The 72,089-nt window shown below is 35.1% G+C and overlaps 2 protein-coding genes and 1 long non-coding RNA gene across 3 annotated transcripts; 1 reads left to right on the top strand and 2 right to left on the bottom strand.

Annotated features, from left to right (window-relative positions):
• The first annotated feature begins 25,794 nt into the window (after positions 1-25,794).
• LOC127127469 (alcohol dehydrogenase-like 4) lies at positions 25,795-36,021 on the top strand. The gene is made up of 10 exons (XM_051056659.1): positions 25,795-26,040; positions 26,116-26,252; positions 26,374-26,423; positions 26,505-26,839; positions 34,579-34,661; positions 34,807-34,882; positions 34,955-35,016; positions 35,105-35,200; positions 35,405-35,566; positions 35,721-36,021. Exons 1-10 carry the CDS (start codon positions 25,968-25,970, stop codon positions 35,829-35,831), a joined length of 1,185 nt encoding a protein of 394 aa, XP_050912616.1. The 5' UTR covers positions 25,795-25,967; the 3' UTR covers positions 35,832-36,021.
• LOC127127472 (uncharacterized) lies at positions 35,257-35,819 on the bottom strand. The gene is made up of 2 exons (XR_007805354.1): positions 35,690-35,819; positions 35,257-35,537 (listed from the first exon to the last, which is right to left on the bottom strand). It is a non-coding gene; the product is annotated as an uncharacterized LOC127127472 (long non-coding RNA).
• Positions 36,022-36,105: 84 nt separating the features above from the next.
• LOC127127470 (probable envelope ADP,ATP carrier protein, chloroplastic) lies at positions 36,106-40,890 on the bottom strand. The gene is made up of 10 exons (XM_051056660.1): positions 40,456-40,890; positions 40,314-40,370; positions 38,419-38,481; positions 38,258-38,314; positions 38,093-38,176; positions 37,859-37,927; positions 37,654-37,766; positions 37,390-37,559; positions 36,680-36,758; positions 36,106-36,554 (listed from the first exon to the last, which is right to left on the bottom strand). The coding sequence occupies exons 1-10, from the start codon at positions 40,804-40,806 to the stop codon at positions 36,437-36,439; spliced, it is 1,161 nt and encodes a 386-aa protein (XP_050912617.1). The 5' UTR covers positions 40,807-40,890; the 3' UTR covers positions 36,106-36,436.
• Positions 40,891-72,089: the final 31,199 nt, after the last annotated feature.

Here is a 72,089-nt window from a genome sequence, read left to right as displayed (position 1 = left end):
CCAAACAACTTCTACTTAGTGGAAAGATGTGTCTCTTCTTGAGTTCAAAAAGAATGATTTCTATGATTGATTTTTTGATGGTATCTTTAGGAAAATAAGGTTGAGTCTCCCTACTTCCTTTTGGAATAATCCTTGGTTAGGAGTTATCCCCATAATGGATAAGTTCTCTAGTATTTTTTTAACTTCATCCAACTAGAAAGTTGTTGGAAGATATTTGGTGGGTGGAAATAGGATTCTTATTTGGGATCTTAGGTGGAGAAAAATCTTCTTTTTTTAGAGAGTTTCTTGTGTTTGAAAATCTTCTCTCTCTCTGATCTGAGATGTTATTCTCTCTCAAGATAAAGATAAAGGGATTTGGAAGCATTCTAAAGAGGGTTTACTCTCTGTTGTTAGTGCCTATTGTGTTTAGTTAGTTGGCTCCTCGTCGCTATCTTTGATAGAGATTTTGATTCTTCCTCTCATATGGATTAGTTGGGCTATTTCTAAATTGGTGATCTTCTTTTGGCAACTTTTCCAAGATAGATTTCTTTCTAGAGAGAACTTGATTAAAAGAGGAGTTATTAGTGATCCTAGAGGGATTCTTATCCTTTCTGTGGGGATTTGGTTGAGTCGGTCTCTCGTCTTTTTGTCATTGTGAGTAGCTTTATTAGTGTGGTATAGAATCTTCATGTGGATGGGTTGACCATACACTAGACGACCCACCTCTAATTATTGTGTCTATTTTGGTGACATTTAATCTCATGGTCTACCAAACGCCAACATACTCTCTCTTGGTGTAGTGCAGAAGACGAATACCACAGAGTCGCTAATGTAGTATATAAATCATGTTGGATTAGAAACTTATTATTGGAATTACATTGCCTAGTCACAACATCCACTTTGGTCTAGTGTGACAATGTGAGTGATGTCTATCTATTTGTCAACCCAGTTCAACATCAGTGCACCAAACATATTGAAATGGATATACATTTTGTGCGTGAAAAGTTGTTTGCGGCCAAGTACGGGCCTTACATGTCCCTTTAAGTTGTCAAATTGCTTACATCTTAACAAAGGGCTTTCGTTACAACTCTTCGATGATTTTCCTGATATATATATATATATATATATATATATATATATATATAAATCAATAAAGAAACACGTTTTTTTTTCAGATTTAGTGTTGAATTTGTAGCTGAAGATTTTTCGTTGGAATTTTCAAATTTCAATATCATAAAAAATCATCAATAGTTTGATAAGATATGCAACTTTTTTCATAGCAAAGAAGGTTAGTTTTGAGAATTTGAGTCGGAACACCGTAAAGTCAACATTTAAAAAAAAGTTAATTTTGAAAATGTGTTGGAACACTGCAAAATCAGCCATGAAAACTTAACGGGAGCCGAAAGGGTGGTGAAGGAAAGGATGATTTGGAGAATACTTGCACCTACATATTTCCATTATCATCCCTATGTGAGACTATGATATGGAAGGGTTGTTGATAATGAAGAATTGGGGGCTAGTGAAGAAAGGGAGGGAGTGGGATCTACTCCATTATGTCTCAATGTCACAAACACTTGTAACGTGGTTTAGTTTTGTTTTGCTAAGTTTTAAAAATTGGATCGAAGATCGAATAGGTGAAACTTACGGTTTAAGATTGAATTGGTTCAACCTACTTGCGAACTGTTTATTAAATAAACCAATAATATAAAATTAAATTTCATAAATATGTCACACATATAATCATATGTTCACAACTTAATAAAATAAATATTTTAAAAATTCATTACAAATTTAATAAAAGAATATCGATAATCCATATAATAACATAATGTAGTTTTACTCTTCATTTTTCAACATTCATTTAACGATAAATTTACCAAATTAAAGAATTAAAATAAAAATAAGTTAAACTAATTCAAATCAAAATTAAAATAATAGAATATAATAACTAAAATAAAGTTTAAATGATTAAGAATATCTAAATTAAATAAGATAAGATATCAAAAATAAATAATATAATATACTTTATTAAAAAAAAATGAATTTAAATTGAATTTCGATAAATAAATCTTAATTGACAACAACAAACAATATTGACTTGAATGACAATCAATAATGAGTTAGATATTGTGATTATGTTTGAAAGAGACGGCGTGATGATGATGAAGTGGTCGAAAGAAACACTATAATTGAGTGATAAAACTTAGAAGTTTGTTTGATTGTAAAAAATTATGAATTTTTTTTTGTGATCGGAAATGTATTTTGAGTTTTTGTATTGACATATTAAAATTTATAAATAAAAAAAAATTTAATGTCAAATTTGATGAATTTTTTTGAACTGGACGGTTTTACAAAATCGACTCCGATTCTTTGGTTCGAATGGTTTTAGACGGTTTAATCCGATTTGTTTTACTACGATTTTAATACATTAACGGTTTTAAAGGTTAATCCAACCGAATTCATCTTCGATTCCTAATTCATCAGGTTGAATAGGCCGATTCGATCTGATTTTTAAAACATTATTATCAATACATCAATCTCATTTATTACAGTTCCACAAATTATATAAATAATTTTATTTTGTCAGGAAGATCTCATCACATAATTGTTCCCAAAGTTTGCAGTTATTTAGAGATTCAATGATAGTTACTTTACTTAGTTACATAAAAAATAATAATAAATAAATCATAAAGAAAAACATACACCTTATAAATCGCCCAGAAATTAAATACTCCAAATAATTGATAAGGCACATCACATGATTGCAGCTCTACACAAATATTATTGGGGAGTGGGGTCTACATATTTTTTCTTCCTACTTCTATTCACTTCTATGCTAATTGTACCAAATTAAGACTTCTTAATTTTAAAATAGAGACCTACTCGACATTGATTGAAAAAAATACAAATACTTTAAATAGAGTTTTGAAGGTTGATATTCAATTCTCTTATTGTGAGAATTGGCACTAACTAGGTTAGGGTCTCAATTTTGAAAACAAATGATAACAAGTTTTTTACTTAGAGTGGGGCACCTATGCATTATGGCGCTGCAATTTTGATAAATTTTACATTTTAGTTTCGATCTAAATATTGTCAAAGTCACCCTCCATCTAAACATTCAGAATTTCAAATTTAATTCTTATTAAATGGGATTGAATTTATCTTTATCTTATAAAATTGATTTAAAAGAGAGATGGTGCTTATTCATAAAGATATGATGAGGTCATATATTCCAATCTAATATACATTTTTACGTTTATGATTTGATATTTTGAGCATAAACATAAATCATGAGTGATTCGATAGAATAAATCTGATAACAAATAGTTAAAGAGATCTTAACTGAGACTCAAATATCATCTTGAAGTTTTTAAATAGGATGAAAAATTAGAGAAAATAGAAAAAATTAGATGAAACTTTTCTTATATATTGAATGAATAATACAAAGTTAGTTTAAAAAAACTATATATATTAAGCTATATCAATTTTAATTAACTTGTACGGCAATATTGTCAACTAACTTTGACAATTTAACTAACTTGTATTGCATGCTACAAGTTTAACCACATTAACTTTCACCCAATTCTATCCACACCATCAATAACTTCAACATTTGATGAACTTGTCCTTGATAACTCTAATACTGATAATAACCTTACACTTACCCTTAACATTGAACATATCTTTCATATTGATCAATATTTTAAAAGATTAACTAAAATCAGACATAGATGTAATCATTTATCTGACTACATATGCAATTTCTCATTGGATTCAACTACATTTAATCCTTCAAATATTCTTTACTTCATATCTCATTGTCATTCATATGTTAACCTTTCTACTTTACATAAAAGTTTGCATTGTCCCTTAATTCATATGAGGAGCCTGTTAGCTATAAGCAAGCTAGCACTCAATATTGTTGGGTCCAAGCAGAGATTTTGAACCCCAAGCTTTACGATAGAATAAAATATGAATATTTGTAGATGTTCCTTCGCATATCCAACATATAGAAAACATGTGGATTTATAAAGTGAAGCATAAGGCATATGGCATTATTGAGAGAGATAAATTAAGGTTGGTTGCTAAGGGATATAACCAAATAGAACATGTGGTGATATATTTGCAAAAGGTCTATTAAGGGCGGGAGGATTACAAACTTCTTGTGGGGGGCGACGCTCATCTATTGTCCGCCGATATGGACTATCTCCACCATGTTGACACCTAGATTGGCGCCATCAGCGATTGAAATTTCCTCAAATTTCTTCCTTAGGCCCTCAGTAGCCTCAGTTGCCTTCCCATTAAGACCTTCAGTGGCCTTTGGTTCGATATCAGCAACCTTTTCTTTCTTATAATTCTTATTCGCTCTAGCCTTTTCAGCTTTTAAACGTTCGACCTGTCGAAACCTGTCTGCTAATTGGGTCATATCTCTTAGATATTGGGTATCTAACTTTTTCCTAATGGAATAGTCTAACCCTCCAACGGCCATTTCGACCAATTCATGTTCAGGCACTACTGTAAAGCATCTAGATTTCAACAAACGGAACCTATTCAGATAATCATCTATAGGTTCAGTGAATTTTCTTTTAATACTGGCTAATTCCTTAAGACTTATCTTAGTTTGACCCATGTAGAATTATTCATGAAATAATCTCTCCAAATGAGGCCAAGTATCTATGGAATTTGGTGGCAAAGTTGTAAACCACGTGAAGGCATTCTTCGTTAAAGAACTGGGGAAATATTTCATTCTTAGGTTCTCACTGTTCGCTAAATCCCCTGCCTCAGTCATGTATCTGGCTATGTGTTCTATAGTGGATTCACTAGTGTCCCCTGAGATTTTGGTGAACTTGGGGATTTTACGACCCCTTGGTAATTCAGTTTGTAGGACATATTCTGATAAAGGAGAGGTATAATTTGGCCGTCGAAGTCTTATATTCAGACCATTCTGGGCCATGATTCTCTCTATCATAGTAGTTAAGTTATTTTCCATCATGTTTTCTTGCCTAACCCTATGAATTACTTCGTCTGCATCCTGGTCTCTATTAACCATCATTACTCTCCTAGGTTGTTCTTCAGGGACTTCCCGTCGAATTGGCTGTTGTTCTAATCTTGCCCCCATGACCCTTTCGTCAGGCGCTTGTCTAGGTGGTCGAACCTGATTTATAGTTGGTTCTTCTTCCTAGATTATAACTTGGTTTGGTCTGCGTCGAACAGAGGACTGAGGGGCGCCTAGGAAATCTGTTATGTGTCCCATCTGCGCTGACAGTTGTTGGTATGTTTGGGCATTATCATTGTTAGTCCTATTTACATTCTGTATTAGGGGAGAAAAATGGTATTCATTTCTCTGGCAAGAACTCCTACCATATCATAGTTACTAACATCCATTTGTTGTCTAAAGGCTGCTTGGTTATTCGTTGTAAAGGTAGGTAATAGGGTGGATAATCCTTGTGATTGGGTATTTCGACCTACATGGTTCATGCCAGAACCAGAATTTTGAATTGGCGAAACAATCGTATTATGGGGTTGAGTATATATGGAAGTATTATTTTGAAGTCCTGCCATGGAAGTAGATGGCATTCCATATGGGTATTTTCTCCAAGGCCTAAAATTCTCAAATCCCGGTGGCCTAGGGGTAGTAGGTGTTGGTTGGGTTCCGACAATTGTCGAAAACGGGCCAGGGATTGAACTTGCAGAAACGTATGCTACGCTTGACATAATAGGCATTGTTGTCGAAATAATTTAAGGCCATGGATCCAGATGTTGGTATGGCCTGTGTACTAGGGATCTCAGTGGATGCATCAATCGAACTTGTTCCGACTGTGCCTGTTCCCTGGGGAGGAAATTGTTCCCCTTGACTGGTTTTATTAACCATCTTTTTTGTGTATTTTCTTTTGGTTATAGGTTGCGAATTTCTGAACCAGAACCTGAACCTGAACTTTCTAAACCTACCCTTAAGGAAGCCATTATGATGATTGCAGAGGCTTCAGTTCAAAAGATCGATTCTCTGGTCGCTAACTCTGAAATCAGTGATGATCCTCAATCTGTAAGGACACACTGGAACAGAGTCATTGGCTGGATGACATCTGAGTCTTTTAGGCTGAAGAGTGTCTCTGAACAAGTCAGAAATGACTACATCAGAGATGCTGAGGCAAGACTCCAGGAGAGACTTGCCAGAGAAGCTGAAGCCAGAAGGCTTGAGGAAGAAAGGTTGGCCAGAGAAGCAGAAGAAGCAAAAAGGTTAGAAGAAGAACGACTTGCTAAAGAAGCTGAACTCCTAAGGCAAAAGGAAGCTGAAGCAAAGGCTCTGGCAGATGCAGAAGCTCAGGCTGCTGCTGAAGCTGAAGCTCAGCAGGCTCTGACTCTGGGGGAGTCCTCCTCTGTGATCCCTATGGTTCTTGAGACTCTGAAAGAACTCAAGAAAGATCAGAATGAACTCCGAGCCAGAATGGACAAGCAAGATACTGTCAACGACAACATCCAGAACATGCTTGCTATGCTGCTTCAGAGAATGCCTCCGCCTCCGAACCCTTAGGCACTTAGGAGTTATTTGTTTTTACTTGCCTATTGTTTTTGCTTCTGTCTTCTTTTGGATCTGATGTTTTTCTTGTTCTTTTGACTCTGATGTTTTGTTTGTTGCCTTTGTGCTTCTATCTATGAATTTTTCAAGTTTCTCTTTATTTATTTTCTCTTTACTTATTTCTTTTACTATGTCCTTTTGATTCTGACAAAAAGGGGGAGAAAGTAATTATTAGCTCTGATGAAAATATTGTCTAAAACCATTAAGCATTCTGCAACATTTTTTTTTATATATAAACAAAATTATCTAACTTGGACTTAAGAAATTGCAGAAATTCTCAGAAACCTCTTTACTTAAGAAACTCTGGTAAGAACTTAAGAACTTCTGAACTCCCTAGCATTATCTCAGGGGGAGCTTCTGTCTATCTGATCTAATTTTATTCATGTTTCATCTGCTAATTAAAGTTGTTTTGTCATCATCAAAAAGGGGGAGATTGTAAGAACAAAAATTGTGATACAACAGATTCCTTGATTTTGATGATAACAAAGGATGAAACCAAAAATGGCACCCTAACGAAAAGTTTCTAAGTGTGCAGGACTCTGATGACATCATCAGATACAATACCAGATCAGAAGCATATTATCAAATGATCAGAAGCTCTGAAGTTAAAACAAGTTCAAGAAAGTCTAACTCTGAACTAAACAACAAGTATCAGAAGCATCTGAACAAGAAGTAAGTCCTAGAACCTCTGACTCTGAACAACGCTATCTGAAGAATCTATTTAGATCAACATCAGAAGCAAGATTCCAAGGTTCTCCAGAAACACAAATACTCTGATTATGGATTTGCTAATCATGAAAGAGTAACGTTGAAGACAAGTAAAGTTTCTCAAATGGATTTCCTAATTGAGAAAGAGACGTTAATCTCCAATCTCAATAAAGAAAATACTACTTGTGATAAGTAGTCATTTCAAGAAGAAAAAGTCATCCTGCATTAGCTAATTATGTGATGGCGTAACTTCATATCAATATCCACCAGTTTCAACTACTACTTCAACTGATCTATATAAAGGATTGCAAATCAACTTTCAGTAAGACATAAGCCAACAAGCCAAAACTATACTGAAACTTCAACATTCAAGAAAAACTCTCTTGCTCTCAAACATTCACGAAGCTTTTGCTTATTACGTGAAAAACTCTTGTTCTTAATATTGTAATACTTGCTTTCTTAGAAGCACTCTAGTTTACATAAATCCTTCTTCTATTGTTTGTTGATTTCCTCAAGTGACTCTGTGTAGTCTGTATACTTGAGAGGGCTAAGAGATTTTGTATCTTAGACGTTGTTTGTAATCTTTCAAGATTAGTGGATTAAGTCCTTGTTGAAGGCGAAATCACCTTGGCCGGGTGGACTGGAGTAGCTTTGTGTTATAAGCGAACCAGTATAAAATCCTTGTGTGATTTTCATTTTGAAAAACACTTATTTTTCAAAACAATTCAAACCCCCCCTTTCTTGTTTTTCTCACCTTCAATTGGTATCAGAGCTATGGCTCTGTTATTGATTTTCTAATCAAACACTTAACCGTGTAGAGAGATCCAGTACGATAAAAACAAATGGCCCACTCAAATGAAAGAGATTCTTACAATGCCAAGCCTCCTGTTTTTGATGGAGAAAAATTTGATTACTGGAAAGACAGAATCGAAAGTTTCTTTCTGGGTTATGATGCTGACCTCTGGGACATTGTCACAGATGGATACAAACCTCCAGTCTTAAATGGAGCTGAAGTTCCCAGAAGCAAAATGTCAGAAGATCAGAAACGTGTCTTCAAAAATCACCACAAGGCCAGAACAATACTTCTAAATGCTATATCATACAACGAATATGAAAAAATCACCAACAGAGAGACAGCCAAAGATATACTTGACTCTCTGAAGATGACCCATGAAGGAAACTCCCAAGTCAAGGAGACGAAGGCTCTGGCGCTTATCCAGAAATATGAAGCCTTCAAAATGGAAGATGACGAAGCTATAGAGGCTATGTTTTCTAGATTTCAAACTCTTATTGCAGGTCTTAAAGTGTTAGACAAAGGATACACGACTGCAGATCATGTTAAGAAGATAGTCAGAAGTCTGCCAAAGAAATGGAGACCTATGGTTACTGCTCTAAAGCTGTCAAAGGATCTGAACAATATCAGCCTTGAAGAACTTGTTAGTTCTCTCAGAAGCCATGAGATAGAACTAGAGGAGGATGAGCCTCAGAAAAGGAACAAGTCCGTAGCGCTCAAGTCCAGATCTGAAAGACGGAAGACTGACAGAACCAAAGCTCTCCAGGCAGAAACTGAAGATACTGACGATTCTGAACCAGAAGACTCTGATGACGAAGAAGAGTTGTCCCTACTAACCAGAAGAGTCAAGCAACTCTGGAAAAAGAGGAACAACAACTTCAGAAGACCAAGACCCAGAGGGGATCGATCAGAGTCAACTTCAAAAGGTAAAGCTAACAAAGATATTACCTGTTATGAATGTAAAGAAACAGGTCATTACAGAAATGAATGCCCCAAGTTGAAGAAGGACAACCCTAGGAAAGAAAGCTTCAAGAAAAACACCTTCAGAACAAAGAAAGGACTGATGGCTACCTGGGATGACAGTGAATCTGGATCATCAGAATCTGACTCTGATGAACAAGCCAACGTAGCACTTATGGCTACCACATCCAGCTGTTCAGACGAAGAATCTGAAGAGCTATTTTCTGAACTTTCTAGATCTGACTTAGAATCATGTTTGTCAGAAACTCTTACTTCTTATCAGAAATTAAAACAAAAGTTTAAAAACGTTAAAGGCTGTCTTAAAGCAAAATTTGAAGAGTGTAGTGAACTTGAGATAACAATTCTATCACAAGAAGATACCATCAAATCTTTAATGTTAGAAAGAGATGAAGCAAAAATAAAATTAGAAGAAACGTTATCTCAAGCACCACAAATTTCAAATAAAATTATTTACAAATATGAAGAAGCCTTTCAAGAATTTCTGAAGAATGGAATAGATAGGAGTATTATGGCATCCATGATTTATGGAGTAAGTCAGAACAATAAAAGGGGAATTGGGTATGATCCTAATGAAGATAAAACCTCTGCAAGTGATAAAATTAAATCTCCTTTTTCATATCACTACACACACACACAAGAACACAAATTTAAAAATGCTAGAAGACCCAAAGTTGTAAGAAACTCTGGGAAAACTAATCTAAAAGGACCCAAGAGATTCTGGGTACCGAAAGATAAGATTATCTATGTTGCAGATATCCTATGCAGCAAAGTTCAGACACCAGTCATGGTACCTGGACTCTGGATGCTCGCGACACATGACGGGAAGAAAGTCTATGTTCCAAAGTCTGGAACTTAAAGACGCTGGATTTGTAGGCTTCGGAGGTGATCAGAAAGGAAGGATCAGAGGCTCCGGAACTATTGGTAATGGTACTCTTCCCTCTATATCTGATGTTCTTTATGTAGAAGGATTAATGCATAACTTGTTATCCATAAGTCAATTAAGTGATAACGGTTATGATGTAATCTTCAATCAAAAAACATGTAAAGCCATTAATCAGAACGATGGCTCTGTCCTTTTCACAGGCAAGAGGAAAAACAACATTTACAAAATAAATCTTTCTGATTTAAAAGATCAAAATGTTAAATGTCTAATGTCAGTTCACGAAGAGCAATGGGTATGGCATAGACGCTTGGGCCACATTAGCATGAGGAAACTTTCTCAGCTAACTAAGCTTGAGTTAGTCAGAGGCCTACCAAAACTGAAGTTTTCTTCAGATGCTCTGTGTGAAGCTTATCAGAAAGGAAAATTTTCAAAAACATCTTTTAAAAAGAAAAATGTTGTTTCTACCTCTAAGCCTCTGGAACTTCTTCACATTGACTTATTTGGTCCTGTGAAAACGGCATCAGTTAATGGAAAGAAGTATGGACTAGTCATTGTTGATGATTACAGTCGCTGGACATGGGTAAAATTCCTAAAGCACAAGAGTGAGTCTCACTCTGTATTCACCAGTTTCTGTTCCAAAGTGCAAAAAGAATTTGACTCTAAAATTGTTAGAGTCAGAAGTGATCATGGTGGAGAATTTGAAAACAAAGATTTTGAAGAATTATTTGATTCTAATGGAATATCCCATGATTTCTCCTGCCCTAGAACTCCACAACAAAATGGAGTTGTAGAGAGGAAGAATAGGACACTCCAAGAGATGGCCAGAACCATGATCAATGAAACTAATGTAGCAAAGCACTTTTGGGCAGAAGCTGTAAATACAGCGTGTTACATTCAGAATAGAATCTCTATAAGACCTATTCTAGAAAAGACTCCCTATGAACTGTGTAAAGGAAGAAAACCCAACATCTCATATTTTCATCCTTTTGGATGCTCTTGTTTTATATTAAATACTAAAGAACATCTGAACAAGTTTGATTCCAAAGCACAGAAAGATATTATGTTAGGATACTCAGAACGCTCTAAAGGCTATAGAGTATACAACACAGAAACCAAAATTGTGGAGGAATCAATTCATGTCAGATTTGATGATAAGCTTGACCCTGAAAAGTCAAAGCTAGTTGAAAAGTTTGCAGATTTGGAAATCACTCTTGTAGAATCTGAGAAAACTCCAGAAGCAACTGTCACTCAAGACTCTGAAGAAATTAAATCTCCAGAAATTCCAAGGAAAGTTAAAAGTCGTATTAACGTATCTGAAGAGTTGATTTTGGGAAACAAAGATGAACCTGTTAGAACCAGATCTACCTTCAGAACTTCTGAAGATATTCCTCTGGGACTAGTGTCTCTGATTGAGCCTACGTCCTGTGATGAAGCTCTTCAAGATAACGATTGGGTGGCAGCTATGCAAGAAGAATTAGATCAATTCTCCAAGAATGATGTCTGGGATCTCGTTCCTAAACCCAGAGGCACTCATGTCATTGGAACCAGATGGGTTTTCAGAAACAAGCTGAACGAGAAAGGAGAAGTTGTCAGAAACAAAGCACGACTGGTAGCTCAAGGTTATAGTCAACAAGAAGGTATTGATTATAACGAAACTTTTGCTCCAGTCGCGAGGTTAGAATCTATTCGTCTTCTTGTATCTTTTGCTATTAATCATTCTATCAAATTATATCAAATGGATGTCAAGAGTGCATTTCTTAATGGTTATATTTCAGAAGAAGTGTATGTCAATCAACCTCCAGGCTTTGAAAACTCAACTTTTCCAGAACATGTTTTTAAACTTAAGAAATCCTTATATGGACTCAAACAAGCTCCCAGAGCTTGGTATGAACGATTAAGTAATTTTCTTCTGGAACAAAATTTTATCAGAGGGAAAGTTGATTCTACACTCTTCTGTAAAAACCTTAATAATGATCTCATGATATGCCAAATTTATGTTGATGATATTATTTTTGGTTCTGCTAATATCTCTGTTTGCCAAGAATTTTCTAAGTTAATGCAGGCAGAATTTGAGATGAGTTTAATGCAAGAACTAAAGTTCTTTCGGGGAATTCAAATTAATCAAACTCCAGAAGTCACGTACGTCCATCAAAGTAAATATATTAAAGACGTTCTGAAGAAGTTTGACATGACTGAATGCAACTCTGCAAAAACTCCCATGCACCCAACTTGCATTCTGGAGAAGGAAGAGGTAAGCAACAAGGTTTGTCAGAAGCTCTATCGAGGTATGATAGGCTCTCTTCTCTATCTGACTGCTACTCGTCCTGATATTCTCTTTAGTGTCTGTCTTTGTGCCAGATTCCAATCAGATCCTAGAGAATCTCATTTAACAGCAGTTAAAAGAATTCTTAAGTATCTGAAAGGAACTCCTAACCTGGGCCTGATGTATGAGAAAACATCAGAGTATAGACTCTCGGGTTATTGTGATGCAGATTATGCAGGAGATAGAATAGAACGAAAAAGCACATCTGGAAATTGCCAGCTTCTGGGAAACAATCTAATCTCCTGGGCTAGCAAAAGACAGTCAACAATTGCTCTATCAACTGCAGAAGCAGAATACATCTCAGCATCACTGTGCACAACTCAGATGCTCTGGATGAAGCATCAGCTAGAAGATCTTCAGATATTTGAGAGTAACATTCCTATCTTTTGTGATAATACGGCTGCTATTTGTTTAAGTAAGAATCCCATTCTACATTCCAGAGCCAAACACATAGAAATAAAACATCATTTTATCAGAGACTATGTTCAGAAAGGGATAGTAACATTGAAGTTCATTGATACAGAACATCAATGGGCAGATATCTTTACTAAGCCTCTAGCTGAAGATAGATTTCTTTTTATCTTAGAAAATCTGAACATTAAAAATTGCCCTGAGTGAAAAATGGCTCTGAAAAATGTAAAATGTGAATCTGATGTAAACAAATGTACTTCTGCCTCTGACTCTGATACTTCTACCAAAGTTAAGAAGATATCTGAGTTAGAAATCTTCAGAAACCAACCCTTTGGTATTCCTGAAGATCAGATACATCAACACGTGGAACTTCAAACGTCTAACCCTAGAACTTCTAGACAGCTGTCAAAAGAAATCAAAGGTCAGAACGTTTGAAATCTCCTAGAGCAGTGTACGTACTGTTGGGATTAGACATTCATTTATTAGCTGTAATCATTTTTCCCCCCAAACGTGCTATTTTGATTTTTGTGCTAACGCTGGAATGTGTGTCGTTTTGCATGTTTTTACTTAGAGTATATAAACACTTTCTCTCACTTTTCACACTTATCACTCTCACTCACTCTAAAACCCTAAACCCTCTTTCGAAGCATTCTCTGCAAGTTCTTCATCAATCTTCATCTTCTTCTTCATGGATGCTCAACAACAAGAAGTTTTTAACTTCTCTCAACAGATGGAATCAAGTTCTAATCCCCAAACCTCAAACATTCAAACTCCAACTGTTACCGGCGTCACCGTCACCCCTGTCTACAAAGAACCTCACGTTCTTGACCGTGAACGCCACATAAACCTTTCAACTCCCTTTGAAGGTTTGGACGTCTTGTGTGAATCGCTGGTTGATTTCAACAACCTAAGAAGAAATGGCGTTGATCTAACTGGAGAACTGCGTCAACAAGGGTGGGAGAACTATTTCCAAAGGTTGTATGGTCCAATCTACCCTCTTTTGGTCAAAGAGTTCTGGAGACATGCAGATGCAGATGACAACTTCATTGTCTCATTTGTTCTGGGAGTGAAGATAGTTATCACAGAAGCGTCTATTGCTTCCTTGTTGAATATGGAGCAAAGTGGAGGAAAAAGGATTTACAACATTCCTCCTAGGTCTAAGCGCATCACTGAAGTCATCAACCCAACTATCTTCAAACCAAATGTTGAAGGAAACCCCTCTAAGAACAAGGAGCTACACCAGAACCTCAGAGTGTGGCTGAAGATTATTCTGGGAACTATCCACCATCGTCCAGCCTCCAACTCTTCTGATTACATTAATGCAGACCAGAAATGCATTTTGTACTGCATCCAGAAGGGTGTGAAGATCAACCTCCCTGCTCTCCTCTTCAGATATCTGAGAGATTCAGTCAGAGAAACCAGGAATAACATGAAGCCCAGATCCTACATTCCTCTGGGAAGATTGCTCTCTGACGTCTTCATTGAGCATGGACTGGTAGATGAGCTGGAAAAGACCAAGTTGATGGATGATCTGGCAATTGATGTGGGGAAGCCTCTGAATGCCAGAAACCTAAAGAGTATGGGGATAATCAAGGAAATACAAGTCAAGCCAACTCTGGACACATCTTGGGATTCTTTGAAAGATCAGAGGAAGATGCCTCATGGCCTGGCCAGATTCTTCAAAAACGAACCCAGAGATGCTGTTGCCCTCTACCTTCATCGTCTGCTGGAAGAAGGTATTGATGTCTCTGATTTCAGCCTCGATGACTGTCTGGACTCTGAAGAAGATTTAGTCAGATACAAGAGAGGTATTTCTGAGAAGAAGATAGCACCACCAGCAAAGAAAGCCAGATTTGAAGGAGCTTCTGGAAGTGGATCTTCAGCTCCTCTGCAATTTTCTACTGGTAAGTCTGTTCCTCCTGCTACCTCTGAATTTATGATGGCTTCCTCTAACCCTCTCTCTTCACAACCCATTTATACCACCTCTGACATTACACCCTCAATCACTAGAACCTCCCAACCTACACCAGTTCTAAACATAGCCAGAACTTTCATTCCTCCCTCTGAACCTCAACAAACCCACCAAAGCACTTCATCTTCATCATCCTCAATGCCAGAATCACCACCTTATGTTTCTGTCTCTTCTGACCATGCATTTTCTGACCCTGAATCCCCAACTATAGCCACACTTTACGCTCATAGACTTGCTTCACAACAAACACAAACCACAGAACCTGAAATAACTTCATCACTACAACAAACAACCACCATACCTTCTGAAAACCAACCCTCTGACCATCCCACTTCTGATATCAACCCACCAATCCTTCCCGCTGTCCCAGAACCAGAATCCGAACCTTTAGATTTAAACCCACTTTATGCTTCATCCCCCAGTCTTCAACCAGAAGCAGAATCTGAACCCCAACCTGAGTCAGAATCTGAACCTCAAACCTTGAATCTCAGCCCTCCACCTCCTACCTCTGAACCAGAACCTGAACCTGAACTTTCTAAACCTACCCTTAAGGAAGCCATTATGATGATTGCAGAGGCTTCAGTTCAAAAGATCGATTCTCTGGTCGCTAACTCTGAAATCAGTGATGATCCTCAATCTGTAAGGACACACTGGAACAGAGTCATTGGCTGGATGACATCTGAGTCTTTTAGGCTGAAGAGTGTCTCTGAACAAGTCAGAAATGACTACATCAGAGATGCTGAGGCAAGACTGTTGGTGTAAGCCCTAGAGGCCAATACTTTTGGTACTTGTATCGAATTATTTATTAATAATAAAAGGCTTTTTCTTTATTACGTTTGTTTAATAAAGTCCCTAGAATAGTTAGTCTGTTTAATGTATCAAGTATGACTTAATCATGAGGTCACATTAAACATAAGGACATTATTCTTAAAGTATCCGTAGTCGAGCTTTAGTGTGAAGTGGGATAACATTAAAGCATTAAGACTATTATGTTTGTAGACTGATGATCATATCTCATGGATCATGGATAAAGAGTTATCAAGTCTTAAACATAGGTATGAATATTAGGAGTAATATTTATACCGGATTGACCCGCTATGAGAATACTATATAGAAAGTTATGCAAGGTGTCATAAGTTATTCTCATGGTGATAATAGTGTATTCCACTCTTCGACCTGAAACCACTATGGATCCTAGATGTAGAGTCGAGTGCTTTATTGCTGATCCAACGTTGTCCGTAACTGGATAACCATAAAGACAGTTAATGGGTACTCCACAAAGCATGCTGGGGGACATGAGTGTCCTAGATGGAATTTGCCCATCCTGCGTAACAGGATAAATGTCTATGGGCCCAATATTGAACTAGACAAGGATGACACGGTCTATACCTTGTGTTCAATATAGACATAAGGGCAAAAGGGTAATTATACACATAAGTATTATCACAGAAGGAATTGTCAGATCACATGACATTTTCGTGTCTTGGGTAGCAGTGATGTGTTGCTAGATACCGCTCACTGTTTATTATGTTAAATACATGATTTGATATAATTGCCAACGCCGCGAAAACCTACAGGGTCACACACAAAGGACGGATTGATGAGAGATAGAGTAATTAAGGAATACTGTAAGGTACGGTGTCCTTAAGTGAGTTATGGAACATCGTAAGGTACGGTGTACTTGAGTAGAATACGAAATATGGTAAGGTACCATGGGCTTAAGTGATTTTGGGCATATTATAAGATATGGGCCAAAATACACTTAAGTGGGCTTTTAGCTTGAAGCCCACACAAGTGGTTCTATAAATAGAACCCTTGTGCAGAAGCAAATTTTTGCGGTTGCATTATTTTCGTTTTCTATCACTCTCTCCCTCTCTCACTCAAAGCCTTCACTCGTACCAGCTAGCACTGAGATTGAAGGAACCCGTTCGTGTGGACTGAGTAGAGACGTTGTCATCGTTCAACGTTCGTGATCGCTTCGTGGATTTGCATCAAAGGTTTTGATCGTCACAAGAGATCTGCACCAAAGGTTCAACCGTCACAAGAGGTAAATATTCTATCACTGATCATGACCATTCGTAAGGATCTCTAAAGGAGAAATTTTTAATTTCCGCTGCGCTTTGGAACAGAGTCATTGGCTGGATGACATCTGAGTCTTTTAGGCTGAAGAGTGTCTCTGAACAAGTCAGAAATGACTACATCAGAGATGCTGAGGCAAGACTCCAGGAGAGACTTGCCAGAGAAGCTGAAGCCAGAAGGCTTGAGGAAGAAAGGTTGGCCAGAGAAGCAGAAGAAGCAAAAAGGTTAGAAGAAGAACGACTTGCTAAAGAAGCTGAACTCCTAAGGCAAAAGGAAGCTGAAGCAAAGGCTCTGGCAGATGCAGAAGCTCAGGCTGCTGCTGAAGCTGAAGCTCAGCAGGCTCTGACTCTGGGGGAGTCCTCCTCTGTGATCCCTATGGTTCTTGAGACTCTGAAAGAACTCAAGAAAGATCAGAATGAACTCCGAGCCAGAATGGACAAGCAAGATACTGTCAACGACAACATCCAGAACATGCTTGCTATGCTGCTTCAGAGAATGCCTCCGCCTCCGAACCCTTAGGCACTTAGGAGTTATTTGTTTTTACTTGCCTATTGTTTTTGCTTCTGTCTTCTTTTGGATCTGATGTTTTTCTTGTTCTTTTGACTCTGATGTTTTGTTTGTTGCCTTTGTGCTTCTATCTATGAATTTTTCAAGTTTCTCTTTATTTATTTTCTCTTTATTTATTTTCTCTTTACTTATTTCTTTTACTATGTCCTTTTGATTCTGACAAAAAGGGGGAGAAAGTAATTATTAGCTCTGATGAAAATATTGTCTAAAACCATTAAGCATTCTGCAACATTTTTTTTTATATATAAACAAAATTATCTAACTTGGACTTAAGAAATTGCAGAAATTCTCAGAAACCTCTTTACTTAAGAAACTCTGGTAAGAACTTAAGAACTTCTGAACTCCCTAGCATTATCTCAGGGGGAGCTTCTGTCTATCTGATCTAATTTTATTCATGTTTCATCTGCTAATTAAAGTTGTTTTGTCATCATCAAAAAGGGGGAGATTGTAAGAACAAAAATTGTGATACAACAGATTCCTTGATTTTGATGATAACAAAGGATGAAACCAAAAATGGCACCCTAACGAAAAGTTTCTAAGTGTGCAGGACTCTGATGACATCATCAGATACAATACCAGATCAGAAGCATATTATCAAATGATCAGAAGCTCTGAAGTTAAAACAAGTTCAAGAAAGTCTAACTCTGAACTAAACAACAAGTATCAGAAGCATCTGAACAAGAAGTAAGTCCTAGAACCTCTGACTCTGAACAACGCTATCTGAAGAATCTATTTAGATCAACATCAGAAGCAAGATTCCAAGGTTCTCCAGAAACACAAATACTCTGATTATGGATTTGCTAATCATGAAAGAGTAACGTTGAAGACAAGTAAAGTTTCTCAAATGGATTTCCTAATTGAGAAAGAGACGTTAATCTCCAATCTCAATAAAGAAAATACTACTTGTGGTAAGTAGTCATTTCAAGAAGAAAAAGTCATCCTGCATTAGCTAATTATGTGATGGCGTAACTTCATATCAATATCCACCAGTTTCAACTACTACTTCAACTGATCTATATAAAGGATTGCAAATCAACTTTCAGTAAGACATAAGCCAACAAGCCAAAACTATACTGAAACTTCAACATTCAAGAAAAACTCTCTTGCTCTCAAACATTCACGAAGCTTTTGCTTATTACGTGAAAAACTCTTGTTCTTAATATTGTAATACTTGCTTTCTTAGAAGCACTCTAGTTTACATAAATCCTTCTTCTATTGTTTGTTGATTTCCTCAAGTGACTCTGTGTAGTCTGTATACTTGAGAGGGCTAAGAGATTTTGTATCTTAGACGTTGTTTGTAATCTTTCAAGATTAGTGGATTAAGTCCTTGTTGAAGGCGAAATCACCTTGGCCGGGTGGACTGGAGTAGCTTTGTGTTATAAGCGAACCAGTATAAAATCCTTGTGTGATTTTCATTTTGAAAAGCACTTATTTTTCAAAACAATTCAAACCCCCCCTTTCTTGTTTTTCTCACCTTCAATAATATTTTCAAAGAACTTCAACCTAATGGTCGAAATCTCCAGCTAACACTCACCCTAAGTGCTCTCAGTCTTCAAGTCATAGGAAACGTGGAAAAAGACGTTTCTCAGCTAGAGAGAAATCAGGGTCAATAGGATAAACTAACGTCTCCCTAAGAAAAATGGATTCAACGGTCCACCACAGACTAAGTGGGCAGTTATCATTTCTAAGGAAATTCTAGGATCAATTGCCTCTACAAAAACCTCATCCCTATATGGTATGATATATATCATAACACACTCAGAATATCGCATAAACACATAACTTCTTACTCCGTTCGTGTGGACCGAGTAGAGGCGTTGTCACCATTCAATGTTCGTGATCACTCCTTCAATATGCATCAAGGGTTTCAATCGCCACAAGAGGTAACGATTTTATCACTGATCGTGCCCATTCGTAAGGATCACTAAAGGAGAAATTGTTTAATTTCCGTTGCGTTTTGGATTGCTATTCTCCTTCAACTAAGGGATTATGGGATGAACTACTCAATGAGATATTATGATCATATCATACCACACCTCACTCAACTACCAAGGAGACTCCTTTCACCATGGTATATTGGATGGACGATATGATACCCATAGAGATTGACGCACCCTCGGGATACCACTCCCAATTCAACCAATATGTGAAGAATGCAAAGCTGAAATGCGTCACAAAATTGGTTGATGAGATAAGAGACGGAACCCACATCCGAGAATTCACCACCAAGCATAAGGCTACTAGAAGACACAACTCCAAGGTAAGGCTAAAAGAAATGCAAAAAAGTGACTTGGTGTTGAGACAAGTGGTTTTGCCAACATAGTAGGGAAAGTTTCACCCCAACTTGGAGAGACCCTACCATATATTCTAGAAGCTCCCACATGAAGTATACAAGCGAGAAGAGTTAGATGGACGTCTAATACCCAAAACATGGAACTTTATCCATTTAAAATATTATTACAGATAGACTATTTTTAATTTTTTTAGGGGGCGCGTTGCTCACCTATTTATGAACCTTTGAATGTTTATGAGCGGGGAGGAAATTTTGGTTACAATATCATGTATGCTAGATTTCCATGAGAAGATCTTTGTCGCCTTAAAAGGCTATACAAAAATGTTAGACTTCCATGAGAAGATCTTTGTCGCCTCTTAAGGTTATACGAATACGATGTCTAAAACTTTGTTTTGCACGTTATTAGTCAAGAGTAAAAAAACACTTTTATCGTTTTGATTATATGGAACCTTGTTTTGCATGTTATTAATAAATCAACATATTCCTTCTTCATATCCTTTTGTACTAGTTCCATGTAGTACATTTCAGCATGCAGGGGACAACACGTTTTGATTCAAACACGTTACGCAGATAGGCGAGCAACGTGTAAACTACAGTCGTCCGACAACTTTTTCGATTTTCCAGCTCAACTAGTGCTTCCAACTTCAATATCATGTCATGTTCTCCCTAATGTTGAGATCCTTCCCTCCTTCTGTATATTTTGGCTCTAAGGCCTGCTTGGAAATGAGGTTGAATTGCAACTGCTTTCATGTCGTGCCATTATTTATCACCAGAGTAGTCCTACACAAGTAACAAACACATAAAACTCACAAAAGAGAGTAGGGGTGTTCAAAACCAAACCAACCCAATAGAAAACCGCAAACCAAACCAAACCAAACCAAAATCGCAAAAAACCGCATTTGGTTCGGATTCGTTTGGGTCATTTTTTAATAAAACCGCACAGTTTGGTTTGGTTTGCGGTTTGTATTTTGCAAACCGAACTAAACTAAACCAAAACACATTATGTTACAACCCAAAGTTCACTCATCCCACATCCAACCCAAACCTCAAACCTAGTATGCCTTAACCTTACAATTACAAACATTTTCTCTTAATCACACTTAGGGTTTCAATTTTATCCTTCTTAAATCTCTCATAGTAGTATCACACATTCTTCTCGTATTCTTTTCCATGTAGGTCTCGCATATTCTACTCTAATAAGTCCTCTATTATGTTCTTTCTTTTTTATCTTTTATGTTACTATTTTCTCTTCCAATTACGTTTTTATTGCACTTTTCTTCTCAATCTCGCATCTCTTATGTTCTTTTTTTCATCTTCTCTAATCTCTCATCTCATATGTTTTTTTTATGTTTTATTATAATGTCTTTGATATTATTTTATGCTACTATTTATATTTGTCTTTTATTCCACTTTTGTCTAATCTGGTTTTTTGTATATTAAATGAAACGTTTTTGTCTAACTATGATGAATTTTGATGTTATTTAGTAATATATGAATGACTAAACACAAAGTTATATCGTTATTTATAGGAGTATATATGGCTCAATAAAAATATTATAAAAAACCAAACCAACCGAACCAACTCAAACCGCATTGATTTGGTTTGGTTTGGTTTGGTTTTATTTCTAAAACTCAACCGAACCAAACTGAACCACATGCTTTTTTCTCTTGCGGTTCGGGTGATTTTTATCGCAAAAACCGTCCAAACCGCACCGCGAACACCCCTAAAAGCGAGCACCTAGTGTGCTCCACGTTAATTAAGCTTAAAAACAGTAAAAAACATATATATTAATTTAGCCTAATAAAGCTTGCTAACTCAAAATAAAATCAAGTAGTAAAGGCTTAGATATCTCACAAATTTGTGAGTTCTTACTCTCTCTACATTCAAACTCTTTCAAAACTATGTTGGCACACAATTACAAGTCAAAATAAAATCAAAAGAGTGAGTTATCACTCTTTCTGCATTCTGACTTTGGTGGAGAATCCAAGCCTTTTATTAGGTTTCTTAATGAGCAAGGCATTATGCATAGGTTAACCAACCCACACACTTCACTCAAAATGGAACGGTAGAAAGAAATCGAATGCAAATAAGGGATATAGGCCTCACATTAATAGGGCATGCTTATATGCCAATAACATTTTGGGATCATATTTTCACTACAACAGTCTACTTGATGAACATGTTTCCTACAAATGCATTGCCAAGTTACGTATCACCATTCTCTGTAATGTATCACATGCAACCCTACTATATGTCACTAAAAATATTTGGATGTGCTTATTGTCCTCAATTGAGGCCATATAACCAACATGTGTTACATTTTAGGAGCTCAAAATGTATCTACCTACACATAAAGGTCACAAGTGCATCAATGTGGAAGACATGATTTTCATTTCTAAAAGTGTTGTCTTCAATGAAGATGAATTCCCTTTCAATACTAAATTCAATGTTTATGGTCAATCTCAAGATCTATAAAGCTTATTGGTGCATAGATCTCTCTTTCCTATAACAATATTTCAAACCATAATGTTCCCAATGCCAGTCCCACATAACTGTCCTATAGGCCAAAATGGACCACACAATGAGATAGTTTCATATAGTCCAAGTCCTTAAGTTAATACAATTAGTCCTAACATTACTTCACCTACTACACTTATTCAAAACCCCATTTCATAACAAACTAAAACATTAATCATGAACCAATATCTATGTAGTCACATATACCAAATAGTCCTTCTTCAAAGTCAAGTACTAAAACTTTGTCCACTGGTTTGATGCTTGAACCTTCACATGTGTTTGATATTCACCTACCATAGTCCAAAACATATGTATATAACCTAATTGTTGGGCCTAATCCTACTTCTTTTCAAGCTTCACATTACTTGCAGAACAAGTCATCTCCATGTAGTACCACAAATCTCATGTTAGCTCCTCGTGTCCTATCAATTTCCACAAAGTCCTTATCCCCTTATTTTCATAGCCATACTTATCATGCTTCTCATGCTCCATTTTTGAAAAATGGTCATCCTATGCTAACTAGAGCTAAGATAGGCAATTCAAACCCTAAGGCATTTCTAGTCCACATTGAGCTAACAACAATTAAATAAGCCTTATATTTACCTTAATGGGTTAAAGATTTGAAAATTGAGTATAGTTGACTTCTCAAAAATGGTACATGGACTCTCACTACCCTACCTTCTCATAGAAAGACCATAGGATGCAAATGGGTCTTTAAAGTTAAGGAAAGTCCTGATGGGAGTCTTAATAAATATAAGGCAAGATTTGTGGGAAAGGGGTTTCATAAGCAGCATGGTTTCGATTTTCATGAAACCTTTGCACCTATAGTTAAGCCAACAAAAATTTGAGTGATCTTGACTTTAACTATTACATATAAATTAGAGGTACAAAATATTGATATCAACAATGCATTCCTTAATGGTGATCTACATGAAAGAGGTATACATTCAACAACCACATGGATTCATTGACTATAATCCACATTTAGTTTGCAAACTCGGTAAAGCAATATATGGTTTAAAGCAGGCTCCACGTGCATGGTATGAGAAATTACATCAAACATTGGATCATTTAGGGTTTACCTCAAGCAGGTGTGATAATTTCTTATTCGTCTACAACCATCAAAATATCTAATTATATGCATTTGTATATGTGGGTGACATCCTATTATCTGGCTCTTCTTCCAAACTGATTCAAGATCTTATCAACAAACTTCATGACAAGTTTGCACTAAAGAAGTTGGGAACTCTTCAATACTTCCTAGGTATGGAGGTCCACCGTCAATCTAATGGCTCAATGTTTCTCACACAAACCAAATACATTAAGGATCTCTTTTCCAAAGTTAACATGTATGAAGCAAAGGGTGTGCATACACCTATGGTCAACAATTGTAAATTGAGAAAACATGGCACATACATCATTTAAGATCCTCTAATTTATCGTTCCACAATTGGCGTCTTGCAGTAGGTTACGCTTAAAAGCCTTGATGTCGCATTTTGTGTAATAAAGTGTGTCAATGCATGGCCACCCCACTAGAAACACATTGGTGTGCAGTCAAACACATCATGTGCTACTTGAGTGGCACGGTAACTCGTGGATTAATTCTTACACATGCTAATCATATGCAAAAGTTCTCTCTCCATGCATATAACAATTTTGATTCAGAAACCCTAATGACTGCAGGTCTACCTCGGGTTCATGTGTGTATTTTGGTCCCAATCTTGTGTCGTGGAGGTCAAAGAAATAAATGATAGTTACAAGGGCGAGCACTTATGCAGAATATTATGCGTTGGCACATACAACTTCAGAGATTTTATGGTTGTAGTCACTTATATCTAAATTACACATTGAGCACCTAGTTCCCACGTTATTATGTGATGTTATCCCATGATCCAATATTTCATGCTAGTACGAAACATATTGAACTTGACATTCATTTTGTCAAGAAGAAAGTTGTAGCTAATCTTATGCAAATCCATCATGTTCCAGCTCATGCTCAGATTATTGACATATTAAGAAACCCTCTTCCCACAACTTTGTTCGTAGAATTCAGAACCAAACTCAAGGTTGTTATGCTCAAGATATTATGAACTTGTGGGGGAGTATTAGAGGATACATTACATAAGTTGATAAGTTGGTTGAGGTAGTTAAAAGTAGTTAGATGGTTAGTTATAATGGTTAGTGTATGTAATTAATTTCAAGTTACAAGTTGTAACTAACTTGTAGAATACAAGTTGTATAAGAGTCAAGCACTCACACTATGAACATTCATTGAATCATAATGCAAAACCAGAATATCTTGCTCATTCTCTAAATCATTCTTCATCCCTCTCAATGAACAAGTGTTCATCTCTAACAAAAAGTAATGGTCAGATCGCGCCTCGAGAATACAACAACACTCGAGTGCATTCAAGCACCCTATGAGAAAGCACCATATCATAATAAGTTAACCCAAGGTCACATGCTTAAAATTCACGTGAAATTTCCCAAGGTAAGAAATGCATTTTAATGTGCCTGTCCTCTACTCCTCATCGATCAGACACATCAATCTCTTCCACGATTAACTCAATAATTTAAGGTCAATGCAGACTCTAGAAGACATCCCATTTGATATCTCACAGCAAGCCTTGGAGCAATTATTTTGGATCTATCAAAGGCCCAACAAAGTAGACCCGCCTATTGTTCCAAAGAAAGTCCAATAATTACTTTAATTAGATATGTATATGCATCCACGTGTGTAAGGCTAAATATACATACACATTTTTCATAGTTCCACCGCATTGAAAATTTACAGCACTACATCAAAAGTCAATTGTCATATATCAGGCATAATTCTAGTTCCAATAAAGAAGAATAACTAAATAATTTATTTCTAAAAACTTATATTATCAACTATATTTTCTTTTGATTATTATATCTAGGTATTTCTTTTTCAAATTGCAAGAAGATTTTATATAGTTATTCGAATATAACTACTACCATTAATCTTTAACATTCACTCAATTTATGTATTGATGTCCAAAATCTAGTCATTTTCAATCCGACAAATAATAAATAAAATTTAAAATTGAATTGAAAGAATGAGTTTTCATTTTAAATTTTTTGATAAAAGTTAAATTTTAATTGATCCAAAAATAAATCGAGATGTTTATAAATAATTCGGTGATAATCACTATTTATAACTTTTTTTAAAAATGATTTTATAAATTACATAAATATTTTCAAAACTATTATAATTTTAAACTAACACCCTCAACAATATTTGAAAACTTCTTTTTTTTTTTTCAGGACACTTTTTGTCACCGGTATCAACGATGTACTTCAATTAAAAGTACCTTATTTTCAAACTTTTGTACACCTATCTTCATTGAATGGAGCATCACCATGTAATAATGTTGGATTCTTCAACACACCTCCACCTACACCTACACCTCCACTTTCTATTTTGATAAGATACTTTCTTCTCTGATCCATCACCCTTTGATATATTACTATTCGTATAAGAGCAGAAGGAGTAACTAATGAAGGATTAAATACTTACAAGAAAATGTCCATATTTCCATTTTAAAATAAGCCGCCCATTAATTGTCACAAATAACCAAAGGGTCCGCCGACAGTGACCCCGATGGCCAGACTATAGACAGAGATATCTATTAAATACTACACCGACTCTTGTTTTCTTGACTTTTTTTTTATACGAATACAAAAAAAGTACATTATTGTATTAGTAAAAAATCATATTCATCTTACATTATTTACTTTTATTTCCTTAAATTACCCTATCTTATGTTTTCTCTCTCTTTTATACTATATTATAAGACATGAATTCTCTTCTGTCTCCATTCATTCAAGTGTCTCTGTAGTTTCAGGCCTGCACCAGAAGATGGCACCTACTACACAAGCTGCAAATGGAAACCACTCAACTGAAACCAAAGGAAAGACCATTACTTGCAAAGGTAACTAACTCACTCGCAACTTTCATATCTCAAAATTCTTACACTTATTGAATATTCTGTTATATGTTGTATTAGCCGCTGTGGCATATGGTCCCGGAGAACCCTTTGTAGTCGAAGAAATTCTTGTCCATCCTCCTCAGAAAATGGAAGTTCGAATCAAAATCCTCTATACTTCCATTTGCCACACCGATCTCAGCGGCTGGCAAGGCGAGGTAATTAAACACATCCATACATTTATATCTATGCCTATATCTATATATGTATATATATGTACCATTACTTCATACAAGTTCTTATTTTGATAGTTTATTCTTTTGTTTTCATCAACTATAGTGCGAACCTCAACGTGCTTTCCCTCGAATTTTCGGCCATGAAGCTTCCGGGTATGCAGATTTTTACCTAATCATTTTTCTTTTTGTTAATAGATACATAAAATTGTGAGATGAACAACTTTTTTTTTTTAGGATTGTGGAGAGTGTAGGGGAAGGAGTAAGTGACATGAAAGAAAGGGACAATGTGGTGGTAATATTCAACGGAGAATGTGGCGAGTGTGCGTGCTGCACGTGTGAGAAAACCAACATGTGTGAGAAATTTGGAGTAAATCCAATGAAGAAGGAAATGTGTGATGGAACGAGTAGGTTTAGTACCAAAAATGGGAATAAGCCTATTTTCCATTTTATGAACACTTCAACTTTCACGGAGTATACTGTGGTGGATTCAGCTTGTGTTGTTAAGATCAATCCTGAATATGCACTTAGTCTCAAGAATCTCACCTTGCTTAGTTGTGGAGTTTCAACAGGTAATAATTTGTTGTATTTTTGAGAAAATATTATTTACTACTTCCTTTGATTTTCACACTTTTTAAAATAATGGTTAATTATAATGATTTCAATAATAAAATAGATATATTCTTTAATCCCTATTATAAACAACAGCACATTTTTTAATTTTATTAAATAAATGATTGATATATCTAATAATTATTATTATTTATATTTATCTACTGCTACATTTTAAATTGTACACATATAGAATAGGTAAATGGAACATATATCTATGTGTGGATTTTGGCACCAGTTTAAATAGATGGAGTACTATGTTCATTATCAAACAAACACGTTATGCTCCACATAATTATTTTAGGTCATTTTCCATTATTAATGCTTGTTTCCAAGGATAGTACACCTTTTATATTATTTAACAAAAAATTAAGGGAAAAATCAATATACGAAATAGACAAACTTAAATACCTAATCTTATTAATATGTCTGTATTATCTAAATGCATATGATCAATTATTATTTAAAAAAGGGAGATGATCAAATATATAAGAATTTGTCAAAAATTAAATAAACACAAATATAAACTTAACATGTATTTTTAATCAATTATAACTTTTTTATTAATGGCGTGGGCCTCTTTTACTTGCTTGTTGGGGATGGGAGTTGAAATTGAATTTTCAAAAGATTTAATGTTGTCAGTTGTGTTGTGTCCCACGCCTTTCCTAATCTTATTATTATTATGATCACGGATTCTCTTTTCCATTTTAAGAAATGCTAATAAGTGTTTCAAAAGGAATTTTTTAAATTATATATTAGAAATTGAAATAGTTAAGTTTTTTATAAAATATTTTCTTTATTTATAATTCTTAAATAGTATTTCTAAGACACTAGCTAATAAAGTTCTTCTATTTCTGAGATTTTGAAAGTTATATTTTTCATTAAATAATTTAATCATTTGAACTTTACTCAATTATATTATTTTCATATTTATTAAAAAAATAGTATTTTTTAATAGTTTAATTACCAAAAAATTATTTTTGAAAGTAAATAAATAAAATATACTACTAATAAACCTGAACTCATGTTAAATGTAATTAAATATTTAATTGATTATATATTATATTTAATCACTATTTAACCATAATAAATTTATAATATTAATAAAATCTATTTAATTGTGTGCTTTTGAGGCTATGATTTTTCAGAATGAGAGTGAAAAAAGAGGAAAAATATCTTAGGCATCCTCGAGTTACCATGGAAATCTCTGAAAAATCTATAAAAATATTTTTCAAGAAAGTACCCACAATTCCTAATGAACACAAAATTATACTACGGATTCCGGATTTTTCGACCTTTCACAATCCCAAACTGCCTACTCAACTTCTTGATCAGAAAAATAAATTTCTAGAATATCATTGTCGTCGGATGATCATCAAATCAATGTTTTAAAAACCGGACCGAAGATCAAACCGATGAAATTACGATTTAAGATTTAATTGGTTAAACCTACTACCGAACCGTTTATTAAATAAATTAATAATATTAAACTAAATTTTATAAATATGTTACACATAATCATAAACTCACAACTTAATAAAATAAATATTTTAAAAATCTATTACAAAATCAATACAACAATATCGATAATACATATAATAACATAATATAATTCTACACTTTATTTTAATTTTTATTTAAGAATAATTTCAATAAATTAAAGAATTACAATAAAATAAGTTAAACTAATTTAAACTAAAATTAAAATAATAAAATATAATAATTTAAATAAAGTTCAAGATAGAATATCAAAAATAAATCATACAAAATACTTTATTAAAAAAAATTGAGTTGAACTACAACAAACAAATCTTACTTGACAACAACGAACAATATTGACTTAAATGACAATCAATATTGAGTTGAATATCGTGATTATGTTTAAAAGAGACCGTGTAATGATGATGAAATGTGGTTGAAAGAAAAACTATAATAGAGTGATAAAATTTAGAAGTTTGTATGGTTGTAAACAAAAATATGAAGAAAAAAAATTGTGATTAAGGAATATATGTTAAGTTTTGATATTGAATATTAAAATTTAAAGAAAAATATTAAAAAAATCATTTGATGATTTTTTTGAACCGGAGGGTTTTATAAAACTAACTTCACTTCTTTTGTTAGAATGATTTTGGACAGTTAAATTTGATTTATCCGATTTTGATCCACTAATGATTTTGAAAAATTGATCCAATCGAATTTATCTCCGGTTTCCGATCCAAACAATTAAATAGACTGATTCGATCCGATTTTTAAAAATTTGATCAAATTCCATTCCTTTTTATTTTACAAAGAAGATATTAACCTTTACAAATATTTTTTTTTTAATAAATGGTAAAAATAAATATGACATAACCATCAATATATTATTGCACAAAGTCTATTTCTTCCAGAAGCAAAAGAAAATTTCAAACATGAAATTAAGAGAGACGAAAATTAATTTTCAATGGGATGTGATAGGTGATTTAAAAAGACTTGGAATTTTACAACTTGACAATATTTATTCAAGTTACTGAAAAATTGCTGGAACAGGATCTAGAATGTCCAGAAAATAGGGGATATAAAAATGAAAATTTGTCATTTTGTTTGAAGCCTGCAACTTCACGTAACCTTGTTTGTTTTTATTTCTATTTTTTTCCTTAAAGGAATAATCTATACATGTTTATTTGAATATTTTATTTGATAGTCAATGTTTGAATTTGAAAGTATTTTTTCGAGTCTGTCAGGTGCGTATAGTATCTTAAGAGAGCAACGACAATGATCTTAGTATATTTTAGTCAAAACCATTTTTGTTTGCGTATAAGAATAGAATCTTGAATGCTTGGGTCTTACTAAAGAATTTTAAAATAAAAGTTTCTTTTATGATAGAATATTCATTTAGTATTTTGTCAGGTAGAGTTAGATGTCTGCATAGTTAACAGTTTTGACACAATTTTGAAAGTTTTGTTCTGTTTGAATGTTATTCATTAATATTTTTCATTTTTCTCCCTCAATTGTTCTCATTATCTTTTTTCTCTCTTTTCATCATCTTTTTTAAAATTCTAATTGTTTCAACAAATTAGTATCAGTGAGTCCGGTTGTGATTCAGTGAAATTATAAAATGTCAAACGAAAACATAACTTCAATGTAATTTTCGGCGAATCTATCGATTTTCGAAGGTGAGAGCTATGAAGGGTGAGTTACGCAAATGAAAGTCATCTCAGATCTTAAGATGTGACTAAAATTGTGAATGATGGAGTACCGACATTAGAAACAAATGCAGACGGTGTTCAGAAAGTTGTGCACAAGGATCAAAAGAAGAAAGATGGAAAAGATCAATCTTGATTCATCGGTGTGTGAATCCTAATGTATTCGAGAAGATTATTAAAGAAGAAACATCCAAAAGAGTGTGGGACAAGTTAAAGAACTTGTACGGCGGAGATAAAAAATTGAAAATGGTGAAGTTGCAGACGGTGAGAAATAAGTTTGAGATAACACAGATGAAAGAAGATGAATTAGTTGTTGATTTCTTCTCAATATTAGTGTTACTCACGAACCAGATGAAGGCGTGTGGTGAATCGATCAGCGATTTGCAGAAGATAGAGAAAGTGTTGAGATCTCTGACTGTAAATTTTGATTACTTTATAATGTCTATCGAAGAATCCAAGAACCTAGATGGGATGAAGTTGGAAGAACTCCAAGCTTCACTGGAAGCTCGTGAGATGAGGTTGAAGTAGAGAACTCAGAAAGGAAAGAGGTGGTTGAATGTACACTACAAGCAAGATTCATCAAGAAGTATGGAAAAGAAAAGGCAAAATAGAGAAAGAATCTTGCGAATGATGAGAAGTCAAATAAGAATTCAAAGAACCACTCTGATTCAAGCAAGAAAGGCAATGACAACAAGTAGGGGGAAAAGTTGACATGAAGGAGGTGCAGTGCTACAACTGACAAGGATTTGGTCATTATGCTCGAGACTGTCGAAGAAAGAAGGAAGCAAGAGCAAAAGATAATGATGAAGCGCAGTATGCACATGCTAGAGATATTGATTCTGATTATGTGATACTAATGGAAAATACTTTGTCGAGCAATGAGCAAACCAACATATGGTACCTAGACTCAAGATGCAACGACCACGTTGCTGGTAATAAAACCTAGTTCACCAAGTTAAATGAATCAGTCAAGAAAGTGGTCAAGTTTGCAGATGGCATGAACGTCACATCAAGTGGAAAAGGAAACACATATGAGGTAAGAAAGTATGGTCGAAAGGTCAAGTTTGCAGATGTGTTGTATGTACCTTCGATGACAAGTAACTTGATAAGCATATGTTAATTACTTTCTAAAGGATACAACATAAAGATAGAAAAAAGCAGATGATGGTGATGAAATGTTGATTCAGAAAGCACCATTGGTAGACAACAAGACCTTCAAAGTAGAGATCAACGCAGTTGGTCATAAGTGTCTTGCTTTGATTGTAGAAGAATACAAGAATTGGCCATGGCATCACAAGTGTGGACATCTAAACTTTAGAAGTTTAAATATGCTCAACCAGAAGAAGATGGTGCATAGTTTACCTCAGGTGAAGGAACCAAGTCAAGTGTGTGAGGAATGTTGTAAAGCAAAGCAGGCTAGGAAAGCATTCAAGTATGACTTGCTCGTGAGGTTGAAGAAAAAGCTAGAGCTAGGTCACTCTGATGTGTGTGAACCTTTTGAAGTAAGGTCGAATGGAGGTAATTGTTATTTTCTAACCTTCATAGATGATTTCACCAGATATATGTGGATCTTTCTGATTGAAAAGAAGAATGAGGTATTCACACAGTTCAAGAAGTTTAAATTGCATGTTGAAAAGCAGAGTAAATGCAAATTGAATAAATTGAGAATTGATGGTGGAGGTGAATACACTTCTAGAGAATTTGTAAGACTTTACAATAAGGAAGGTATAGAGTATGAGTTCATTGCATCATATACACCTCAAAACAATGGTTTAGCTGAGAGTAGAAATAGAAGTATACTGAACATGACCAGGAGCATGTTGAAAGCTAAAGAAATGTCAAAGAGATTTCAGAGTGAAACAACTTCGAAAATAATATACCTTATAAACAGATACCCAACGAAGAAAATAGTCGAGAAGACACCTTATGAGGTTTGGACATGACAAAATCCAAATGTCAGTAATCTTAGAGTTTATGGATCAATGTGTTTCAGGCATGTTCCTGAATAATTGAGGAAGAAGCTAGATGATTGAAGTCAGACTATGGTGCTCATAGGTTATCATTTGATTGATGCATACAAGTAGTGTTCACCAAATGTGATAATCTGGTGATCAGTAAGGATGTTCTAGTGGATGAAAGCAAAGGGTGGGATTGGAGTAATGGGTCAGTCCAACATGAGCAAGATACATTCACAATTGTGTTTGAAGAAGACCAACAAACTAAAGTCACAATCAATCGAAATGAAGAACCACTTAAGCAGAATGTTAGAAGATCGACTAGAAGGAGAACCGAGTCAACAAGGCTAGCTGGATATGAGAGATTTCCAGATTAAGCAATTGATACAAATGGTGATCTCATGGAAGAAGCAATGATAATGGTTGAAGGAAAACCAATTAATTTTGATCAAACCATGAATGATTTAAATTGGTGTTCAACCATGAAAGAAGAACTTGGGGCAACCGAGAAAACAATACATGAGAACTTTTCGAAAGATCTAACAAGAATCCAATTGATGTGAAATGTGTCTGCAAGATGAAACAAAGGTCAAATGATAAAATTGTCAACCATAAATTTGAATTTTGAAAATCCCTTTAAAAAATAACTCGCCTCCAAAATTAGAAGAGTCAGAGAACAACAAATTTCTTTTTTATTTTGACTTAAATGTTCTTTTATTTAATTTTAATTTTAAAAAAAAATGTCACGGTTATTAAAAAATTATGATTCTCTTTGTTAGAGATGTAAATTTGCATTTGTTAATATGGATTTACGAGGGAGTTATCAATTCGGAGTTTCGAAGTCGGGGATATTTCTCTCGTGCGGACAAGGATGAAAGAAAAAGTTTGTCCGTTGACATTTCGGAGCGTGGGTCGGAAAAGTATCCTCCGTCCCGCAGATTTTCCGACTCCGGTCATATTATTTAACTTTTATATATAGTAATATATTATATAATATATAATTATATAATTTTGCATGTTTTTTCATAAAAATAATAATTAATATATGAATAAATAAAGAGTCATTAGTGGACCATTTTTTTATTGTATAATATTTTGTTTCACTAGTCAAGTACGTAAACCTAAAATACACTCATTACATACGGTGTATATACCGTCTCCTCGTCTTCTTTTATCAATTATCTTTATCTCCTCCACTTCTCATATTTTTTGTTCTCATCGTCATCACAACAACCAATATCCTTTGTTCATTGTGATTACGGTAATTACTCTTCAACTTCACTCTATTTCAATTTTTATCTATTTTTTATTCAATTAGAAAATTAGTAATTATGTTTTCGTAACTGCATGTGTTTTTCCATTTTTTAATAATATACATTTGATTATTTTTTTAAAAAGAAAGATGCAAGATATATATTGGAAAAAAAATAATAACGAAATACTAATGTCATAGTTTTTATTAAAAAGTATAAAAATATTCAATTTCTTTAGATATCTATTTCTCTACGTGGATTTGTGTGGATGGAAAAGAATATTCTTCCGTGATAGAAATCAAAGACGAGAATGAAAAATATTGAGGGGCACAGCCGGGAAAGAAAACATCCCCCACACATTTGATGCACATTCTCTGTCCCGTTAAGATCCCTACGTTAAGATTTCTCCATTTACTTTGTGAAACCAAACAAACAAATTTTTAAAATCTAACATTTACTTTTACCTCAACTGAAATCCTTAGTCTCCCTTGAAAAAAAAATCCTTAAGATTTCTCCATTTGTTTGTGAAACCAAACAAACAAATTTTTAAAATCTAACGTTTACTTTTACCTCAACTAAAATCCTTAGTCTCCCTTGAAAAAAAAATCCTTAATCTCCCATCAGTTTAACCAAATAGAGTTTACCACATACAATTTGTTCATGTATATAGATGTACTTATTTTGAAAAACTCCGAGACGAATCATGCTAATATATATGATAGATATGGCAAGCTGTATAGGAGAATACGTAAGAAGAGAGATGAGGAATAATGCTACTCTCACTCAGAAGTAATTCTATTAGCAGCACATGGGAGATGTACTGGATGGCTAAGGGATTATATGTAGAGGAAATATTCCTTTTTTTAGTATGCATATGAGAGATAAGGCCCCTAGAGCTTGACCCTTTTCCTTTTCTTTTCATTTTCATGCTATTCTAGCCTTATTCCATCAATAATATTTATCTCATTACTTATTTGTGTCCTTGTTTCATTCCTATTGTTGCTAGACTTCTGATTTGATCCTATCAATATATAAAAGAAAGATTTATTAAAGATTTTATAAATGGATAGTTGGTGTAAAAACTGTGAAATACATTTGTACAATTATATATTTTCCTTTAACAAACTTAATAAATAGTTTAGTTTTTGTCAAAAATTGTTAATTATATGAGTTTTGAATATTTTTTAAAAATGACTAGTATTAATGTTACATATTTTAGAGGGAAAAATATGTTTTTTTATTAATTGTGGTCAAGAATAATTTACATAGATGTGATTGTGAATTGCTAAAACTCAAATAAACGTAGGAATTGGAGCTGCTTGGAATACTGCTAATGTTCATGCTGGTTCATCTGTAGCCGTCTTTGGTTTAGGTGCAGTTGGGCTAGCTGTAAGATTTCTCATTTTCTGATGCATATGTTCATATTTTTCTTTGATTTTAACTTAGTACTGTCTTTGTTTAATGTGCTAAAGTCTTTTCACCATCAACAATTTCTGGGTTCAAAAAAGCTCAATTTATATTGCACATTGGCCAGGTTGCAGAAGGGGCACGCGCCAGAGGTGCTTCCAAAATAATAGGTGTGGATATCAATCCAGACAAATTCATCACAGGTAACTTAATTTACAACACAACTTCACTCAAACTTTCTCCTCCGCTAAAATCTATTTTCTCTGTGCTCAAAGCTCAAGCTATGGGAATCACAGACTTCGTAAATCCAACTGATAAAGAGAAGCCGGTTTATGAGGTTGGTGTTTTCTCTCCTCTCCTTTCACATAGAAAATATAATCATAATCTTCACATTTATTTTCCCTAACAAAATGATTCATGTGCAGAGAATCAGAGAAATGACGGGAGGAGGTGCAGACTACAGTTTTGAATGTACAGGAAACTTGAATGTTCTGAGAGATGCCTTCTTGTCTGTTCATGAGGTATATTTATATTCATAGCAGCAGAACAAATTCAGTAGATTCATTGACATATAGTATATATAGTATATAGTATTTCAACTTTTCTTCATAAACAAACTTCATCCTTATTTGAAAGCAAGGATCCAATTCAAAACTGATCACAGAAACAGTTTTCTAGTTTAAAATTGTGCACTATAAAATTTCATGTCAATTTTTGAAATGCAGGGTTGGGGATTGACTGTACTGTTGGGAATTCATGCATCACCAAAGTTGCTTCCCATCCATCCAATGGAGCTCTTTGACGGTCGCAGAATTGAAGGATCGGTGTTTGGAGGTTTCAAAGGCAAAAGTCAGTTGCCTAATCTTGCCACAGAATGCATGCAAGGAGTAATGATCATCACTATTAGCAATTTCTTCAAACTCAAATTATTTGATGAGTTTTAGTGTGCAATTATAATAATATCCTATAATTACTCAACTTCGCAAAAATCATCATGCATGGTCTAATACCTGGTTGTTATGTCTTTAATTAACTTCTTAGGTGATAAAGCTGGATAATTTCATCACTCATGAGCTTCCATTTGAGGAGATAAACAAAGCCTTTGATCTTTTGATTGCCGGGAAGTCGCTGAGATGCCTTCTGCACCTCTAAGAAAAGATGCTATTTTTTACTATCAGATAGAGATCACTCTCCAGTTTTATAATATCTGAATTCTACAACAGAAGTGTATCTAAATATAAACATGTAATAGTGTTTTTAAACAGTACTTACACATCATTGTCTTGCTGTACTAAAATTGGTCATCTTCCAACGTTTGGTGATACAGAATTCTGGCCTGCTATTTCTTTTTCTTCATTTGCATCTGCAAATAAACGCTGTGGATGGGGAGAGCGAAGTAACAATCATATAAATGTAAAATAAATAATGGTTTGCAAGGGAGTTTATTAATACAGAATACAGTTTTTCATAATCTAACACCAAGTTTGATAAGTACAACATCTCTGAAAAATTACAGCTAATGACGAATTCATCAAAAATAAATAAGACTTACAGCATGCGTAGCAAAAATATATATTCTACAAAATTCTTGGCCAGTGCATACAGAAACATTGGCAGTTGGATGATTATCATTACTGCTGGCCAATAAGCTAACTCGATTTCCACAAATAAATAAATAGCTTTATACAGAGTATTGCTTTGAAATATATATATTCAGGAGCAAAATGGCTAAAATAAGATGAATTCAAAGTTCACTTTCATTGATTGTTGATGTTGTTGTTTTGTTTGTTGCGATTTTCCTCTGTAATTTTTTGAAATTCTTTCTCACTAGCTGCAATTATGCGCTTGACAATGTCATATGAGGTAAGCTTGATGCTGCAGAGAGAAACAAGTGTGAGTAATGAACTAATACCAAGAAAGCATAAGAATGTAGTTAAAAGGTAGCACAATCAATACACACCATAATCTTATTTTCATAAACAATAGGAGAAAATACAAACCTGCTGTTTGGTAGGGTCTTCAGAGCATTGGGCACAAATCCCCTATACAAACCAGCAACTCCATCTCGTGCCACAATTCCTGCATCAACATGAGTACTATAATAAACAAAATCCCCCTTGCAATACCAGAATTCAAATGGCTTAATGAACATCAAGTGTGCCCTCCAAGTATATATAAATGTACAACAATATGTTGTTATATTGCAACCATGATTATAAATATTGAGTAAACTTCAGGGTAAAACGGAAATAAAAGCAACTGTAGACTGAGAAATACACAGGTTGACTATGGTCCGTAAATGTTAAAGCAACCCTTGGATGAGTATGGATTCCTCCCGTTAACCAAATATATTTAAGGGGTAATTATACAGTGGAATGATCAATTATATTGCATTTATCATATAATTAATCGTTGCAATTAGGAATTGGAAAACTCTGAATCATTTATTATCCTACATGTCTACTTTAGGGAATATTAAATTCAAGGCATTAATAAATAGGACAGCTTAATTACTGCAGAGTTATAAACACAATACCTTGGGCCAAAGAATAAGGGCATGACTTTATAAATGATAATACAACACACACAAGTCAGATTCTTCAAACATTTGTTTTATATATTTCTGATGTCGAATAAATAATAGCACACAAAATGGATATGTAGTGACATTAATTTCGGACACTAAATAATAAACATGAGCAATTCTCACCTGAAAAAGCATCTAATATTGTCATATAAGGTGTATCCCTCAATTGCATTTGTCTTCGTACAGTGTCCAAAGGATAGCATGTAAGTGTGGCCAGAGATGCCGAAAGCACAGCAGTGAGTATAGATGTTTCAGTTCTCTTTTGATACTTCTCAGGCAACGACTTCTTTAATCTATCACCCATAGAAGGTCATGATTTTTCTATTTCAATGTCCAAGTCCATTGTCCCACAAACTAAAAAAAATACAAGTTTGCTAAAGAACTTACAAGTCAAAAACACAAAAATTCACTGCAATATAAGGAGCTATGGCAATAAGAGAAGGCCCAAGGCCTTTGTAGAAAGATGCAAATCCTTCATCCCTTAGCATGCACAGGGCAACCTGGAAAAACCACAAAATGGTCCTGAGCCTCGTATCATATACATCTTCACAAACAAAGATCTTGCTTAAATGCTAAATCAGTTCAATCATACCTCTGACATGGTTCGATAACCAGGCTCAACAGCTAATCGTAATCTCAGAACATCTAATGGGTAAGTTATCTAAAAGGATAGAAAAATATCAGGAACAGCATACAGCAAAGTAAAATGTAAAGGACATAAATGATTATTTTACATAAAAGAAATTGCTAATAGGTATTAACTGTATCATGTAAAATTATTAAAATACCTACAATAAAAGCAAGGTCCCTCTGATAATTTACTTACAAAAGTGGCTGTCATGCCAGCAAAAGCACCAGCCGAAAGTCTTGCCACAACAGAGAGCTCACCATTCTGTCCCCTGAACAATTTCTGTAAATCCAAAAATAGAACTTCAAAGATGAACAAGTAATATTTGCTGTTAGAACTTTTAAAAAGGTAACTAGGGGTGACCTTATAAGTTTCATAAGCAAAAAGCTGGACGGCGCTATAAGGTATAACCCGAATCACCTGTAACATTAAAAAATGAAGACCTAAAATGAAAAGACTAGTCAATGTTTATAAGGAAACATAAATACAGGAATACCAATACATCTTTTCCTAATTGTACTGACCTGAGGGAGATTTCCCTTCCAATAACCTCTAATCCCTTCTTCCTTCCCTATAACTGCTATGGCCTGTATTTTAGGTTCATGTGATCAGAGTTTTTTTTTAAAAGGATTCATTAGAGAGCTCAGTATATCCAAGGAAGGGAAAAGTCAAGATCATCAGGCAAAGAGATGGGCCAATAAACTAAAGTTAGTCAGGTGATGTATGAAATCAAATTCTTAAAAACAGGAAGTAGTTGACTGAAAGTAAAATTCTATTGCTACTACTAAGCTGGCCGTTTTTACACACAACTTGACCAACTTCCCTTCTACAAGATGGAAACAATTACAAACTAGCACCATTGAGACCAAATAGTCTAACTAAGTTCATAAAAAATCAATTACAAACCAGTAACATGAAGATAAATCCGTAAAGCCCTTATAAACACAGCTGTCATGAAACCACCTTTTTCTAATATCAACAGCAGGAAAAAAAGTATTTTTGCCAAATTCTAACAGATACAAATACATTATCAGTTCAAACAATGGAGTCTACCAAGAAGATATGAAACTTATCAACATACATGCCTCTTCAAATTCATTCTTAGCTATATCGCCTTAAAGTTACTTTTCGTCAATATTGTTAAATATAAAAATCATCAAAGTGTTGTAGCCAAAAACTTATGCTTTACGGATAAATGATTCATAACATGATTTAGAACCCACTCTCTCTAGCTCCCATTATTTTCAAAGTAAAAACTAAAAAACAATAGAGTTTAAGTTTAAAATAAGTTACTCCCTCCGACCTTATTTATAAACAAAAATCTTCTAAATTTTTTAGCCTTAAATATAAGAAAATGTCAAAAAAATCTAGGCATATTTAATGTCTTTATTCCAATACTATCCTTGCATTAATTACTTAATATTATTAATAAAAGACAATTTAATTAAGGGTATATTAGTAATTGTGTTATCTCTTTTACATGAAATTAAGAAAATTAAATGCACTTAACTATCATTCTTAATAAGCGTGAAAATTGTTTTTTTTTTACTTATGAATAAGGCCGGAGTTGTAGGTTGCATCTGTGCACTGTCAAAAAGTCAAAGCCTTGCGAGTTCATGTGAGGATAGGTTTTAGAAGTAAAATCATTCATGTGCACATGTGTCTTCACTCCACAGCTTTAGAGAAGTTAGGTCATGACAAAGTTGGCAGTTGAAAGGAAGGGTCTCCCTTAAAACTAAGACTTCCATCATGTAATAACTTGACCGCACTCTCCTTGTTGCAATGGACAATTCAAAGAGAAAAGGACCTATTCTTGCAGACCTATTGTTATTCCAATCAATAGAGGAAAACTTACTTTTGGCCATCAATCAAATTTGATAAGAATCACAAACTCATCTCTGTCATACAATAGTTAACTTAGAGACAAGTATTATGCTAATAATATCCGGCTGTATATTTACCACTTATTAGTTAACTTAGTAGTGGTAAATAAACAGCCAAGTAATAGTATAAATTATACTTGTTCATATGACCATATCTCGAGATTTAGAAAATTTATTAAGTTAACAATTTGGATAGAACAATATGGCGAAAGTTGATTCATATACCCGACTCCATTTAGTGAGATAAGGTTTGGTTGTTGTTGTTCATATGACCATATCATCTCTGGTAAAGAGTAAAATGTCCCTACATACCAAATCCCAATCTCCGCATAGATTCCAAGCTAGCCACAATATAGTCCAAAAGAGCATACAGAAGCAGAAGTGTATCATATAGCACATATCAATCAAGTAATCAACTTACACACTTACAACATACTCTTACACATTTGAATTGAAACAAAAGAAAGAACACAAATTATAAAACCAAGCAACAGTTAAAGCTAAGACTGAAAAAACGAAAAAGGATCAAACTTTACCTGAACGAAACCTATTGCCTTCTTAGCACTGTCTTGCCCAACCCGTACACCATGAGTCTGCAAATACATTGTTAAACGCTGCGTTTCGTCTATAGTTTTAGCAAGTTAAATTTAATTTAACAAAAAAAAGAATTCTGAGCACCTGCATGAGGAGCTTGATACGGTCGAGCGGTGCAGTGAACGTTTTAGCAGCGGCGCCAGCGATGGCTCCGGCAGAGAAGAGAGCAGCATCTCGTGGAACAAACGCCAAGGCGGCGAGGGGTTGCTTGAGGAGCTGAGACGGCGTTGGCGCGAAATGGTTATGCAGTTTGGCTTCTGCGACGGAGACAGAGGCGAATTTGGTGTCGGCGGTGGAAGCGGCGGAGAAGGTGAGTGTGGCGTTTTGGCGGAGAGGGGAGTGGGAATTGGGCGAAACGACGTCGCATTTGATGTGGGGGATTTTGTGCCATGAAATTAGGGCTGTTTCCTCTTTGGGTAAAAGGGAAATTGACATTTGAAGATTGTGTAGAAGAGGAGATAAGGCGCTGAAGAAGAAAAAAGGAGGGTGCGTTTGAAAAACTCTTTGCTCAAACACTCAGATATATAGACGTAAAATATTCAAACAAATAAATATTTAAAAATTTGTCATGTTTTGATAAAAATAAATAAAAAATTTGTCATGTGAAAAATAAACTCTTTTTTTTGTGATATAGTATAATTTTTACATTGACACTTGGTAATATTTTAATGTGAACTGCATCAAAAATATTATGTAGTGTGTTTTTTTAAAAATATTAATATAAGTTTAAATTATTATTAAAAACTAATATTGGTTCATTCAAATCAATAAAATACTTCTATTATAGAATCTTGAATGAATTTGTTTAAATTCTATAATTTGAACATGCATCATAACATGCATGGTATATTTTAGAGGCATGTTTCACACATTGATATCGAAATTTTACGAGTATCATGTACCTAGAAATACCTAGGAGGGAGAGGTAAGGTAGATCTTTCTATGAACCATTTGTTATAATTTATTTTTCATTCTTGTTTTATATTGCTTATACTTTTTTCAGTTCCGTGAAGTGCCACTTAAATGTACCTATATTGTCAAGAAGGCCATTAATTTGACTATTATTGATAAAAGTTAATCCATTGATGTCACTCGAGACAGCGAACTGGTTGACCTTGTCACTAAAGGTGATCATGCTTGCTGACAACCTTTTAGAGAGGTGTTACAAGGGGTTGAGTAACTTCCATCTTTTAGTTAGGAAAATGATAGTGACACTGGATGCAATGTCACATCTTCTGCATCTTCCCATCAATGGATGACCAGTTGACCACACCACATTTACTAAATTTGAAATGGTGGATCTGATGGTTGAGTTCATCTTATCAAAACTTGAAAACATTGTGTAGGATGTTGAAAAGACCAACGTGAAGTTTCTATGCTCTCCTAGGGTTTTCTCTAAAGCTTTTTATTGTTTGTCGAATTTGGTTATCATTTACTTTATCGTTTTAGTAATTGAGTCTTATGTCATTTAGATCATTGTGCATCTCCTAGAATTGAGTATTTTTCATTAAATCATATTTTGCATGCATAAATTAAAATCTTGTGTCTAAAATCGATGCAAAATGGTTCAAGTCAATAAGTCGAAAACTTGGATCAAGAAACTTTTCAATTCATAATTTCAATAAGAGTAATTTTGATTAAATCATGAACAATTCAATTTTCTTAAAATCTCAATTCTTGAAGTGTGATTCAAATCAGGGTTATGTGTAATTTGAATCATGACATGACTGTGTAAATTAAGATATGATTCTAGAAGTGTGGTCTGAATCACAATATTCCGTTATTCGAATCATGTGTGAGCTTGATTCTAATCACATGAAAAACTTATTTGAATCATTGTTGGATTTCAAAATTTGGAATTCATATTTAGTTGTTGATTCAAATAATGGATTTCTTTGACTTGAATAAAAGGTGAAAAATTTGGGTTTTATGTTCTTGATTCAAATCATTCTCTTATTTGACTTGAATCATAATGTTTGCTCTTTACTCGAATGATAAGGGTCATTTTACTCATTTTACTCATTGGGAAGGTGAGTCGTTACAAGATCGAGTGAATATCCTATAGAATTCAACCTCATGAGTTGTATACGTCAAAAAAGAAAATTGAGATTGAAGTTGCTTATTTGTTAATTTAAGTTTTAACATTATTTGAGATTATTTGATTGCATTATATATCACGCTATAATTGTCATATATTGGATGACCTACGTATTTTCAATGGTTCACCATTGGAGACTGGGTTAGGCACAAGTGAGGACAAACATGTTGAACCAATATAAATATTGGTGCATTTTTCTCTACCCCTCTCTTTAAATTCATATATAAATTTGCATGATCTTAGGGTTTATTTGCTTTCTAGAGTTGTATCTGGCTAGGTATATTGCTTATAATGATTTTGTGTAATAAGCTTAGGTTTGTAAAAGATTAAGTATGTTGAGTGATCTTTCTGCTGATTATTGTTCTAAAACTTGTAATATTAGACTTCTCATTTGATTAATAAATTTCAATTTATTCATCTGGTGTAAATTGAATTTTGTTAATTGACACATTGATAGCGTCTTCATTTCTCAACTTTATTATATTGTCTTATTATAATACAATTAGTGAAATCTATCATATTTTATAAAATTTTGCTTCCCCACTTTTTGTAAAATTCTGATTTTGAAGAAAACTTTTGAATATTTTTTTTTGGAAAGATCTACCCAACACCCGGGGATCGTGCACAATTTAACTTCCTAAAAATTGAGTTTGAGAGATTGCATCTGCAAGGCCCACTGAAAGTGTCGATAATAAGATTGAGAGACATCTCCATAGGTGAACTCGAACATTATCACATACAAAAGCTCGCATACACTTATGTGGTGTATTTAGCGTGTTTTATGGACCCAGATATAATTGATTATTATTCATGGGAAAGTAATACAATATTATGACAAAATCCATGACGAATCAGATTTCATAATATATGACACTATTTCATATAACATATTCATGTAATTATTTAATTAGTTGTTAAAAATGTTTCATTCAATGTTGTTTAGTGACTAGTATATGTTGATACAAGCATAAATTTATTAGTATTTTCCAATATCGGCGGAAAGGAGTACCCATGAAAGTACATAGAGATAAAACCCTCGCTAACTTCTTCATTATGACTAAAGTACATTCTCTTATAAAATCGTACTGGCAAATACATGATAAAATAATTGTTAACCATATCACTATTATATTATATTCTTATCCAACTCCTTGTCGTATTTTATCTATATCATATCGTGCACACTAAATTGACCCAAAATAAAAATAAATTATTTTAAATTTTCTATATAATTTATGTTTGAATTAGCATAGTTGTGTGAAATAATATAAATATAAAATTAATTTTGTTATTAAGCTGTTAAAATATTATTGAACTAATCATAGGAATTCAAATTAGTAGAAGAAGCTAAATTCTCACATTGTGGTAAATAAAATTGAATTCCAACTTTAAGATATATCTACATATAATATCTAATGGATTAATTTTTACAATTGAGCACAGAGAATATTTAAAATTAATTCAAACCACGTCGCGAACACCTTTATTTGACACATAACAAGTCGGTCACTAATGTGATTCTCTCCAACTCAATATGGTGTAAATATCATAATCTAAAGAGTTACTACATTAGGAGTCTACCTGATAGTATTCAATTACTCTAAACACATTATATTTTAATGAGCTTTATTAGTTTTACACTTCCAATGATCGTATTTACTTCACTTTTTCAAATTTTGAAGAACAATTTGAGATTTTTGTTTTTAAATTGTTTAAAATCAAGAATTAAACCTTTTCTAGCATATATCATGTCTTACTTTTCTCAATTTAACCGGAATCAAATTCACGAATTTGAAGGTTTGACAAGACATCGGTTAACACCGTCAATCGTTGTTAGATGAGTCAGCTAGTTAGGTGTGTCAGTTGTAACTAGCGGACAACTAGTTAGTTGTGTCAACTGTCAGTTAGTTAGTTAGTGTGCCAACTATAGCCAGCTATTGTAACTACCTTTCCTAGTTAGTTATAGTTAATAGTGGCTATAAATATATATGTAACTATATTGTAACCGAGAGTATTGGAAAAATATTCAATCAATAGAATTCATTATTTCTCTCAATTCTTTTCAATTTTAAGATGGTATCATAGAGTCTCAGTTTGATTCATCATGGCTAATTCTGAAAATAATTCCCCACCACCACCGTCGCCGCCTCCGGTTTCTTCTACCGATGGTGAAGCTTCTCACGTTACCTTTCAATTAAAAATCTCAGAAAAACTCACTGAAAAGAACTTTCCAATTTGGCGTCAACAAGTAGATCCAATTATTAACGCTCATAATCTTCAAGATTACATCTATTTTCCCCCAATTCCCTCCCAATTTGTGCAAAACACTAATTCAACAACTCTAACAGAAAATCCTCAATATCGCGCTTGGATTCGTCAAGATCAATGGTTGTTATCGTGGTTGCAATCAATATTATTCGGTTCGTTTATGTCTCGTGTTCTTGGATGTACCAAATTTTTTGATCTATGGGAACAAATTCATGCTCACTTTCAGAAACTCACTCATGCAAAGGCACGACAACTGCGATCTAAGCTTCGCGCAGCTGTTCTTGGTGAATCGACGGTTGAAGAGTATCTTTTTGGCATTAAGAGTCTAGTGGATTCGTTAGCCTTAGTAGGTTGATGTTGTTCTTGAAGGTCTTCCCCATGAATTTGGACCAATTGTTTTAGTTATTGAGAGCAAATTCGAAGATATTCAACTTGAAGAAGTTAAGACTCTGCTTATTGCTCATGAGATGTGTTCTGAAAAGCTCAATAAGATTTCTGTTGTGGATAACGCTTCAATTAATCTCACTCAAGTCAAGCCAGTTTCTGATGTTGTTCCCAGTATGCATGATGGTAATTCATATATGCAAGTACCTTCTTATGAATCGTCACTTGTGTCTAATCATTCTAGATATGCATTTGGTAGAGGTGGTTGTACTAAACTTCGTGGTGGACATGGTCGCCATGGTTCTATTTAATGCCAAGTTTGTTTCAAATTTGGTCACATTGCTGCCAATTGTTATCATAGGTTCAATCAACAATTATATGCTCATATGCCTCCTCACTTTATGGGATACTCAGCCTTCCAAAATACGTATAATAATCCATATGCTTCCAATGGTGTCTCTTATGGTGCTCATAGACCTAACATACAACCTAGACCTCCATACACACCATTTATCTATCATACCAATTACCCCTAACACTTTCCATCTCCACCTAATGTCATGCTTACCACGGCCAACTCTTCCATAAACAATTCCTAGTTTCCAGACTCTGGGGCATCTTACCATGTCACAAATAATTCTCAAAACATTAAGCAATGTGCTCCCTTTGAAGGTCCTAACCAGATCTTCATAGGAAACGATCAAGGTTTGCCAATTCTCCCATTTGGTTCATCTATGTTTTCTTCTCCATCTAGTCATAATACTTCATTCATCCTTAATAAACTTTTACATGTGCCTTCCATCACTAAAAATATCATAAGTTGGAGTAAGTTTGCTAAAGATAACTCTGTCTATTTTGAGTTTCATGTTGATAAATGTTTTGTGAAAACTCAGGGCAATAATCAAATCTTGCTTGAAGGCTCGGTTAGAAGTGATGGATTGTACGCTTTCTCAAAGCTACCCTTACAACTGTCAAGCCCAAGCTCTCCCTCTTTACCTATTTTTCAATCTACTTCTAATGTTTTGCTCCCCAATTCCCAATTTAATTGGCTCTTAAGGTTGGGACATCCAAATCCCGATACCTTACAACTTGTATTGAAAGATTGTAATATTCCTATTATCAATAAATCCAATTCTGAATTATGTGCAGCTTGTTGTATGGGCAAAGCTCATCGTTTATATGCTTCTCCTTCTCTCACTCAATATATACATCGTTAAAACTTATTTACAGTGACTTGTGGGGTTCTTCCCCTATATCTTCCTCCACAAATCATAAATACTATATTACATTTGTAGATGCAGCCACTAGGTTTACATGGACTTACCTTATCAAGACCAAATCTGAGTCTCTTACCATTTTTATACCATTCAAAGCTATGGCTGAACTTCAATTTGGTTTCCAAATTAAATCTCTCCAAACTGACTGGGGGTGAATTCATACCATTTACAAAATTTCTAACTGACATAGGGATCATTCATAGGTTGATTTTCCCCCACACGCATCACCAAAATGGAGTCATAGAGCGCAAACATAGACACATTGTAAATTTTGGTCTAGCTTTACCTAGTCATGCCTCTTTACCTCTAAAATACTGGGATTTTGCTTTCCTCAGAACTGTCTATCTCATTAATTGACTTCCATATGCATCTATCAATAATAATACTCCTTATTTTCGCCTTTTTGGTTAACACCCTGATTATCACTTCCTCAAAGTCTTTGTTGTGCTTGTTTTCCTCTTTTAAGACCATACAATACCCATAAGTTTAACTTTGGTTCTCAAGAATGTCTTTTTCTAGGATATTCCACCTCACACAAGGGGTACAACTGTCTCTCACCTACTGGCCGTCTTTACATATCAAAGGATGTTTTGTTTAATGAGTCTAGGATTTCATACAATGATCTCTTTTCTTCTAAAGCTCAACCATCTAATATTGTTTCTAAATCAGTCAACTTAAGCCTTATTCCCTTACACTCCTTCAATCCTACAACTTCAACCTTGCATCCCACTACACAAGTCTCTCCCTCTCATGTTTCTCCCTTACGGTCTCATTCATCCATACCATATATTTCCCAAACTTCACATATACACACACAAGTTGTATAGTCCCACTCACCCACGCCATCTACTGCTCAGGCTTCACTCATACAACTTCTTGTATCTCCTATTATTCCACAGCCTACACATCTCCTACATCAACCTCACTCACACAATTATCTACTAGTTCTAACCCTTCACACTCCAAATTCTTCAACTTCATCTCCTACACATAACATTCATCTTATGCAAACTAGGTCAAAATCTGGAATTCATTTACCGCCTTTGTCTCCTTCCATATTTCTCACTATTTTTGAACCCAAAACAGTGAAACAGGCTCTTCAAGACTCTAATTGGCTCTCAGCTTTGCAAAGTGAATACCAAGCCCTACTAAAAAATAATACTTGGTCCCTTGTTTCTCTACCACCAAATAAGAAAGTCATTGGTTATAAATGGGTGTTTAGGCTAAAGGAAAGTGATGATGGTTTCTATAAATAAGTACAAGGCTAGGTTAGTAGCCAAGGGTTTTCATCAAATGCATGGTTTTGACCATCACGGAACCTTTTCTCCTATTATTAAATTGGTTACCATTCGCCTAATTATTACCTTGGTTGTCATAAATAAGTGGCCAATCGAGCAGCTAGATGTCAATAATGCCTTTTTGAATGGTGTTCTAGATGAAGAAGTCTATATGGAGCAACCTACTAGTTTTATTTCCCACACTGAACCCTCTTTAGTTTGTAAATTGCACAAGGCTCTTTATTGATTAAAGCATGCTCCTAAGCAATGGTTTGAAAGATTAAAAGGCACTTTAACTAAACTTAGTTTCCAAAGTAGAAAATATGATCCTTCCTTGTTCATCTGCTCATTTAACTCCGTTGTTGCTTACTTTTTTATTTATGTGGATGATATAATGTTGATAGGAAATTCTCCTAAGTTTTTGCAGTCTCTCACTCAGCAACTCAACCATTCCTTCTCTCTCAAGGAACTAGGAGATTTGGATTACTTCTTGGGCATTGAAGTTAAAACAAGTAATCAGGTGTTCTTCATCTCACACAAAGCAAATACATTAGGGATTTACTTCTGAAAATAGCCATGCATGATGCTAATCTAGTTGCAACACTTATGGCCTCTAGCTCCAAACTATCCAAAATTGGTTTCTCTCCTTTCAATGACCCTTATTTTTATAGATTAGTGGTGCGGGCCTTGCAATATGTTACAATTACTCACCCAAATTTAAGCTACTTGGTAAATAAGGTGTGGCAGTTCATGGCACAACCTTTGGACTCTCACTGGTAGGCAGTCAAACGCATCCTCTGTTACTTGCAAGGAACCGTACATCTAGGCCTCTAACTGTCTCCATCTATAGTTGGACATTCTCTGCCTATCAATGGCTTTTGTGATGCAGATTGGGCTGCTGACCTAGATGATTGTCGATTTGTCTTCGGTTCAACTCTCTATTTTGGATCTAATCTGATCTCATGGCGGTCTTGCAAGCAAATTGTTGTTGCTAGGTCAAGTGCAGAGGTTGAATACAGAAGCCTTGCACTCACCACTGCAGAAGTTCTATGGGTGCAAACTCTTCTACAAGAGCTTCATATCCATATTGCATCCTTTACTATTGTGGCAACTAGAGCACATTTGTTATGGCACATAACCTTGTTCTTCATGCTCGTACTAAGCATATGGAAATATACCTATTTTTTGTTCGAGAAAAGGTTATGTTAAACAACTCAGTATTGTGTGCATTCCAGGTTTTGTTCAAATTGCAGATATGCTAACCAAATCTCTGTCTACTAAAAAGTTCATGCAGTTTTGTTCCAAGCTAAGGGGGTTTCCAGGGAAACTCCACCATAACCTTGTGGGGGGATGTTACAGAAGTCAACTAGTTAGGTGTGCCAGCTCTACCTTTATCATTTCTTTAGCACTGATCCTACCTTTACAAATTACATTAGTTTTACGTTATTTGAATTAAGTGTTAAAATTTAATTTGGTCTAGTAGTTTTCAATTGGAAATTCAAGTCTGATCCAGGTAAACTAAGTTGGTTAGCATAATAAAAAGGCTGGTTTGCATTTAATATTTAAAGTTTGGACAATGACTAAGACTTAGTGGGTGACAAGTGAGATCCACTAGCCCCTAAACTTAGGTGGGGAGTGATTGAGAATTCAAATAAATATTACTTGTTATTTTTGATAATTTGAATTATTCATTTTATTATTAGATTAAAATCAAACAATTTATATCTTTAATTTTAATATTTTAAAATGTCATATTATATAAATAATTTAAATTTTATAATTAATTTAACGGGATATATAATTGTCATATTGACAATATGAAAATAAATTACATTGTCAATGTAATATTTTTTTCTCTAACATTTATTTAATATCTGTCAAAGAGTTAGTATTATAAAAAAAAATTAACTTTAAAATACTGGATGTGGCAAATTTTTATTGGTTTTGGGATTACTATAATTTTTAGGAATTGAGTTGGATAGCTTTTTCTTCTAATTGGTTGTGATGGATCAAATGATAAATTTGTTTATTATTTGTCGTTATTGTCTTTTTAGGTATTTTAGGTTGGCGTATCAACTTAGTTTAAATTCATATAGAGATTACAATCTAATTGAAATTTGTCTCTTTTTTTTTTAATTGTTATGTGTTTCACTTGATTTTGAAAAATAGATTTAGTAGTACATGTAAGATTCTTTTAAGACCCCACCTTAGTCTCCATAATTTTCATAAGTTTCTTACCACCACATTTTCACAATAAAAATCTGCCACAAATATTATTATTATATAAAGTGAAAACATAAATTTGGTGTAATTTTTTTTCTTTCAAATATATTTTTTTCAATTTTATTTTAAATCTTAATTTCTCTTTCTCACAAGATTATACAACAATTTATTATTATTCACATTATTATTTTTAAATATTTTATAAATAATTAAAAATAAAAAAATTTATACTAATATATAAAAGAAAAACATGGATTTGGTGTAACTTTTTTTTCTTTCAAATATATTTTTTTCAATTTTATTTTAAATTTTAATTTCTCTTTCTCACAAACGGTTATACAACAGTTTATTATTTTTCACATTATTATTTTTAAATATTTTATAAATAATTAAAATTTTATACTAATATATAAAGAGAAAACACGAATTTATTGTAGTTTTTTTTTTCTTCTAAATATATCCTTTTCAATTTTATTTTAAATTTTAATTTCTCTTTCTCACAAACAGCGGTTATACAACCGTTTATTATTTTTAAATATTTTATAAATAATTAAAAATAAAATAAAATAAAAATAAAAATATAATACAATTTATATTTTATGCGCATCAATATTTGAGAAAGCGGATAGACGGAAACATGAGTATTCGTTTGGACGCTAGATTTTTATAAAAGAAAAATTATTATAATACAAGCATAAAGTAGTGTCCGCTTTAAGATTAATCGGATTATCAATAGCATTAACTTTTGTTTTTGGTGGCGTTGAAAAAAAATTATGTTAATAAAAGTTTTATTAACATTTATTAATAAAAATTATAATTTAAAAATTATGCTTTTAAATAACTTTTGTTATTTATTAGTTTTATTATAAAACTAATAAATAACAAATACAATGTAAAGATAATTATTGATATGTGTTCTAATGAGATTGATAAATAGAATGTAGTGTTTTGTAATTTGATTTTGTATTGTGATTAGATGAAAAATCAAAAGTGAGTATTTTTTAGTTTTATTTTTTCCGAAGATTTTGAAAATTAAAATTAAAAATAAAGTGGAAATGAAGAAAAATCTTGATCATTAAATAACATCATGTCGCTAAGAGTTCCTTATGTTAAAAAGACTTGATAATAAAATTTTGAGAGCTTCTTCGATAAGAGGTGTAAAAAGAATTTATCATAAATGTTTCAACTTATCATTAGATATTTAGTCATAATCTTTAACTTAATGTTGGGTTCTGTAATGAGTTATATTCAAAACCATTAAAAAAATACAATTTCTTGTTGAATTTATAAATCAATAATAATTGTTTTTTAAAAAGCATTTTAGCCCCAATCCAAGACTAATTACCCACAAGATTGGCTCAATTTATAGAAAATTTTACCTTATACTTTTACAATTAGCCCCATATCCCTACATTTAATTTTTTTTGACCAAAATACCCTCATATAAATAGGCTATATTTTCCATTTCAATTTTTTTTATCATTTTCGTTGAAGAGTTCCGGAGAAGAGAAATATTTGACTTTTTTGCATTGTAAACCGGAACACTCAGAGTAAGTCTTTCGGTTCATTAAATGTATACCGGAACACTTCTCTAAAGAGTTCTGGTTTGTTCCATTTTAGGGGCACTGAACCGGAAGTCTTTTAGAAAGTCTTCCGGTTTGGAATGTTGTATACCAGAACACTTTCTTAAAGACTTCCGGTTTGGATGATGTATACTGGAATTCTTTAAGAAAGTGTTCCGGAAGGCTTTTTTTTTACTAACCGGAACTCTTCTTTGAAGTGTTCCGGTACGTAATTTTTTTTTTTTTAAAATTTTAATTATTTTTTTAAACATTTTTTTTGCAGTGGTTCGAAGACGAGGTGCAGATGGTAGGATTCCAGTCCGCACGTTAGACCGGGGTGAATCTTCATCTGCAGCGGAGCCGGCTGGATATCCAGGAGGGACGTACGATACGTCTCTTTTGGTGAAGTATGAGCATCATGTTGCTCGACATTTATGGTTCGGTGAGGTAAGTACACGGGCTATATTTGAAAATGAATAATAGTTGAATATAACATATTTTGTTTTCTAATATGTGCTTTAATTTTTTTTTAGGAAAGAGGTCCAAAGAAAGAGTTGAAGGTTGCTGGACATGGACTGAAGTTGACTTCTAGGGTTCCATTGGCTCTTCCACCACAAATGGAGAGTTAGGTATCTAGTCCGGTTTATCTTCACTGCAGAGAACCAGTTTGAACAAGATAGACACAAATCAGATATAAAAATAACACATAAAAAATACATAGAAATAATATCAGATATAAAAATAACACATACAAAGTTATAAGACGTACCGATTAGTCGTTGTGTTACCCAAATGTAGCACTCAATTAATCCATGCTCCAACAAATCTATGCCTATGTGGAGTCAACGATGTGTCTTTCACATAATTAATAAATCCACTATAATCAACACATGCTTGCTCAAGTTGATGCAACCGCTGACCATACTCAACCTCATCACTAGCCCAGACAACTTCCATCCATAATGTGTCTATCGTCTTTTGCAGGTCATTCACCACATGTTGTTTGCATTTGGCACCAACGTTTTTGTTAATGTGAAATCTACATAACAAATTAATCGAGCTGGGAAACACAACTTCAATTGCTTTCATCAAAGCAAGATCTCTATCTGTCAAAATCACTTGTGGACACATGCCTTTCTTCACAAACAACTCTTTTAATTTCTCCAATACCCAGCAAAAATTCTCTGTTTGCTCAGACTCCATATACGCAAATCCAACAGCAAAAGTCAACTCGGTCGATGTCATGCCAACAATTTCAAACAAAGGTTGTCTATATTTGTTTGTCTTGTAGGTGCTATCCATAACTAACACAATCGGAAATATATTCAACAACTTAACTGAATCAGGATGTGCCCAAAATATCTCTCTCACCACTTCCGAGTCATCCTTTTTTCTACTCCAATACACATATCCTGCATCCTCAATAAGCTTAAACAGATGTTGTATCTCACTCCTAGGACCACTTATCTCTTTTTGTATCACACTCTTATGCTTGTATACTTGCGTAATCCGAGTGACATTCTCAGGATAATTGTCTTGCAAGGAAAGCAATATGTGTCTAGGTGCTACATGTCTCTTTTCCAAATCAGCGACATGTTGCTTCTCATCTGTGGTCAACCTACCAATAAACGAATGACCTTCTAATCTATCCGGTAAACCATGATTATGTAACCCACATTTTACATCAATCTTCCAACCAGATCCATCTTTCGCCGGAGTCGACCTGATTTTAAATGAACATCCACATTTCTTCGACGCACTTTGGGTACCACTATCACTAATCTTGTGTTTCCCACCTTTATCACAACCAAATATTATTTTGTTACTTCTCCCTCTCTTCCCCGTTTCAGTATCTGAACGACTGATAATAACAGTTACTTTATTGTTGATTTCAACCTCTTTAATCCATCTGATAACCTCTTCTCGTGTACTAAATCTTTTCGTCGTCATAAACGCATCAATAGTATCTACACATATTTGGGGAAGATTTTCCATTCCTGCAAAATAAAAAATTAATTAAAAAAAATAATTAAAAAAAAAAAACGAACCGGAAGACTTCTTGAAAGACTTCCGGAACACATATAATACATACCGGAACACTTCTCCAAAGAGTTCCGGTATGTAAAATTTGTTCACCGGATTTCTTTCAAGAAGTGTTCCGGTTTTGTAATTTTTTTTTAATTGAACCGGAACTCTTTCATGAAGTGTTCCGGTTTGCTTTTTTGTGTGTTCCGGAAGTCATTCTTTAAGTCTTCCGGTTTGGGAAAAATACATACCGGAAGTCTTTTTGCAGGAGTTCCGGTGCAAGGGGTGTGAAAGTGTAATTTCTGAAATTTTCAACTGAATGGTAAAAATGAAATGGTAAATTGGTTAAAACCAATTAAGGGTAGAATGAGAATTTTTAAAATTTTGTAGGGATATGGGGTTAACTGTAGGGGTACAAGGTAAAATTTTCCAATTTATATAGGTCAAATTTCTTCAAGGTGTTTGTTGTACTATCACACATATACATCCATTTGAACAAATCCATAAAAAAAATCTTACAAGAGTTTGCTAATACATGGTTTAAAGAAGTCGGGATAAGTAAATTAATTTTAAAGTGATTAGTAAAAAATGAAGAGAATAAAAATAGAAAAAGACGAAAAATAAAAAGATGAGAGATTAGAAGAGTGAAATTTCACATGCATAATATCAATTTATCTTTTGTTTTGATGTTTTGTCTCTAGTAAATTTATCATATATTAAGTTTTCTCATTAAACCCCTCACTCACAAGGTTAAATGATTTTTCATACATAAAATAAAGGTTTGACTTAAGTCAATCTTAAATTAATTAAGTCAAAGTGATTCATGAATCAGGTCAAAGTATTATGTTTGCATGAATTGATTCAAAGAAGATTATGAATAAGTTCAAATGAGAGTTTTTCAAAATGCATATGATATATATTTTTTGTGTGATCTAATTCATACAAGTCCATGAATCAATTCATGACTTGAAATTTCTTGTAATGTTTCAATTTTGTTTGTGTGATTCGATTAACACATTGGATTGAATCAATTTATCGATCACAAATTCTTGATGGGATTTCATTATGTTTTTATCGTATGATTAAAACCTTCTAATGAACCAATTCATAAAGTCAATTTTTATGGTATGTTTTCATTGTGTTATTATGATTTGATTCATAATATCTTTTTAATTTATTGACATGATCCAAACATTTCAACAGATTCAAAATTGTGTTATTTCTCAATTGAAAGTTAATTAACATATTGCTTATATTTAATTAAATATTGTTGGTGTGTATGTCGTTACGATTAAAAATTCGAATTATGTAAAATTGTTTTCAAATAAATTTTCACCATAAATTTTTTCACACATTTATCTAATTTTAGAAAATATATGAACATATTTTTTTTGTCTAATCAACCCCTCTTCTAGACTATTACACTAAAATTTTACATAAAGATCAACCTATAACCTTATTAAACCAAACTTTCATCTTAAGTTCAACTTACAACCTTCATACCAATATATCAGAGTCCAAGAGAACAATCTTCTATTCTTTTTACAATTACAGATCAATGGGGATTTACATAAGACAACTATACTCAAGTGTTTGCTCTCTTAGCACTAAAATAACATTTAAATGAATGTGAAAATTATATTAGTCAGAGAATTAGTAAAATTTATTTTGAAATGTATTATGTGTTTTCAAATGAATACAAGTTCTCATTTTATGGTTAAAAAAAATAGCCAAGAAATAAAGGTTTTTAGGGTTGAATTCGCATCATAATCAATTAGGTTGCAACCATAATTGATTATGACATATCAGAATAGTAGGAAAAAATTTGTAGCATCTAAACCATAATCATTTACGAGGTTTCTTTAATTGATTATTAAACGAGTTTTTCCCATAATAGAAGATTACACAAGTGTCACAATTGATCAGAAGGTGAATTTCATTCTATAATTAATTAAGTAAGTAGTATAATAGTTTATACTTTGATTTTCAAAAGTTTGCCCAAACCAAGATATTTTAAAATAAGTTTGTGAAATCAGATGAAGTTTAAAAATGTTCTGGACCGGCCAAAAGGCTCAATCAATCTCAAATCCACTATATTTGATCCAATATATAAAAGCATTTCACATGCTATGAGAATATACACAATTTATGATCTCCAATTTTATTATATTCATCTTGAATATTAAACTGACTTGGTGTTGGAGTGCTAACCATGCAGGTTCACCCTGCACCACCGTAAAGGAGAAGTCAATTACTGATCAAGATCAATTGTTATCCAACTCTCTTCATTTATGCCTCCTCCGTGAAGCTAAAATATTAACTTCTAGTTTCTAGAAAAAGTAGTGGCGCCGTCTGTGGGAATCAACTTCTGATTCCCGCATTTTACATGAAAATCACGTTCACTTTGCAAACGCCATCGAAAAAACTCAGAAGTTCTGGATTTGTATTCTTGCAGTCCATATCCAAATCTCTAACTTACTAGTTCGTAACCTCCTTAGACAACCGAATCAAAATCAAACTGGCTTCTGATTCCTACATTCTCGTTGAATCTAAAATCGTTGTTCAGTTCATTGTTTATAACTTTCTCAGATCTCATAACCAATAAGCTCTCATAAAAAAATCAGAGATCTATCGTAGCCTATTCAATTGGTCATCTTCTCAACCACGATTCTCTAAAGTCTAGATCTTCGATTTTCTCAAAAATTCGGCAGGGTAACAAAAGGAAGGATCTGAGAGTCAGGTTTAAAAAAGTATCGGGGTGAGAAAGCTATGTCCAGGAATATTACCCCAAGAACTCGCAGTCTGCCCTCGATCTAATGTTACATGTATTTCCGATCTCAATCGGGATACTTATTGTTGTAACACCCCGATAATAATAAAATAATTATTTAAATTGAGTTAATAATGTAATTATTAATTTAATTGAATAATTAGAAATTTTATTATTATTATTTTTGGATTATTATTATTTTGGGAAAATATATATATGTTGGAATAAGGAAAAGTTCTCATTTGGAAAAGCATTTCACGTGAAAACAGAACAGAGAAGCATCGTGAGAGAAAAGGGAAAAAGGGCAGAGAAGAGGAGCTGAAGAGCAAAGGTTGGAGAACGAAAGCTTGAAGCTCAAAGATTCTGCCGGATTGTTAAGGTAAGGGGGGTTTATCGTCGATTAATGGGTATTTTGGGATAATATGTCATGGGTAGTGATAAGCCGTTAATTTGACCCTAATTGGGATTTGTAAATGTTGAAATGTTGTTGGATGAACTGTGCTGAAAGTTGAAATTAAATCGGTATTTGTGTGAGTAATGTTTTCCCGATCGTGTAGCTTTTTACGGAATCGGAATCGGAGGTCCGGAAGTCCTCCAACGGCGGAATTCTGCATTCTGCCGTGTGTTAGCGCAGGAATTGTTGTTTGGTCTGCGTTAACCGGTTAACCCAGGGTGTTAACCGGTTAACACTGTATTGAAATGTGAAAATATTGAGTTTTTGCCTGCGTTAACCGGTTAACCCAGGGCGTTAACCGGTTAACACTGTTGCGTTTTGCCTGAAAATGCTGTTTTGTCCTGCGTTAACCGGTTAACCCAGGGTGTTAACCGGTTAACACTGTTGCAGAAGTGAAAAATTGTTGTTTTAATTGTTGTGTACCTATGTGAGGGTTGGCCTATGTTGCCTATGGTGTAATAGGGATTAATTCCCGCTGTTTTGAGCAGGAGGTGTAATATTAGAATGTACTAATATTGTAGTGGTTGTTTGGCATAATCTGACATGCTTATGTGATGAAATATTGCTGAGGTATAATGATGTATATGATGCGGTGAATGTATATATTATGCATGACTTGCTGATGGGTCTGTTCTTGAGTTGTTGTTGATGTTGTATTGCTAGATGATTAGCATGCGTAGTTTAGCCTTTGGGGCTGTAGCTGATTCCCATGGGGAGGAATTAGTGAGTTGTGAATTGTTGTTGATGTTTGCATACTAGATGATTAGTGTGCATAGTCTAGCCTTTGGGGCTGTAGCTAATTCCCATGGTGAGGAATTAGTGAGTGAGGCATTAGATCTCAATGAGTGGGACTAGTGAGCTCAGTAGCCGTATCTGGAGGGATCGGTGAGCTTGAACTATATGTTCGAGAAGAGTCGGTACCGCATTTCATGGAGTCTCATTGCATAATGAATGCATGGCATAGCCTGTGGGGCTGTAGCTAATTCCCATTGTGAGGAATTAGTGAGTAAATCGTTGTGTTGTGTTGTTGGTGTTGAATATGGTTTGAGGATTATACATATGATATATATTATTGTTGAATATGATGTTTGGACGGATATTGTCGTTGCTGAATGCGTAGTCTGGTTGGGGTGAATTGATGTGTTATTTACTTAGCATTACATGTTGTTCTATAATGCTTATTATATTGATTGAGGAACTCACCCTTACAACCTATTTTTCAGGTAACGAGAAATGAGTTGAATAGAAGCTAACGCTTGGAGTCTATAGTAGTGTCCTATGGGTCATGCTCTGGTAGATGTAACATCGGGAGGGAACCTTTTCATTGTATTGTTGGAAATTGTTGAATTAGTTTACATGTATGGTGTTACATGTCTCATGCTGATGTTGAATTCTATTCCGCTGCGTATTATGCAACTGTTTTATTTGATAAATAAATGAGCATGACAGGATATTTTGATAAATGTTGTGAAATGATTGTGTGACACCCTTCGGGGCATAATTACTCTGATTGATAGGTTGTTATTTTAAATTAAATATTTGGGGTATTTAGAAGGGTGTTACATTAGTGGTATCAGAGCATAGTCGGTCGTGTCGAGTCGTAATTATTCTGTTTTCCCTGTACGGGATAGGTGTTGAGTAACCTATCAGTACTTATTGTTTTAGTTTGTTTGGGTTTTCAGAATAGAGATGGCTGGAAGAGGTAGAGATGATGCTGCAATTGCTGAGGCTCTGGGTATGCTAGCTGGAGTGCTTGGAGGGAATCAGAATGTTATGGGAATGGGAGCTGCTCGTCAACTGAGTGAGTTCCAGAAGAACAATCCTCCAATGTTCAAGGGAGCATACGATCCAGATGGTGCTCAGAAGTGGTTGAAGGAGATCGAGAGGATCTTCAGAGTAACTGAGTGTGCTGATAACCAGAAGGTCAGATTCGGTACACATATGCTGTCAGAGGAAGCTGATGATTGGTGGGTTGCTACCCGCACTGAGTTGGAATCTGCTGGGAATACTGAGATCACTTGGGCTGTGTTCAGGGAAAGGTTCCTGAGAAAGTATTTTCCAGAAGATGTCAGAGGAAAGAAAGAGATAGAGTTTTTGGAATTGAAGCAGGGTAACAGGTCGGTTACTGAGTATGCTGCGAAGTTCACCGAGCTGTCAAAGTACTATACTCCCTATAATGAGGCTGCTGGAGAATTTTCGAAATGTGTAAAGTTTGAGAACGGGTTGCGTCCTGAGATCAAACAAGCTATTGGATATCAGAGGATCAGGGTGTTTTCTGACTTGGTTGACTGTTGCAGAATTTTTGAACAGGATTCCAAGGCTAGAGCAGAGAGCTATCAGCAGAGAGTTGATAGGAAGGGTAAGAATCAGATGGATCGTGGAAAACCGTATGCAGCTGGCAAAGGTTTTCAGAAGCAGAGTGGGATGAAGAGGCCTAGTGGGGGAGACTCTAGTGCTCCTGTTAAGTGTTATAGATGTGGTCGGGCTGGACATCGTGTTCATGAGTGTACCAGTGCTGAGATGAAGTGTTTCAAGTGTGGCAAAGGTGGTCATTTGGCTGCAGAGTGCCGGCTGAAGACTGTAACTTGTTTCAACTGTGGAGAGTTGGGTCATATCAGTCCGCAGTGTCCTAAGCCGAAGAAGGAGAATCAGTCAGGAGGCAAGGTTTTTGCTCTATCAGGTTCTGAGACTTCTGCAGATGATCGTTTGATTCGAGGTACGTGTTATATTAATGGCTTTCCTCTTGTAGCTATTATTGACACAGGTGCTACTCATTCTTTTATATCTGTGGATTGCGCTGTGAAGCTTAAGTTAGAGATATCTGAGATGCGTGGAAGTATGGTGATTGATACTCCTGCAAAGGGTTCAGTGACTACTACTTCGGTTTGTTTGAGTTGTCCTTTGAATATTTTTGGTAGAGATTTTGGGATAGACCTTGTGTGTCTTCCATTAGTGCAGATTGACGTTATCTTGGGTATGAACTGGTTGGTGTTTAACCGAGTCTATATCAACTGTTTTGATAAGACGGTGATATTTCCTGAGATTGAGGAAGGGCAGAGTCTGTTTCTATCAGCCAGGCAGGTGAATGAGGAAGTGGCAGATGGGGCAGAGTTGTTTATGCTGTTGGCAACTTTAGAGGCTAAAGATGAACTGGTGATTGGTGATCTAGCGGTGGTGTGTGATTTTCCTGATGTGTTTCCGGAAGAAGTGAATGAATTACCGCCAGAGCGTGAAGTTGAGTTTTCGATCGATTTGGTACCTGGTACTAGACCGATATCGATGGCTCCGTATCGTATGTCTGCTGTTGAGCTAGCTGAATTGAAGAGTCAGTTGGAAGATCTGTTGGATAAGAAATTTATTCGTCCGAGTGTGTCACCGTGGGGTGCACCAGTGTTGTTGGTTAAGAAGAAAGAAGGTACTATGAGGTTGTGTGTGGACTACAGGCAACTGAATAAAGTGACGATCAAGAATCGGTATCCTTTGCCGAGGATTGATGATTTGATGGATCAGTTGGTTGGTGCGAGTGTGTTCAGCAAGATAGATTTGAGATCTGGGTATCATCAGATACGTGTGAAAACTGAGGATATTCAGAAGACTGCTTTCAGAACGAGGTATGGACATTATGAGTATTCTGTAATGCCTTTTGGTGTGACTAATGCGCCTGGAGTATTTATGGAATACATGAATAGGATTTTCCATCCGTACTTGGATCAGTTTGTTGTGGTGTTTATTGATGACATTTTGGTGTATTCGAAATCTGAAGAAGAGCATGCTGAGCATTTGAGAGTGGTTTTAGGAGTGCTGCGAGAAAAGCAGTTATTTGCTAAACTGTCAAAGTGTGAATTTTGGTTAGAAGAGGTTAGTTTTCTTGGTCATGTGATTTCAAGAGGTGGTGTTGCTGTTGATCCTTCTAAGATAGAAGCGGTATCTAAGTGGGAAGCTCCGAAGTCGGTTGCTGAAATTCGAAGTTTCCTTGGTTTGGCTGGTTATTATAGGAAGTTCATTGAGGGATTTTCCAAGTTGGCGTTACCATTGACGATGTTGACTAGAAAGGGGCAAGCGGTTGTTTGGGATTCAAAATGTGAAGAAGGTTTCCAAGAGTTAAAGAGAAGGTTGACTACTGCTCCTATTATGATATTACCGAGTTCATCGGAATCGTTTGAAGTTTACTGTGATGCTTCATTGTTGGGTTTAGGTGGTGTGTTGATGCAGAATAAGTAGGTTATAGCTTATGCTTCGAGACAGCTGAGGGTTCATGAGAGGAACTATCCTACACATGATTTAGAGTTGGCAGCTGTGGTATTTGTCCTGAAGTTGTGGAGGCATTACTTGTATGGATCAAGATTTGAGGTTTTCAGTGACCATAAGAGTTTAAAGTATTTGTTTGATCAGAAAGAACTGAATATGAGACAGAGGAGATGGTTAGAGTTTCTGAAGGATTATGACTTTGGTTTGAATTACCATCCGGGTAAAGCAAATGTAGTGGCTGATGCGTTGAGTCGGAAGTCATTACATATGTCTATGTTAATGGTTAGGGAATTGGATTTGATTGAGCAGTTTAGAGACTTGAGTTTGGTATGTGAGAGTACTCACAATAGTGTTAAATTGGGAATGTTGAAATTAACGAGTGGTATTCTGGAGGAGATCAGAGAGGGTCAGAAATCTGATATGCTTTTGGTTGATAAGTTGACTTTAGTGAATCAAGGCCAAGGTGGTGAATTCAGAGTTGATGAGAATGGTGTTTTGAAATTTGGTAGTCGGGTGTGTATTCCGGATGTTACTGAGCTTAAGAAGAGTATTCTGGAGGAAGGACATCGTAGTGGTTTGAGTATCCATCCTGGAGCTACGAAGATGTATCATGATTTGAAGAAGTTATTTTGGTGGCCGGGAATGAAGAAAGAAATTGCGAGTTTTGTTTATTCCTGTTTGACTTGTCAGAAGTCGAAGGTTGAGCATCAGAAGCCGTCTGGGCTAATGCAACCGTTGGCTATTCCAGAGTGGAAGTGGGATAGTATCAGTATGGATTTTGTTTCTGGTTTGCCGAGGACAAGTAAGAATTTTGAAGCCATTTGGGTGATCGTGGACAGATTGACGAAGTCGGCTCATTTCATTCCGATCAGAATGGATTATCCGTTAGAGAGATTAGCCGAGTTGTATATTGAGAAGATTGTAAGCTTGCATGGTATTCCGTCGAGTATTGTTTCGGACAGAGATCCTAGATTTACATCGAAGTTTTGGGAAGGTTTGCAGAGGGCTTTAGGAACTAAGTTGAGATTGAGTTCTGCATATCATCCCCAGACTGATGGTCAGACTGAGAGGACTATTCAGTCACTAGAGGATCTTTTGAGAGCTTGTGTTTTGGAAAAAAAAGGTGCTTGGGATTGCTATTTGCCTTTGATTGAGTTTACCTACAACAATAGTTTTCATTCGAGCATTGGTATGGCACCGTTTGAAGCTTTGTATGGTAGGAGATGTCGGACACCTTTATGTTGGTATGAGTCCGGTGAGAGTGCTGTGGTTGGACCGGAGATTGTTCAACAAACTACGGAAAAGATTAAGATGATTCAGGATAAGATGAGAATTGCTCAGAGTCGTCAGAAGAGTTATCATGATAAGAGGAGGAAGTCACTTGAGTTCCAAGAGGGAGATCATGTGTTTCTTCGTGTTACTCCGATAACTGGTGTTGGTCGAGCCTTGAAGTCGAAGAAGTTGACACCTCGATTTATTGGTCCTTATCAGATTTTGGAGAGGATAGGAGAGGTAGCCTATCGTATCGCTTTACCGCCGTCGCTTGCGAATTTGCATGAGGTTTTTCACGTGTCTCAGTTGAGGAGATACATTCATGATCCGTCGCATGTAGTCCAAATAGATGATGTACAGGTGAGAGATAACCTGACTGTTGAAACATCACCTATGAGGATCGAGGATCGAGAGTTGAAGCAGTTGCGGGGTAAAGAGATTGCCTTGGTGAAGGTAGCTTGGGGAGGACCAGCAGGTGGCAACGTGACTTGGGAACTGGAGAGTAAGATGAAGGAGTCTTATCCAGAGTTGTTCGCTTGAGGTATGTTTTCGAGGACGAAAACTCTTTTAGTGGGGGAGAGTTGTAACACCCCGATAATAATAAAATAATTATTTAAATTGAGTTAATAATGTAATTATTAATTTAATTGAATAATTAGAAATTTTATTATTATTATTTTTGGATTATTATTATTTTGGGAAAATATATATATGTTGGAATAAGGAAAAGTTCTCATTTGGAAAAGCATTTCACGTGAAAACAGAACAGAGAAGCATCGTGAGAGAAAAGGGAAAAAGGGCAGAGAAGAGGAGCTGAAGAGCAAAGGTTGGAGAACGAAAGCTTGAAGCTCAAAGATTCTGCCGGATTGTTAAGGTAAGGGGGGTTTATCGTCGATTAATGGGTATTTTGGGATAATATGTCATGGGTAGTGATAAGCCGTTAATTTGACCCTAATTGGGATTTGTAAATGTTGAAATGTTGTTGGATGAACTGTGCTGAAAGTTGAAATTAAATCGGTATTTGTGTGAGTAATGTTTTCCCGATCGTGTAGCTTTTTACGGAATCGGAATCGGAGGTCCGGAAGTCCTCCAACGGCGGAATTCTGCATTCTGCCGTGTGTTAGCGCAGGAATTGTTGTTTGGTCTGCGTTAACCGGTTAACCCAGGGTGTTAACCGGTTAACACTGTATTGAAATGTGAAAATATTGAGTTTTTGCCTGCGTTAACCGGTTAACCCAGGGCGTTAACCGGTTAACACTGTTGCGTTTTGCCTGAAAATGCTGTTTTGTCCTGCGTTAACCGGTTAACCCAGGGTGTTAACCGGTTAACACTGTTGCAGAAGTGAAAAATTGTTGTTTTAATTGTTGTGTACCTATGTGAGGGTTGGCCTATGTTGCCTATGGTGTAATAGGGATTAATTCCCGCTGTTTTGAGCAGGAGGTGTAATATTAGAATGTACTAATATTGTAGTGGTTGTTTGGCATAATCTGACATGCTTATGTGATGAAATATTGCTGAGGTATAATGATGTATATGATGCGGTGAATGTATATATTATGCATGACTTGCTGATGGGTCTGTTCTTGAGTTGTTGTTGATGTTGTATTGCTAGATGATTAGCATGCGTAGTTTAGCCTTTGGGGCTGTAGCTGATTCCCATGGGGAGGAATTAGTGAGTTGTGAATTGTTGTTGATGTTTGCATACTAGATGATTAGTGTGCATAGTCTAGCCTTTGGGGCTGTAGCTAATTCCCATGGTGAGGAATTAGTGAGTGAGGCATTAGATCTCAATGAGTGGGACTAGTGAGCTCAGTAGCCGTATCTGGAGGGATCGGTGAGCTTGAACTATATGTTCGAGAAGAGTCGGTACCGCATTTCATGGAGTCTCATTGCATAATGAATGCATGGCATAGCCTGTGGGGCTGTAGCTAATTCCCATTGTGAGGAATTAGTGAGTAAATCGTTGTGTTGTGTTGTTGGTGTTGAATATGGTTTGAGGATTATACATATGATATATATTATTGTTGAATATGATGTTTGGACGGATATTGTCGTTGCTGAATGCGTAGTCTGGTTGGGGTGAATTGATGTGTTATTTACTTAGCATTACATGTTGTTCTATAATGCTTATTATATTGATTGAGGAACTCACCCTTACAACCTATTTTTCAGGTAACGAGAAATGAGTTGAATAGAAGCTAACGCTTGGAGTCTATAGTAGTGTCCTATGGGTCATGCTCTGGTAGATGTAACATCGGGAGGGAACCTTTTCATTGTATTGTTGGAAATTGTTGAATTAGTTTACATGTATGGTGTTACATGTCTCATGCTGATGTTGAATTCTATTCCGCTGCGTATTATGCAACTGTTTTATTTGATAAATAAATGAGCATGACAGGATATTTTGATAAATGTTGTGAAATGATTGTGTGACACCCTTCGGGGCATAATTACTCTGATTGATAGGTTGTTATTTTAAATTAAATATTTTGGGGTATTTAGAAGGGTGTTACAATTGTGGCTACCTAAAAGATATTGCAAGCTCATAGTTAACATCGAGCATATATCGAGTCTATATCACCTTCTAAAGGAACTAAAGGACCTTCGACTAGTCAGCGGGCCAGACTCAGGTCAAATCCAATGTTTCCGTTATTGTTTGGCCCACTCCTATCAATAAAATTTAGTTTAAGAGCATCATATAGAAAGCAGATGTATTCGAGCACAAAAGCAATATTCTTGGCCGATATCATTTAGGGCTTGGGTAAGCTGACAAACAAGCCCCCTTTAACAGATTAACAAAATTGAAAGTTACATCGACCATAGGTTCTATATTGAAGCCCCTCGGATCTCACCCCCCTCTGATTACTGCTTAGCCTCACCGTCCGGAGGGAATGCTCAGGTTGGAGAGTTCTCATCCCAAGGAGTTGTACCTATCCCGACGAGCAAAAGAGCCTCGTCGAAGCATTAAATATATAAATTTGACGAGCCAAATGCTTACAGGATCACTCTCAAGCTACGTTCCCAGAAGAATCAGTCTTCCTATGCAACATCGACGAGTCGATCCAAAAGCGAGGTATTGTGACGCCCCGTCTAACTCAAAGTGACGCCTTTAAGAAAGGAGTCTCACATTGGATCCCTAAGTAGGATCTTCCACCTCAGAGCCCCGAGGAAAGACATATACCAAAGACTTCAAACATCGTCCAACTAAAGAAGACGCTTCGGAGAACGAAGAACTTCAACCCAATGTTCCAGGACAGACCTCAGATGGAGACTCCAGACACAATCCAAGGTCGCCGATGCGGTTATCCATATTTATATTTCATTATTTATTTTTAAAGAGTTCCATTCATTATTAACACACACACACACACACACACACACACACACACACACACACACATATATATATATATATATATATATATATATATATATATTTACTTATTTATTTATTTATTTATTTATATTTATACTTCCTTTATTGTGTGTTTCCTTGTATTTTTCTGCTAAAAAACTTGGAATAGGAGAACACTAGTTTCCGATACATGCTTAATGCACTCTACGATTCTGATACGACTTTAGCGTATTTCGAGTCCTACGTGTATCCGATACAGACTTAACTCTTATAAGTGATTCTGATACGGCTTAAGCACATCTCATTCCCTATGTGTATCCGATTGGTGTAAGCCCTAGAGGCCAATATTTTTGGTATTTGTATCGAATTATTTATTAATAATAAAAAGCTTTTTCTTTATTATGTTTGTTTAATAAAGTCCCTAGAATAGGTAGTCCGTTTAATATATCAAGTATGACTTAATCATGAGATCACATTAAACATAAGGACACTATTCTTAAAGTATCCGTAGTCGAGCTTTATTGTGAAGTGGGATAACATTAAGGCATTAAGACTATTATGTATATAGACTGATGATCACATCTCATGGATCATGGATAAGGAGTTATTAAGTCTTAAACATAGGTATGAATATTAAGAGTAATATTTATACTAGATTGACCCGCTATGAGAATACTATATAGAATATTATGCAAAGTGTCATAAGTTATTCTCATGGTGATAATGGTGTATACCACCCTTCGACCTGAAACCACTATGGACCCTAGATGTAGAGTCGAGTGCCTTATTGCTGATCAAACGTTGTCCGTAACTGGATAACCATAAAGACAGTTGATGGGTACTCCACGAAGCATGTTAAGGGACATGAGTGACCTAGATGGAATTTGCCCATCCTGCGTAACAGGATAAGTGTCTATGGGCCCAATATTGAACTAGACAAGGATGACACGGTCTATGCCTTGTATTCAATATAGACATAAGGGAAAAAGGGTAATTGTACACATAAGTACTATCACAAAAGGATTTGTCAGATCACATGACATTTTCGTGTCTTGGGTAGCAGTGATGTGTTGCTAGATACCGCTCACTGTTTATTATGTTAAATACGTGATTTAATATAATTGCCAATGTCGCGAAAACCTACAGGGTCACACACAAAGGACAGATTGATGAGAGATAGAGTAACTAAGGAACACCGTAAGGTACGGTGCACTTAAGTGAATTGTAGAACATCGTAAGGTACGGTGTACTTAAGTAGAATACGAAATATGGTAAGGTACCACGTGCTTAAGTGATTTTGGCATATTATAAGATATGAGCCACATACATTTAATTGGGCCTTTTAGCTTATAGCCCACACAAGTGGTTCTATAAATAGAACCTTTGTGCAGAAGCATTATAGTAGTTACAATTTTCGTTTCTCTCTCTCTCTCTCTCTCTCTCAAATCCTTCATTCGTAGCAGCTAGCACTGAGATTGAAGGAATCCATTCGTGTGGACTGAGTAGAGGCGTTATCGTCGTACAACGTTTGTGATCGCTCCGTAGATCTGCATCAAAGGTTTCAATCGTCACAAGAAGTAACCTTTCTGTCACTGATCATGCCCATTCGTAAGGATCACTAAAGGAGAAATTTTAAATTCCGTTGCATTTTGGATTACCGTTCTCCTTCAGTGGTATCAGAGCCACTTACGAAACCATGTATCTGATAGCTGTTTATTTTCTGTATTAATATGATTAAAAGACAGAATGAATCAAAGAATAAACGAGTAATTAAATTTGGCATCATGTGTGTATGATTTGGATGATTGATGTTGACTATACTTCGGAACCGACATTAGTATGGTGAAGCAGTGATACATCGATCGTCCATAGGTTACACAATGAGATCAATCAAGTTATATATATGATATAAGTAATCCTAATGCAAAATACGGTATATATGATATATTGTTTCTGTTTCGTTCATTCAAACACTTAATGGTTGTTTTCCTTTGAGCGATCAATGGTCATTTGCTTTGGAATCCGATATTAGTATGGTGAAGCAATGACCTGTTGATCAATCATACTAAATCAACAATCGAGGTGTGTTTGACGGTCTGAAATTGGTGCATTAGGATTAGTGACGGCACAAGGGTTGTGTTGTCAAAGAGTTGTGAATTGAGGGCTTGTTGGATCACGTCTGTTGACTGTTTCAAAAGCGCTGATTTTGGCCGCGTGACGTTTGTCATGGGCCTGTGACGATCGTAACAAGATGGATGTGACGGTCGTAACATGCTTTGTGACGGTCGTCACATTCACAGATTCAAAATTCTAGGTGTTTCTGTTATTTTGGCCGCGTGACGTTCGTCATGGGACTGTGACGGTCGTAACAAGCTGGACGTGACGGTTGTAACATGCTTGTGACGGTCATCACATTCATAGAGTCAAAATTCTCGGTTTTTCTGTTTTGTGACAACGCAAGAGTCATGTTGATGCAAAAACGACGTCGATTTTAAATGAATTGTTCATTAAAATTTTTGGCAGCGGACCCCGGCTAACTCTGCGTAGTGTGATTGGTCGCCGAAATTTAATTTGGTTTTAATTAATTAAAGGAATTAAAATTAATAATAATAATAGTAATGTGTTTATTATTATTGTCTTGTGGTGATCGGTTATGGCCTTAGTTTTCCTTTGTTTTGTTTTGGGATTTTAAAATACGACCTGCGTGTCGTGCCTCTCTTTTAATCTCTTAATGTAACTTATTTTCTCATCTCACTCCCTCGTATGTAAAACGAGTTTCTTTTTATGTAATGTAATATTATGAAGAAAGAGAAGAATTTAATATCAAAGGAGGACAACCTTGAAAATCTTGCTTGGAGAAGCTTAGATCGTTATTAGATTAGCTTAGGTTCTCTCATTGGCTTGGGAGAACAATTGCGCTAGGGGCCATAACTGTTTCATTATGTATGTTGATGCATGTGAATGTCTGTTGATGCATGTGAGAGACGATTTATATGATAAATAAGCCGGTGAGATCAGAATAATTGTAATTCCCTCAAATTAAATATTAAGTTTATGCTTTCCAAGTTTTAGCACTCATCAAGACTAGTATCGGATAATGTAGGTTTCGCCTACGCGAGGTGCATGTTCTATATTAGTAAGGTGCGATGGAATAATTGTAATATCCAATTTCTTAAACAATGGGTCAAACTTAATTAAAAAAATTATAATAAGATTATATATGTTTAGAAGCAAGAGTTGGAAATGATCCATGTGATGGATTGGAATAAGGAGTTATTCACCCAACTAAAATATTCGAGAGTTGTATTAGATACAATTGGAAGGAGTTCCTACCTAAATAACCTAGTTTTGTGTAATCCGCCTACGCGGACTTAGAACAAAGTGAAATGTGGATCTCGACCCACTAGAAAATCTTCCAACAGGATTTTCCGAATCAAATGATGAGGGTCATTTGTTTTGAGTAAAATAGTGGGAGCATATTTAATTAAAGGCCTAATTAAATATGTTATTGATACTTATATTTTCATTAATTTCATGTAGATTACCATGACAACAAACACCTCTAACAACATTTTGCGATCAATCCTTGACAAGGAAAAATTGTCTGGGACAAATTTTCTGGATTGACACCGAAATCTGAGGATTGTCCACAAACATGATAGAAAGCTGTATGTCTTGGAGAAACTTGTTCCTGAAGAGGAACCTCCTAGTTCTGCACCTAAGGCAGAAAGAGATGCTTATAAGAAGCATCTCGATGATGCCAATGAAACTGCTTGTCTCATGCTAGCTACCATGAACTCAGAGTTGCAAAAGCAACATGAGAACATGGCAGCGTTCGATATGATCGAACACCTGAAGATGCTCTATCAAGAGCAAGCAAGGCATGAGAGGTTTGAAGTTTCAAAAGCCCTTTTTCAAGGCAAGTTAGATGAGGGAGCCCCTGTAGGTCCCCATGTGCTCAAGATGATTGGGTATGTGGAAAACCTTGAAAGTTTGGGTTTTCCCCTCGGAAAGGAACTTGCGACTGATTTGATCTTGCAATCGTTGCCATATAGATTCAGTCAATTTGTCCTAAATTTCAATATGAATGATATGGACAAATCTCTTCCTGAACTTCTAGCCATGTTAAGAACTGCTGAGCAGAACCTGAAGTCAAAAGGGAAGTCCATTCTGATGATCGGAAATGGAAAGAGACACAACAAAAGGCCCACGAAGCAGGGTGATAAAGGGAAAGGCAAGGAAGTTGCCAAACCTAGACCCACTGTTGCTGCTTTGAAGCCTAGTGGAGGCATAGCAAAGGCAGGCACCTGCTTCCATTGCGCTAAGACCGGACACTGGAAGAGAAACTGCCCAAAGTACCTGGAAGATACGAAGAATGGAGTAGAGACTTCAACTTCAGGTATTTTTGTTATTGAAATAAATTTATCTACTTCTGCATCATGGGTATTAGATACTGGATGCGGTTCTCACATTTGTACAAATGTGCAGGGGCTAAAAAGAAGTAGAGATTTGGCAAAAGGTGAAGTTGACCTACGAGTTGGCAATGGAGCAAAGGTTGCTGCTTTAGCCGTAGGAACTTATGTATTGACTTTACCTAGTGGTTTAATAATTCAGTTAGAGAACTGTTATTATGTACCTGCAATTAGCAGGAATATTATTTCCATTTCTTGTTTGGAAAAGTTTGGTTTTTCATTTATAATAAAGAACAATTGTTTCTCAATTCATTTGAATGATATATTCTATGCTACTGCACAAATGAGCAATGGACTATATGTCCTTGATCTCGAAATGCCTATTTATAACATTAATACTAAAAGGATGAAACCTAACGAGTTAAATCCAACTTACCTTTGGCATTATCGATTAGGCCACATAAATGAGAAACGCATTTCCAAACTCCATAAAGATGGACTCTTGGACTCTTTTTATTATGAATCATATGAGACATGCAGATCTTATTTAATTGGAAAGATGACAAAGTCTCCATTCACAGGAGAAGGTGAAAGAGTGAATAGCCTCATACATACTGATGTATGTGGACCACTGAACATACCAACCAGAGGAGGTTTTCAGTACTTCATCACATTTACTGATGATTTCAGTAGATATGGTAATGTGTATTTAATGAAACACAAATCGGAGTCCTTTGAAAAGTTCAAGGAATTCAAGAATGAAGTACAAAACCAACTAGGTAAGAATATTAAAAATCTTTGATCAGATCGAGGTGGTGAGTATTTAAGCCTAGAGTTTGATGACCATCTGAAAGAGTGTGGGATCCTATCCCAGCTTACTCCTCCTGGAACACCCCAATGGAATGGTGTATCTGAGAGAAGAAATCGAACCCTGTTAGACATGGTCCGATCCATGATGAGTCACGCCGATCTTCCAAACTCCTTTTGGGGACATGCACTACTGACAGCAGCTTACACACTTAACCGTGTTCCATTCAAAAAGGTTGAGAAGACACCATATGAAATATGGAATGGTAAGAAACCACATATGTCTTACATGAAGATTTGGGGTTGCGAAGTTTATGTGAAACGACAAATTTCAACTAAGCTTGAGCCCAAATCTGACAAATGCTTATTTGTAGGGTATCCTAAAGAAACAAGAGGGTATTACTTCTACAATCCTTTTGAGGGCAAAGTGTTTGTCGCTCGAACTGGAGTTTTCCTAGAAAAGGATTTTATTTCCAAAGGAATCAGTGGGAGGAAAGTAGAGCTTGAAGAAATTCAAGAATCACAAAGCATTGATACACATATGAAGGAATTAGAGCAGGAAACACAAGTAGTTGTGGAAGAGCAACCTGCTCAAGTAGAACAAGACCAGCGTAGGTCAGGCAGGATACGTCACCTACCTGAGAGATATGGATATCTCATAATTGATCAAGGTGATGTATTACTCATGGATCAAGATGAGCCTGTGACCTACCAAGAGGCCATAACTGGTCTCGAGTCTGAGAAGTGGCTAGAAGCCATGAAATCTGAAATGGATTCCATGTACACAAACCAGGTTTGGACCTTGGTAGAGCCTCCTGTAGGAGTTAACCCTATAGGATGCAAGTGGGTCTTCAAAAAGAAGACTGACATGGATGGTAAGGTACATACCTATAAGGCAAGACTGGTTGTAAAAGGATATAAACAAATTCATGGGGTTGACTATGATGAAACCTTTACACCAGTTGCAATGCTTAAATTTGTTCGAATTTTACTTACTATCGCTGCATATCATGATTATGAAATATGGCAGATGGATGTCAAAACTACTTTCCTTAATGGGAATATTCTTGAGGATGTGTACATGATACATCCTGAAGGATTTGACATACTAGAAGAAGCCCAAAAAATATGTAAGTTACAAAGATCAATCTATGGATTGAAGCAAGCTTCCAGAAGCTGAAATCTTCGTTTTGATGAAACAGTAAAACAATATAGATTCATCAAGAACGAAGATGAGCCTTGTGTCTACAATAAGGTTAGTGGGAGCATGATCATTTTCCTGGTAT

Source organism: Lathyrus oleraceus, chromosome 3, assembly GCF_024323335.1.
Source record: "Lathyrus oleraceus cultivar Zhongwan6 chromosome 3, CAAS_Psat_ZW6_1.0, whole genome shotgun sequence".
In the NCBI taxonomy this organism is placed as follows: domain Eukaryota; kingdom Viridiplantae; phylum Streptophyta; class Magnoliopsida; order Fabales; family Fabaceae; genus Lathyrus; species Lathyrus oleraceus.
The sequence above is the reverse complement of the archived record's forward strand: the minus strand, read 5'-3'. Positions and strand labels throughout refer to the sequence as shown.

Excerpts from the sequence above, each read along its gene's own strand:
- LOC127127470 (XM_051056660.1), bottom strand. The coding sequence starts at position 40,806 with ATGTCAATTTCCCTTTTACCCAAAGAGGAAACAGCCCTAATTTCATGG. Across the intron at positions 38,482-40,313 it reads AGGCAATAGGTTTCGTTCAG|GCCATAGCAGTTATAGGGAA; the intron begins GTAAAGTTTGAT and ends CCTAAAATACAG. Across the intron at positions 36,759-37,389 it reads AATATTAGATGCTTTTTCAG|GAATTGTGGCACGAGATGGA; the intron begins GTGAGAATTGCT and ends ATGTTGATGCAG.
- LOC127127469 (XM_051056659.1), top strand. The coding sequence starts at position 25,968 with ATGGCACCTACTACACAAGCTGCAAATGGAAACCACTCAACTGAAACC. Across the intron at positions 26,041-26,115 it reads AAAGACCATTACTTGCAAAG|CCGCTGTGGCATATGGTCCC; the intron begins GTAACTAACTCA and ends ATGTTGTATTAG. Across the intron at positions 26,253-26,373 it reads TCAGCGGCTGGCAAGGCGAG|TGCGAACCTCAACGTGCTTT; the intron begins GTAATTAAACAC and ends CATCAACTATAG.